We start from the raw sequence: 70,809 nt of genomic DNA, 5'->3' as shown, positions 1-70,809 counted from the left end.
GCAACAGACATATGGGGATCATCAACCATTTACCTTTAACTTTCACCTCCAGCATGTACTGGATAAAGTAAATTGGATTGATATGGTAAATGGAGGGGTGACTTACAGTCACTAGCATGAACAAGGGCTTTTGAAGAAGTTTAAGTAAACCACAGCAGTTTGTTGCAGTGGGCTGTGGAAGATAGGAACTATTTCAGGATATCAAACATGACTACTAGAGAGCAGATATGCACAAACGAGACCAATGTTCATTTGTTCCTGATGCTCCTTTACAAAAGCAAATGCTGGAAATTTTTTTATATACTAAATAAAAAACCTAACCACTTCCACTTTGCATATGACTAAATTATTGACATGGCATCTTTTTATAGCAAAAGACCTAAGATAGACTGAGAGTATACATGCTCTCATTTCACTCCAGTAAGTTTAAGTGACCAAGGGCTTTCAAACCTATTTTCACTCTGAACATCAAGTTGATTTATCAAGCAAAGCCAACATCTCAGTTTACACTTCCATCCTCACACTTGGGAGTCAACATCATCCCTAACTTATCAACTGGCAAATGTTAGTATAACTTTTAAGTATATGGATGAGAAAATATTTAGCAAACTGTTCATACCATACATAAGGCCAAGACTATAATGTGCTTCTCATGTTTTGATCACTGCACTTAGAGAAGCACGAAGAGCTCATAAAGCAAATCCAGAGGACAAATATGGTACTAGAATTACGAAAGCTGAGTTACAGGGAAAGGTCAGAGGCTTTAAATTTGCCCACCTTTGAAGTTTTCGAAACATCAACAACACAGATGGTGATCAGTTCTTCAAGGGATGTAGGGACAGAGCAAGCATGGGACATAACATTAAACAAAACTTTCGTAAAAAAAAACGTAAAGAAGGACTTTCATATTAAAGAGCGGTGGATAAATAGAATAAGATGACTGAGGACATGAATTGACATATAAATCTAAGAAGTTCTATGATAGCAGAGATTGTTCAAGAGATGGGACCCTGTGAGCATAAAGCTCCCTTCCTGTATGGTACAAACAGGTAATGACAATACTTTCACACTGTACATGATGAACAATCTCCACACAGCAGCAGCATCTAAAGTATCTATACTCTTTAGTAATTCCTGTGCTATCAATTATACATCCTGTTCACCAAATCAGAATGCCATACCACCACAAAAGGCCTTCCTTGTCATATAATTTTCTAATAATTCTTCCACTGGTCATATTTGTGACTCAGCTGAATCTACAAAAATAAAGCTTTTACATCAACACATTAGAACAGGGACAAATTCTTCAACATGCCATTAACTTCCACATTCTACATTGAAATTTTTCCTATTCATCATATCTCTCAATGCACTTTTTTCCTTTTACAGGATTGCTGTGAATGCTTCCTATTTACCATCATGTCTTTGGGTTATAACAACTATTTTATGCATCACATGATATTCATTCTATAGGGTTGATCATAATTAGCAAGAAACATTTGAACCAGACATAAACCCATTAAGTACTATATTCTTGTGACCACAAGAACTGAAAAAATTAGTATAACGCCAAAATAGTAAGTGAAAATTCTCACTATAACTTCACATATTTCCCTACAATTAATTAGACATGAAGACTAATGTAACTGATGAATATCATACATACACAAAAAAAACTTGTTTGAACATTTATATCATTTATACACATGTAAACAGATCATCCGTAAACTCAATGAGATTCACTTGGAAATCTGAGACAATGTAACCTGAGACATATCTCTGACAACAGTGTAAGGTAAAAATAACATACTTACAAAATCATTACACTACTATGAATGGATAATGATATCTATGAACAGATCATGCAAAACTATCAATCAACACAAAAGAACCTGATTATTTGAATGGACCTGAACAGACACGTGACACCTATCAATAAATTACTAAAAAATTAATGGACAAGAGAAAACTATTATTCACATATATCTGTATGAATGCATAAATTACCGGAAAAACTGTTGTAACCTGACAAGAAAACACAACCAAAATAATGACATGAAAGACTGGAAACAATCCAATGTTTCTTAATAATGATTCATAAAAAAAAAACTATTTTGAGAGCAAAAAAAGCAAGCAATATCGAAATGGCAACAGCATTCACATTCTAGTTAGCTAAATCTAAAACCTTTATCGGTAAAATTTCAATTGTCAGGATCATAACATTGGATCAACAGTATAACATTATGTGTTTCTTTTATCTGTCACATGATAATCATTACAAAAATATCTCATTACCTTCTAGTTCAAAGAAAAACATTTTCAAATGATGTAACTACACTTTAGTCCCAGATATCTGGGCCTATAGGACTGGACCCCACCCAGTCAAGTAATTTCTCCAGTATACCAAAAAAAAAAAAAAAAATACAAATTATTGTGTTGAACACATTGATGAGCTTATAAAAAAGATTCACAATAATGAATACAATAAATTGTACAGTAATTATCACAAATGTCATCAAAGATTTCCATCTGAATGCAGACAGATGGTGTCTGCTTCTGAAATTTCTTTTATCAATACAGTGTCTGAGGACAATATGTGGAGTGAGATGGATTGATCAAGCAAGGAACAACAGTGTATAAGAGAGAAATGTATTAGTCGATGCAGTTTGACTGAAAAAGCTGATCTGAGTGTGGTGAAATGGTTCAAACATATGGGGAGAATGAACAAACAAACACTGACAATAATGATTTCTGTCAAAATTGAAATAAATGGAATGATGTAGTATACAGCAGTCTGTACACTGTCAAAGCTGAACCAGTGAATATGAAGCAAAAGAAATAAACCAGGGAAAAATCTGTGGACTTGGCTGTGTAAGGTAGGTGCTGGTTTTGGTGCATTACACATAACAATTAAAGAACGGCTATGCAAAAATGATGCCATCATTCACCAATTCTTGATGCTTTGTCGTTAAGAAGAAAAAAAGATTATTACAAGGGAATCTTTTGAAATTTGTTTCCATTTACAGCAGTACAAATTTTGAGACAATATTTAAGTATTCTGATACAAAAAAACATTTAGTAAGCAATAAATTGTAATATATGAACATTTTTAAAGAAATCTTTGTTTAATATGGCACAGATATGTTCCCCGCCTGCATGAAACTTAAGACTTTGGTGACTTAATTTACCTAAATCTAAAACTCAACCCATGGTACTGTAGCCTACTGTTATTCAAGGTTAGCTTTTAGCCTTAGTTATGAGTGGTTGGTCTTATTAAAAGGAATATAAATCACTTGTTAATCCATTACTTAGATGTATCATCCAGAAATTCCATATGGTATGTGAAATAAAAAAGGTGTTTCCTTAAAGAATATGTAGATATCATAAACTTTCATTCCTTTTAACATGACTGCCATTTCCCACATTAGCAAGACAGTGCCAGGAACAGATGAAGAAAGGCTTTATTCACTTATATCCATTCTCTAGCTGCGATGTGTAATGCACTGAAACCAAGGCTCCCTATCAACAACCAAGCCCCGCAAACCTTTCCATGATTTCCCCAGGATGCTTCACATGCCTTAATTCAGTCTATTGACAGCATGTTAATCCCTACATACCACATTATTATAATTCAATCTATCCCATGCACACCTTTCACACTCATGTTCAGGCCATAGTCACTCAAAACCTTTTTTCAACTCACTCTCAACCACACTCTTTTTATAACTTCACCTCTCTCTTACCATTTTATTTCTAATCAATCAAACCGTCACACCACATACTGTCCTCAAGCATCTCATTTCCAACACATCGACTCTCCTCCACATATCCTCATCTATTGCTCATGACTTGCATTCTTACAGTATTATTGGGACTACTATACCTTAAAGATACCCAGTTTTGCCCTCCCAGATAATAATCCCTATTTCCACACTTCTTCAGTGCTCCTAAAACCTTCAACACCCACCCCAACCACCACCTTACGACTCCATTTGGCTTCCGTTGTCCCATATCATAAATCAGAGGAAAATACCCCAAAAGCACAATAATTTCCACTGTTTTGGTGTGGGAGGGTAATGAGTGAATAGGAGAGGGCCTGGGTTGGCAAATTGTACGCTCAATGTCTCACTAACTATACAGCACTATAATCATGGTTTTTTCTGCGTGAGAGTTCATTTTACTGACATCTTACATCATCGATTTTGCGTTCTTCCAAGCATGTTCACTTTATATTCTTTTAAAACTAATTCTTATCTCATTGTATTACATATGAATTTACATATCATTTACAAATGCAAAACTCTATATACAGGAGTAAAAAATACACAAATAATCCTATTTTCATAAAAAATATAAACAATAATATTATAGATATTCTTCTGTTTATTCTAACAATAATCGTAGTTGACGTGTAATTTTGGCATCACACTAAAATAATAAATATACTTTGTGACAAATTGTGGGTGATGTGAGACATTTTTCCAGATATAGCCAGCAGCATTAAGAGACTACCCTGTTGTCACTACTGAGAAGTAGACAATACAAATAATTATAAGAGAAATTCATATGTCTATTTATATGCACAAGAGTAATCTATGCTTACGTCCATTGATATGCCCTGGAAATTACAGTTATGGGTTGGCTATCAGGATACTATGCATGGATGAGTTTTTAACCCGTTGACTGTCACCATAGAAGCTGGATTTTCAATCTGCTGTTTTACTCCATTTTCCAATTCTTGAACAAAAAGAAAATAATGTGAAGAGTGCACTGAGAAAAAAGTATAATACAAAAATTGGGGTAAAATAAAGAATCATGGTTAAGCACCTCATTTAAGCTATATGATGTCATCCAACAACACTCCACACCTTCGCTAAAGTAAATAATGATAATGATCAATGTGACAGTTTTTTACTTACTTTTTGCAAAAGCTTATGTTCATTAATGGTTGCTCTGTACTGTTAATATAAAATCTTACATTAAATAACTACTTCAGTATTATGAAGTGATAACATTGAGGCAACTGCTACCACCATAAAGTATGCATTTACAATATCACTTAATTTGTGGCCGTTTTTGGTTTTAAACTTTTTTACTCAAACACATGTAGTCACACGTAGTCATACATGACTACTCTATGATGCTATATATACGAGGCAGTAGATATCATTTCAACTTTACTATCACAAAGTGATTAGATTGAGGTGGTGACCATCAAAATAGCAAAAAAGTTCATGATATTAATTTGTGATGCCGTTTTTGGCATCACTTTACTTTTTGATGCATTTGTTCAAAAATGATTGACCTATATCATGGTATTCACTCAATAGCAAGTATGATAAAAACTACACTATTACAAAGCAATTACAATAAGGTAATTACTACCAGAATAGCTTGTTATGTTATTTCTATCAACATAGCAGTAGGTATTTCTTGCACTTTTTATTACAAGGACTTCTTCATAAATGATAGCTCTACAATACCACAAACAGCAAATAATAAATATCATACCAACATTACCTATGTGAAGAGATAAAATGTATGAAATACCCTAGATGACATATGATATATATATTTTTTTTTTTATACTTTGTCGCTGTCTCCCGCGTTTGCGAGGTAGCGCAAGGAAACAGACGAAAGAAATGGCCCAACCCCCCCCCATACACATGTACATACGTCCACACACGCAAATATACATACGTACACAGCTTTCCATGGTTTACCCCAGACGCCTCACATGCCCTGATTCAATCCACTGACAGCACGTCAACCCCTGTATACCACATCGCTCCAATTCACTCTATTCCTTGCCCTCCTTTCACCCTCCTGCATGTTCAGGCCCCGATCACACAAAATCTTTTTCACTCCATCTTTCCACCTCCAATTTGGTCTCCCTCTTCTCCTCGTTCCCTCCACCTCCGACACATATATCCTCTTGGTCAATCTTTCCTCACTCATTCTCTCCATGTGCCCAAACCATTTCAAAACACCCTCTTCTGCTCTCTCAACCACGCTCCCTTTATTTCCACACATCTCTCTTACCCTTACGTTACTTACTCGATCAAACCACCTCACACCACACATTGTCCTCAAACATCTCATTTCCAGCACATCCATCCTCCTGCGCACATCTCTATCCATAGCCCACGCCTCGCAACCATACAACATTGTTGGAACCACTATTCCTTCAAACATACCCATTTTTGCTTTACGAGATAATGTTCTCGACTTCCACACATTTTTCAAGGCTCCCAAAATTTTCGCCCCCTCCCCCACCCTATGATCCACTTCCGCTTCCATGGTTCCATCCGCTGACAGATCCACTCCCAGATATCTAAAACACTTCACTTCCTCCAGTTTTTCTCCATTCAAACTCACCTCCCAATTGACTTGACCCTCACCCCTACTGTACCTAATAACCTTGCTCTTATTCACATTTACTCTTAACTTTCTTCTTCCACACACTTTACCAAACTCAGTCACCAGCTTCTGCAGTTTCTCACATGAATCAGCCACCAGCGCTGTATCATCAGCGAACAACAACTGACTCACTTCCCAAGCTCTCTCATCCCCAACAGACTTCATACTTGCCCCTCTTTCCAGGACTCTTGCATTTACCTCCCTAACAACCCCATCCATAAACAAATTAAACAACCATGGAGACATCACACACCCCTGCCGCAAACCTACATTCACTGAGAACCAATCACTTTCCTCTCTTCCTACACGTACACATGCCTTACATCCTCGATAAAAACTTTTCACTGCTTCTAACAACTTGCCTCCCACACCACATATTCTTAATACCTTCCACAGAGCATCTCTATCAACTCTATCATATGCCTTCTCCAGATCCATAAATGCTACATACAAATCCATTTGCTTTTCTAAGTATTTCTCACATACATTCTTCAAAGCAAACACCTGATCCACACATCCTCTATCACTTCTGAAACCGCACTGCTCTTATGATATATACAGATGGAAAATACAACTGAATAACCTTAGCAAAGACAGTAAGAATTGTAAATGGCTGGTCTGAGTCAAGCCACCACAGTCGGACATGCCCCACGGTAAATTCACACTCAAGGCATTATTTGGAGCCTTACTGTCACAAGTTGTTCTTCAAATTTCATTCTACAGAATTGTATTTTTCATACAATGCCTACTTTCCAAATGTTCATTCCTAGACCCACTGATAAAACCAATTTTTTGATCTTAAGAATTCAAAATAGCAGATGGAGACACAGCAAGTAGAGGAATTGATACACTTCATAATGATACTCTGTAATCACTACTTTCTCTTGATCAGTCACAACTGGGAGGCATCTAAATCATCATCTTTAATCTTTACTCTTGTAATAGTATCATGTGCTTTTATCATCAGAGCCATATTCTCTAAATAATCACTTCAATTCAAGGCATGTGAAGCGTCTGGGGTAAACCATGGAAAGCTGTGTAGGTATGTATATTTGCGTGTGTGGACGTATGTATATACATGTGTATGGGGGGGGTTGGGCCATTTCTTTCGTCTGTTTCCTTGCGCTACCTCGCAAACGCGGGAGACAGCGACAAAGTATAATAAAAAAAATATAAAAAAATAATTCACTGTTGTCAGCTGCACTCTCAATCTCAAATCTGTAGGGACAAACCAAAATATTCTGTGACATAACCCAAATGGGTGTAGTACAAATTAGCCCCAACCAAAAAACCTAGAAGGAAAATAAGCAGCAGCCTGGTAAACCGTTTTCAATATTGCAGGAATCCAGTGGTGCACATCATAAATGGAAACATGGGATATCAAAAACTGACACTCATCTAAATGCTACATAAACAACTAAAGCATTAACATGACCCAGATCTAGCCAATATCCAGTCAAATTTTGTTTGTTTCCTATACATAGAGACCTCCTTAGGAATATCTTCTGTGGCCTGACCGATAAACTGAAGGGAACAACCATTTCATCATTATCATTGACTGAAGGAGACTTAATGAGGTCACTCACCTTTCACATTTGTCTTTATGCGTAACTGTTTCCCTCACATTGAACAAATTCATTATGAACACATATCCACTCCCATGTAAAATGTATATATCTTCTACCACAGGTTCCATACACTGCGCCACATAATGCCTGGTTCAGCCTAGTACTAGCACATCATCCTTGCCCCAACCAAAGTGCCACATTTTTTCTTTTTCCCCACTATCTTCCTCCTCCAGTGTCAGATATCTCCTCACTTACACCAACCATACTCTGGGTCCTCAGTGTCTACCTCCTGCCAATGCACTTCTTCCCTTAAAAACTGCTCATCTGCCATTCTGATCATTGCATGGATTTCATCTTCAAAATCTTACATCATAATCTGCATCTTCCTTTTCAGGATTTTCTGTTGTGTAAAGAACAGAACTCTTCATAACTTAGCTCTAAACTTCATCTCAGTTTTAAAAGACTTCTTTAAGTACATAATTCTTTCCCTTTCCCAGTGTTTTAGCTCCCAGAGTAACCTCTGAGGATTCATCATTAAAGTAGGAAATAACCAAAACATCATTTAACATTCTTTGCTCTTAAGTGTCTGTGAGAATATCTTGATCCATGACTTGAATGTAAAGGATATTGTTGGCTAGTTATGCCTAATAGGCCTCACTTCACAATTATTGTCCTGGTGATTAGTTAAATCTTGAAAATAAGGCACAAACAATGAGGCATAAATGGTTCACTTTGAAAAAAGAAATATGAACATTTTATCTGCCTTTGCCTATCCAACACATTATGCATTTGATCTTCCCATCATTCGGTACTCTTGTGTTATATGATTTGCAAAAGCATAAGATTTTCCAAGTGAGTAAATTTACGCAAATATGTTGAATAACTTCACAAAAAATCTCCAAAAAGGGGTACTCATATTGGATGAGGTTTCTCTAAAGGGGTAGCTATGGTGTAACATTTCTATAACTTATAATTAGAGTTATCATGCTGACATGAATGTTTCCACATAGACATATATAAGGGTAATGACATAATATAGTCAGCTGAAGTAGGAGGCAAAAACATTTGGTGGGACCACTTGGTAGCTTGAACATGAGGTAAACACATTAGATGGAAGTAGTTGGTAGGAACATGAGGTACAAGCCTCTGAAAACACTGTGCTATGGTTGCCCTCTGCATGTCGTAGAGGGCAACTAAAAGGGGAGGGGGCGGGGGCAGGGGCTGGAAATCCTCCCCTCTCGTTTTTTTTTAATTTTCCAAAAGAAGGAACACAGAAGGGGGCCAGGTGAGGATATTCCCTTATAGGCCCAGTCCTCTGTTCTTAACGCTACCTCGCTAACGCAAGAAATGGAGAATAGTAGTAGTATGAACTTATCTATCATTTCAGCAAATTACTCATCTTGAATTTTTTGGACCAAGCATATAGTTTAAATTAGTAAAAGGGAAAATTAACTGATGTAGCACACCTATATAGTACTCAATTGAGTTCATTTTCTCCGAAAATATTCTTAAACAGTCCATACTTTTTTTTTGTTTTGGTTACGTAACATGCAGAATGATACTCATTTACTGTTGAAATACTGCAAAGAGATATTTAACACTTCAGTTTTTCTTAAATACTGTACTGTCCAGAATTCATACATGTGATATTTTGATAAGGAATTCCTAATAGATAAGAGCAATTCCTGCTACCTACACCCTCCTGATGTTTACTACAATCTACCTATATCTTTGATATCTATTCCCTCCAGGAACTCCCATGATGGGGTGGCCACAGCAAAAGTGTTTCTTACTTTTCCCTGTCCTTACATGCCTCCCTTGCACACCCCAATCCATGCATTGCACCCCAAGTTCTCTCCTTCCAATACTCTTCCATTCTATTTCCCCAAGTCAGAGCCGGTCTTCGTCTACACCAACCTCCTTAATCCTACAATCATATGCCGTGTATAAAATGTAATACTTTGAAGTAGTTCTGGCATGTAGAAAGAATGCAAGAAGTGGACTTTACAAAGAGAATGTATGATAGTGCAATTAAAAGGGTTGGTGTGAGAGGAAGACCCCCTTTGACATGGGGAAATAGAGTGGAAAAGTAATGGAGCGGGAGAAATGGGGAAGGAAGGCCAGGACAGGGATAAGCAGAAACTCTTTTGTCATGGTCACCCCTTTCATGGGAGTTTCTGGAAGGAATGGGCATCAGAAATATAGACAGACATATCACACTCATTTGTAAACTCCCTGTTGTATATTCTTTTCACGAGCTCAAATCACCTCAAAGTATTACATTCAACCCTCTGTACCCTGACACAATTCATTCTCTTTCTCTATGTTTTCTGCTATGCCAGATCTCTCACATCCCCATTATTTTCTTCAATCCACTTAGTCACCCCACATGCTCCTCTCAAATAATTTCCACAATATGGAATCTTGAGCTCTGTGACTTAAACCATGTCCATGTTTTGGCTGCAGAGGTAAGGTTTAGGAGGACTATGCTGAATTCTTATGAATATACTGGCAGATACTTTTTTTTTTAAAACTGATACTCAGGTATCCCAAGATTATTAAAATCAACACTAGCAGAGACCAAAACAAATCCACAGCAAGGGAGAATGATTCTTCTTTCTAGGATGCAGAAAAATTTAAACTCATTTGCCCTATCTGTACCATCAGTAACCACTTAGAGATCAAGGGAAAATGATCCTTCCTTCCAAGATGAAGTAGGGTTCATTCTAGCCTGCCCGAAAATATTGATATGACATTTGAGACACCACATGCCTGCCCACATGGGCCATAACCCTTAAAACGTGTACAGCAATTCATCTTGTACATCAAAGTAATCATAAACACATGATCACTATATGAATGTTGGGAACTCAAGGGTAGGCCATTTGGATAATTGTTTCTTTCCCACTCATGTCTTTCCTAATAACTATGACCTGGCACATCTTAAAAGACAGTTTTTTTCAATTCTTCCAAAATCTGTAAATCCTTCGTCTCTCTTTTTCCTCTTTATATGTCAGTTAAGGCCAAGCCCTGATGTGGACTTTAGTCTGTGACTAGAGCCTTCACCCTATGGGTAGTTGGGTGAAAAGAATTATCCTAATAAGCCATAAATCATAATAAACCTATCAAAGTTGAAAAAGCAAGTGACTGTGGAGCACCATCACAAGCACAAATCCCAATCACAGTAATTAATATATTTTGTTTTGTATTCTGAGTATGCTGGAGGTATGTAGGGGAGGCCTGGGAGGTAACTCATTTGCTATTTGAAAATGATCTATCTTTAGTGGAACACTGAAGTGGGAAATTCCAGTTTTGGAGAGTGTTTGGAAAGATAAACTGAGAGTTAACGTAAAAGTAACTTATCTCTGGGGACAGAGGTGAAACAATACTTGCTATACATTGTGTGTGTGTCGTAAAAGGCAACTAACAGAAGTGGGAACAGAAGGGGCTGTAAAACCCACCTCTCTCTTCCCCTGCCCCCCCCTTTTTTTTTAGTTTCTAAAAGATGGAACAGAATCTGTTCCTGGCACTACCTTGCTAAAGCAGGAAATGGCAAGCATTTATGAAAGATTATGTTTAGCTGTGGGGTCAGACATTGTGGTGAGAGCCTGAAGGAAGTGGTGCCTTATATACCTGGCAGTGGAGATGGCACAAGGTGAAACTACAATGCTGTCACGATAATTCGCACATTTTTAATTACACTTTCCTAATTTGTGTTTACTTATTACCCCAGTCAGAAAAACGATGAACACATCACATTTACTCACATCCATTCTCTAGCTGTCTTGTGCAACACATTGAAATCACAGACCCTTACCCACAACCAGACCCCTAGACACTTTTCCATGGTTTTCCTCAGCCACTTCACATGCCCTGATTTGGTTCAATGACAACACATTGCCCCCTGTACACCATGTTGTTCTGATTCCCTCTATCCTGTGCACATCTTCACCCTCCTGCATGTTTAGGTCACTCAGAATCTTTTACACTACATTCTTCCATCTCCAATTCAATCTTCCCCTTCTTGTCCCTTACATTTCTGATATATATATCCTCTTTGTCAACCTATCCTCACTCATTCTCTTGGACTTCTCTCCGCATGTCCAAACCATTTTAGTACACTCTCTTACACATACTCTTCTTATTACCAAACCTCTCTCTTACCCTTTAATTACTTACTCCATTAAGCCACCACAAACCACATACTGTCTTTAAACATTTCCAACATATCCACACTCCTCTGCACATCCTTATCCACAGCCCATACCTCGCATCCACAAGGTATCGATGGGACTACTATATCTTCATACATACCCATTTTTGCTCTCACCAATAACATTTCTTTCCGCACATTCCTCAATGCTCCTCCCAGAACCTTTCACCCATAACCCACTTTATCAATCAACCTAGCCTCCAGTTCCAGTTGCTGCCATGTCCACTCTCCCCGGTAACTAAAACATTTCACTTCTTCCATATTTTCTCCTTTAAAACTCACACCCAAACCCTCCAATACTTTGCCTACTAAAAGACATAACCATGCTTTTATTTACATTTACTCTTAACTTACTTCTTTCCTAAACACTCCCAAACTCAGTCACCAGCTTCTGCTGTCTTACTTGAATTTACAGCAAGTGCTGTGTCACCAGCACACAAGTGAATAATTTACCAGGCCCCTCACCTACACACTATATACTTGCCCTTTCTCCAATACCCTTACATTTACCTTCCTCCCCACACAATCCATACACAAATTAAACACCCATGGTGACCATACACCCCTGCAGCAAGCTAACTTTCACTCTGAACCACTCATTCCCACCTCTCTTCCCACTCGCATACAAGACATACACTCTTAAAAAAATTTCTCACTACTTCCAGTAGCTTTCCTCCCACACCATATATGATAGAGTTGATAGAGATGGTCTGTGGAGGTTATTTAGAGTATATGATGAGAGAGGTAAGTTGCTTGAAGCAATGAAAAGTTTTTATCAAGGATGTAAGGCATGTGTACGATTAGGAAGAGAGGAAAGTGAGTGGTTCCCTGAGAATGTTGGTTTGCAGCAGGGGTGCGTGATGTCTCCATGATTGTTTCATTTGATTATGGATGGGGTGATTAGGGAGGTGAATGTAAGTTTTGGAGAGAGGGGCAAGTATGTTGTGGATGAGAGGGCTTGGGAAGTGAATCAGTTGTTGTTCACTGATGATACAGTGCTGGTGGCTGATTCGGGTGAGAAACTGCAGAAATTGGTGACCGAGTTTGGTAAAGTGAGTGAAAGAAGAAAGCTGAGAGTAAATGTGAATAAGAGCAAGGTTATTAGGTACAGTACGGTTGAGGGACAAGTCAATTGGGAGGTAAGTCTGAATGGAGAAAAACTGGAGGAAGTGATGTGATTTAGATATCTGGGAGTGGATATGGCAGCGGATGGAACCATGGAAGCGGAAGTGAGTCACACGGTGGGGGAGGGGGCGAAGGTTCTGGAAGCATTGAAGAATGTGTGGAAGGCGAGAACGTCATCTCAGAGAACAAAAATGGGTATTTTTGAAGGAATAGTGGTTCCAACAATGTCATATGGCTGTAAGGCATTGGCTATAGATAGGATCGTGCGGAGGGTGGATGTGTTGGAAATAAAATGTTTGAGGACAATATGTGGTGTGAGGTGGTTTGATCGAGTAAGTAATGAAAGGGTAAGAGAGATGTGATAATAAAAAGAGTGTGGTTGGGAGAGCAAAGGAAGGTGTATTAAAATGGTTTGGTCACATGGAGAGAATGAGTGAGGAAAGAATGACAAAGAGGATATATGTGTCGGAGGTGGAGGGAACAAGGAGAAGTGGGAGACCAAGTTGGAGGTGGAAGGATGGAGTGAAAAAGATTTTGAGCGATCAGGGCCTGAACATACAGGAGGGTGAAAGACATGCAAGGAATAGAGTGAACTGGAACAATGTGGTATACTGGGGTCGACGTGCTGTCAATGGATTGAACCAGGGTATATGAAGCACCTGGGGTAAACCATGGAAAGTTTTGTGAGGCCTGGATGTGGAAAGGGAGCTGTGGTTTCGGTGCATTACACATGACAGCTAGAGACTGAGAGTGAACGAATGTGGCCTTTGTTGTCTTTTCCTAGTGCTACCTTGTGCACACGCGGGGGAGGGGGGTGCCATTTCATGTGTGGCTGGGTGGTGGCGAGAATGGATGAAGGTAGCATGTATGAATATGTACATGTATATATATGTATATGTCTGTGTATGTATATGTATGTATATGTTGAAATGTTCCACTGACAGCACGTCAACCCCTGTATACCACATGACTCCAATTCACTCTATTCCTTGCCCTCCTTTCACCCTCCTGCATGTTCAGGCCCCGATCACACAAAATCTTTTTCACTCCATCTTTCCACCTCCAATTTGGTCTCCCTCTTCTCCTCGTTCCCTCCACCTCCGACACATATATCCTCTTGGTCAATCTCTCCTCACTCATTCTCTCCATGTGCCCAAACCATTTCAAAACACCCTCTTCTGCTCTCTCAACCACGCTCTTTTTATTTCCACACATCTCTCTTACCCTTACGTTACTTACTCGATCAAACCACCTCACACCACACATTGTCCTCAAACATCTCATTTCCAGCACATCCATCCTCCTGCGCACATCTCTATCCATAGCCCACGCCTCGCAACCATACAACATTGTTGGAACCACTATTCCCTCAAACATACCCATTTTCGCTTTCCGAGATAATGTTCTCGACTTCCACACATTTTTCAAGGCTCCCAAAATTTTCGCCATAGGTATATATATGTGCATGTGTCGGCGTTTATGCAAATATATGTGTATGTGGGTGGGTTGGGCCATTCTTTCATCTGTTTCCCTGTGCTACCTCACTAATGCGGGAGACGGCGACAAAGTATAATAAAATCCACAAGGCATAATTGATCCATTAACCTCTTTACATGCTTTATCCAGATCCATAAATGCCACATACAAATCCCTCTTTAACTAATTCTCACAGTATTTCAGTAAAAAAGAAATAAAGGCCTGGAACATCAAATCCCTGAGAAGCAAACCAACACAAAGTGAAGAAAGGGTGGATATATGTGCATTTAAGCCTTAATGATGAATAGCATAATTATCGAACATAAATAGTCATGCTTTATAATTTTGATAAAACCTTTGTCATATCAACCACAGACAGACCCGTTCTAGAACAATGCTGTTATAACACATCATCTTTTTCTCTGGTAGTATGTGGGTGGCTGCTTATCATGTCAGGTAGTTTAAAAGTTATGCCTAAAATAGGCAAACATAGGTCTTTACTTTTGTCTGAGCTGTGACCTCAGCTAAAGGGAAGAACAAGTGTTGGATAAGTGTTCCTTTCAGTCAGTACCTTGGGCCTCCAGTTTTGAGCATTCTACTGTTGGCTATGTTGACGGCTGTCATTGATCTATTTATTGTAATTCTGACTACTTTTACAGGAGCAAGTGGCCCATAATGTCTGGAAAATATTTTGCCAGTGTTCTCGTTGGTAATGCAGACAAGCATTAAAGGAAAAACAACAGCTTGGATGCAAAAAATGCAGACTAAGTGTACAAACAGTGGTAATCTTACACTAATCCAATACAGTATTTAGTATTTTCATGTTTCTATCATCAAAAATCAAACTGGCTTAAAACATCTATCATAAGTACACAATCATCTTTTGTGGAACCACCAGTATCCCAACGAAGCCCTTATATATATCTCTAATGGGTAAGCATTGGTGCTGCTGGTATATATCTCCAATGGAGCTCTTTAGCCATCACTAATGTTAAGAGGTTTGTCTGTACCACACTTGTGATGTTAAATTGAGGAAAAGATGTCAGATGTACTGAGTTTTCAGCACAATAGCACAAATTAAGCAAATTCAAATGGCAGTCATTGTATTCAACCTAAGATAAAACTTAGAAAGAAAGAAATTATTGGAAAGTGATGAGGGTGGGGGGTCAAAGGGAAAGGGTAATTTGGGGAACCAAAAGCAATAGCAGCACTGGGGCCTGATATATCTCTCCTAGGCCCTTTTGTCATTACCATAAATGAATCACAGGCTTTCATCTGTATGCACATTAATGGTGCCTACATCCAATAATAAAGTGCTGTATAGAACTGTACTGTTGGGTAAGCTGGGAAACTGCTATGGAAAATTCCTCTTAGTCTTTTCATCTCATCCACATGCTATGCATGTTAATTAAAACATATCTAGATTTTCTTTTTTCACTTGGAGGTCCACATGCATGGGGTCCAGAAAATCGGGAGTCAAGAGCACTTATGAAACATGGATTTTAAACTTCAAAATGACAAAAATATGGCGATTCACTTTCTCTAACTTTTACCCAGCTAGTATCTACATCAACAATTAAGGTTAAAAATTGGGCTTTCAAACATGTGTAATAATTCAAGTTCCCAATTCTTTGCAAGAGGCAAATCAATTTTCAATACTGGCAGCTTTACCAGTTCAATAAAAAATAAACAAATCATTACCTCTACAATAAATGATTGTACATGTTTGGAGTTCAGAAAGGAAAATATGACAATTAACCTAAGAACAAATTAATAAAAATTCTAAACAGCTTTTGATCAAATAAAAATAATACAAATTGCAATAAAAGCAATCAGTCTTTAACTTTCTTAAACCATACAAAAATATTCTCCAAACTGCACCTATACTTAGATGGAAGGTTGCCTATAATTCATCAATCATACTATACCTTCCTTAATATGAATGAAAGCTATGCCTGTGAAATGATATTATAAAATCAGTCACATGACAGATATACAGGAACTGTCATTAGAAATAAATATATTAAAAAAAAAAAAAGAGGCTGGAGAAATACCAACATTTCATTTGTAAGAGTAGTTATCTACCCCTATCATTATAATTTTTGTCATGACCATGTCAAATGCTAAGTATAAAAATTATCAGAAGCATTTCTTTTATCAAATCACATCATAATTTGTATTACTAAAATATCGCATTCATATTCTAGTACATACAACAAAATAATTAAAAGTAACTAATAAGTAACACCAGGACTCTTTCACAGAAAAAAGTCCAGAGCTAATTATATATAAATAAATAAGACAAAAATATCTTTAAAGGACAAACTGTTTTCTAAATTAAAAATAATTTCAGCAATTTTTCACATAAAACAAAAAATACATATAAAAATATAAATGAGGAAGAAAAATTATGGTGCACCTATTTTTCATAACCAGTGCCTGTCACTAACTATGGCTCTCTGACTGGCTATGGGTGCATTCACAGTGATTCCACATTCTGATTCTATACAAATTACTATGATCCTAATTATTCCTGAGAACTAACAAAATTCTCTTAAAACTGGCAACTCTATCAGCGCTGCAAAAATGATGTACATATATCATCACTTTCTAAATGAATGATTCTGTAAGTATAAAGTCATAATACTGGATATTACCAACATTCTCTTTACATATCAAAATAAGTTATAATACTTAAAACTCAAAATAAGATCATTTAAAAAATAATAAAAGCAACCTTTCACTCCCGGCAACCATATAAAAATAACACAGCCTAAACTGCAGCACATGCTCTTTGAAGGAAGATGACTGATATCTTAACATGATCACAATTTTACTTCTTATAGCATTTCTAGTTTATTCCCTTACACAATCAGCTAATTTACATCCATTTCAGTCTATTTTTTGTTCACTTGTTGAAAGTCCAGATACCCCTGTATCATTCTTTATAGGAGCAGAGGAAGGGGATGAGGGCAATTCTGATGTACAGGGAGTAAACTTTTCAGAGGATGATGGAGGAGGGGTTCGCTGAGCTGGAGACATGCTGGGCTTGTCAGTCTGATTAATGAGAAGATGTGGCGGCATAGGTAGCTCCTCATCTGTGGGTAGGCACACAATTTGTAAGGAAGGAAAGGCTTAGTCATTTTCACGACAATGAAAAGCTGTTAATCATTAATAAGATGACTGAGGCAAACATTAAAACACTAGCCAAATAAAGATTAGGAGAATGAATATAAAAAGATGAGTAAAGGCAACAAAATATTTCTGGCCAAGCATTAAGCAAAAATCTTGTTTTGAAACAGAGAAAGTTACATTCTCATAATCAGGGTTGATCACTCTCACAAGGGCCTTTAAGTCCACTGGCAACAGCTGCCTATACCCTTTCACTCAGCAATATAGGAATGAAATGTTCCAAGCAAACCACAGTTTGTCATAGCACACATGTAACCCACTTCCTTCATTGCAGCATAAACCATCCTCATAAGAGAAACATGATCTAATACTCTACTATTGTAAGCTCATATGACAGCAAAATGGGATAAGAGATAACACTCCTTTTGAAAATATTCAATTACTTAAAGACAGTGGACAAATTTTCTTACAATAAAACGTGGTTTCTCTTTATGGTGTCCAGGCAATAACAATAGTCCCTAGCATTCCCTGGCAGAGCAAAAGAGAAAAAATATACTTTAAGCCACTCTTACAAAGATTCTCCAACAAAAGCCATACTCCATCCCTTGAGGGGAACACACTTGTGTTTGTGGTGCTCCTAAGCTGCCAGAAGTCAACAGCGACTAGTACTACCCCCCAGTTGGATATATGGATTATGCTTGATCGGACCTGTCTTCATACCATACTGTCAAATTCCAACAAATATCACAGTGTGAGATAAAGATGACTACAGCGAACTGGTGAAGTGAACAGTGAATCAGTGATCATATTTCCGATGGTACCTATATCACAGGGTCAAGGCTGTGATTGCACAACACAAACATCACAACAATGACATTTAAGAGCACACAGCTCTATTACCACAAGAAGGTTAACATTTGTCCCAACACCACAGTTTATGAGAAGTTAAAACTGCTACATATATTTCATGCCAGAGGCAAACACAAGCATAATCAAGGAAGAGAAATTGAAACATTCATTATCAAGAGAAATTTCAACCCAGCTAAAGCTAAAATTAAATCCCATAACACTTTGAAGTTCCAAGGTAGAGACATAAATTGCTAACCCTACTGCTATCAAAGGCCACCTACCTGCCCAATAAAATGGAGAAACAAGGCCAGTTCACAGCAATAACTGAAGCCTGGCAGATTACTCCTGAAATTTATATCATATGTGACAACATTCTCTTCTACCACCTCTGTACATCAAAGCATGGGGAGTGTATGGCACTCTTTTGTCATGAAGACTTACATCCCATCCAGCTGACAGTTAATGTGTCTGTAGGCCTGAAGGTGTTATGGGTTGTTCCACCCACATTACACCCATGCCAAACTGGCATCATCCTTTACAGCATGATATACCACCTGCAGCAACCCAATCTGCACATCTGACACAAAGTTCATGATACATGGGGATTTTAATGAGACACATCATCAAGCTCCAAGGACAACTACATCTGTCTCAGGTTGTTCATTTTCCCATACATGGCCAAAATACTCATGACCTGATTCTTACAAACCAACCAAGCCCCTTCCCCTCCACAGATGCAGTCCTCATTTATCAGTCTTGTGGTCCCCTGCCCTGTCTCCCAACACATGTGGGCAGACACCAAACCTTATTGAACACTTCCTGCCTTGTTGAAGAGAAATTTCAATTGGTGGGTAACTCATCATCACTGGGCTGAGATAACCATGGATCATCTACTGCATCACATGACTTATGCAGTAGTGAAATCCTGCATTCTACAATAGCAACAGCAACCAATACAATTAACTTCATAAAATGCAAAGTAATACGAGCCATAAAGAGGGCCTATTACCCAGGCAGATTGCAGCATTTCAAGAATGCCAACAATGGTGTGATAGAATAAAAAACTAACATGCTGTGACAAGCAAAAGCTATCCCCCTTCCCTTGTGTAGACCAACTTAGCAATGAGGAAGCAACACATCACTTTGCCAACAGCAACTCGACATCAGCTCCCACCATTGCTATCAACTCCATCTCCCCCACATAATTTAGTAGAGGAATATCAAGTAGCTAAGTGCCTTCAGCAACTTAAAACCAAATGCTCAAGTGCATCCGTAATCTTCTAGTAAAAATTATACAAGAAATTTTCCAATGAATTAGTTAAATTGCTAACTGCCATATTCAATGCTTCACTCAAACAATCTACATATCTCACAGTTTGGAAGGCAGAATATGTCATTCCATTACCTGAATCCACTAACCTAAAGTCTCTTTATAACTTATGCCCTGTTGCCATCACTTCAGTACCCAGTCTAATTTGTGAAAGATTTATGCTTGGACTGGGCCTATGCTGACACTGCTGATTCAGTAGACCATCAACAGTTTGGAAATATGAAGTACTGTTACACCACTCGCTACCTTGTCAGCCATCCTAGGATTCTTTTACCATAACTTGAAGTGCAAAACCTTAATGGTATTCACCTTAATGGACTTCACTAACATGTGGTTCAGTCCCTTAGATAAGCTTCCTTTACCATTAAAATGATGTGTAATAAGAGAGGGGATACACAGAACCAGCAAGTCTACGCTATCCTAACTTGTAAGGAATAAGTTGCTGGAGACAATGGAGAGCTGACCAGGAAGGTGTAGATGCACTTTTGCAGAATGAATATTTATCAAGAACGCATCTCTATCTATCTATATCTCTGACACCTGTTCCACTAAAGAACTCTAGTGCTGTTTCTTAGCCTTTATTGCCTCACCCTTAACAGGCCACTGGCAAAGGGCAAGTCTAGCACTGTGTTTACAGAGGTTCCTACCTAATGTTCCTAATGACTACTTCTATCTAATGCTCCTGCTTGCTACTTCTACCTAATACTCCTGAGTAAATGCTCCTGTTAATACCATTTCAGGGAAGCCGGTGGCATAAGAGCAACTACTTGGCTCTTTCTGTGTAGCAGTGAATGAAGTCCCAATTCTCAATATCTAGCTAGGCTCCTGTACTCTCCACTTTGTGCAGTCTATTAAGACTCCTAGTGTCATTCTGGACAAAAACTAAGCTGGTAAGAACAAATTAGTTACATCTTCAAATCTTCTAGCTACTGTCTCCACATTCAGTGACTCACTGAGACTCCATGCTCCTGAACTCAAGAACATACACACAATTTTCGTCATTTCCAAACCTACCTATGACTCTCCCATCAGGTCTTCTGTATTTATGACACATCAGTACTGAAAAAAGCATAAACAATGATCATAAACAATGATCATCAGTCCCTCTTACACAGCTCACCAAAAGTATCTTAATGTACTGGCCATCCCAAGTTTCTTAAACCATCATCTGGACTTTATCCAACACTGCCACCTCATCTCATCTAAGATGACTCATCTCAAGGTGAAATGCAGCAACATAACCACAGACAAGCATTTTTATTTATCTATTTATCATACTGTGTTGCTGTCTCCCACGTTAGCGAGGTAGTGCAAGGAAACAGACAAAAAGAATGGCCCAACCCACCCACATACACACGTATAAACATAAACGCCCCCACACACACATACATACATACATACATACATATATATGTACATATTCATGCATGCTGCCTTCATCCATTCCTGCCACCACTCTGCCACATCCTCCTGTATGTTCAAGCCCCGATCGCTCAAAATATTTTTCACTCCATCCTTCCACCTCCTATTTGGTGTCCTACTTCTCCTCGTTCCCTCCACCTCTAACACATATATCCTCTTTGTCAATCTTTCCTCACTCATTCTCTCCTTGTCACCACACCATTTCAATAAACCCTCTTCTGCTCTCTCAACCACACTATTTTTATTACCACACATCTCTCTTACCCTTTCATTACTTACTCGATCAAACCACCTCACACCACATATTGTCCTCAAACATCTCATTTCCAACACATCCACCCTCCTCCTAACAACCCTATCTACTGCCCCATGCCTCACAACCATATAACATTGTTGGAACCACTATTCCTTCAAACATACCCATTTTTGCTCTCTGAGATAACATTCTCGCCTTCCACATATTCTTCAATGCTCCCAGAACCTGCAACCCCTCCCCCACCCTGTGACTCACTTCCGCTTCCATGGTTCCATCCACTGCCAAATCCACTCCCAGATATCCAAAACACTTCTCTTCCTCCAGTTTTTCTCCATTCAAACTTACCTCCTAATTTACTTGTCCCTCAAACCTACTGAAACTAATAACCTTGCTCCTATTCACATTTACTCTCAGCTTTCTTCTTTCACACACTTTACCAAACTCAGTCACCAATTCCTGCAATTTCTCACCCGAATCAACCACCAGCACTATATCATCAGCAAACAACAACTGACTCACTTCCCAAAAAGCCCTCTCATCCACAACAGACTGCATACTTGCCCCTCTCTCCAAAACTCTTGCATTCACCTCCCTAACCACCCCATCCATAAAGAAATCAAACAACCAAGGAGATATTACACACCCCTGCCGCAAATCGACATTCATTGGGAACCAATCACTTTCCTCTCTTCCTACTCGTACACATGCCTTACATCCTTGGTAAAAACTTTTCACTGCTTCCGGCAACTTACCTACCACACCATGTACTCTTAATACCTTCCACAAAGCATCTCTATCAACCCTATCATATTCCTTATCCAGATCCATAAATGATACATACAAATCCATCTGTTTTTCTAAGTATTTCTCACATACATTCTTCAAATCAAACACCTGATCCACACATCCTCTAACACTTCTGAAACCACAATGCTCTTCCCCAGTCTGATGCTCTGTACATGCCTTTACCCTTTTGATCAATACCCTCCCATATAATTTCCAAGGAATACTCAACATACTTATACCTCTGTAATATAAACACTCACCTTTATCCCCTTTGCCTTTGCACAATGACACTATGCATGCATTTCCCCAATCCTCCGGCACTTCACCATGAACCATACATAAATTGAGCATCCTTACCAACTAGTCAAGCTCATACACACCAATATGAAAAAAGGCTCCATCTTAACAATTGTGAACTTAATAACTGTGTAAAGACTATCTGTTTAATATCCAGCTTTTACATAGCACCATTTGCTGTCACATATTTTCTTGGTACATTTTCAACCTTTCGTAAAAGTCATTTCATTAAACCATTAATAGCAATTTCATCATAAAGACCAAGGAGAGAAATAGAGGGAAGTGAAGGATACTTTTGGGTATTAAGGGTAAGCATTCTTGAAGGCAAGAAGTATCCATCATATCCAACCATTGAGTAGTCTCCAAGACCTGGTTGTGAATGGCACACTCTGGATTCAATACATTATAATACATGATAACTAGAGACTGGATATGCACAAACAAGGCCCTTGTTCAATTGTCTGATGCCATCTTGTTAAAGCAGGAAAAGCAAACTGTATTTGGAAAGAAAAAATCCCTCTGGAAACTAAAAAAAAGAATACAACTCCCACTTTTGTGAGTTACAGAAGAAAACCTCAATGTGCTTGGGATTCAATTCTATGAAACAGCAACCATCCAAACTACTCTACAACTAACCACCAACCCCTAAGTAATCTCTACTCACAGATTCCCCCCACTTCCAAAAAATATAACACTGACGAAACATTATTATTATTATTATTATACTTTGTCGCTGTTTCCCGCATTTGCGAGGTAGCGCAAGGAAACAGACGAAAGAAATGGCCCAACCCCCCCCCATACACATGTATATACATACGTCCACACACGCAAATATACGTAACATACACATTGAATTAAGCCAACAAGCATTAAACAAGTGACCTCCCAACTCGGTCTTAAAACTTCAGCCCACCAGACAGATACCCATCAGAAACCACTCTCCGTAAACAAACACAAGTCAACACAATGGACATCAGCCAGCACACAATACCTCATAAAGGATTTTACTATGTCCCACGAACCTTCATGCCCATAATGGAATTGCCACAAAGAACACACAGAGCACACACTAATCAATTATCCTGCACTTTCTGCACACACAACATCATGACACTTTATGACCTATGGTTATGACTGGTAGACATGGGTAACTTCCTGAGTGCTGCAGGAGCCTCATGAAGACAGAAGGGACTCCTGGGACAGGAAGTACATTATACATATTCCTCTGATCTATCAATATAATGTCTCTATGTAAGTCCATACAAAAATGAGTTGCTACATTAGCCACGTGCCCATGCTGTTACAATGACTGACCACGGATGAACTCAATGTGAAGAAGTGCTCTCTTCTTAGATAATATAATTTCCCTTCTTTCACTTGTTTCTTTGTTCGTATAATTATTTTTCTATTGTTATATTATAATCTGTAGTAAATTACATAAACCACGAGTGTAATGTGAACATGAATATATGTGTACATACAAAGACAAGTCACTATGTCTGGCATATGCCCACGCTGTTACAATAACTGACCACAACTGAAATCAAAGAAGCAAAATTTTCTTTGATTTTTTATTTTCATTTTTATCATACTTTGTCGCTGTCTCCCGCATTAGCAAGTAGCGCAAGGAAACAGACGAAAAAATGGCCCAACCCACCCACATACACATGTATATACATACACGTCCACACACGCACATATGCATACCTATACATTTCAATGTATACATATATATACATACACAGACATATACATATATACACATGTACATAATTCATACTAGCTGCCTTTATTCATTTCCGTCGCCACCCCATCACACATGAAATGACACCCCCTTCCTCCCGCACATGCATGAGGTAGCACTAGGAAAAGACAACAAAGGCCACATTCGTTCACACTCGGTCTCTCGCTGTCATGTATAATGCACCGAAACCACAGTTCCCTTTCCACATCCAGGCCCACATCCAAGGTTTACCCTAGATGCTTCACGTGCTCTGGTTCAATCCAATGACAGCATGTCAACTCCAGTATACCACATCATTCCAAAAAATTCACTCTATTCCTTGCACACCTTACACGGTCCTCTCTATTCGGGCCCCGATCACTCAAATTCTTTTTCACTCCATCCCTCCACCCCCAATTTGGTCTCCCACTTCTCCTTGTTCCCTCCACCTCTGACACATATATCCTCTTTGTCAAACTTTCCTCACTCATTCTCTCGTTGTCATCAAACCATTTCAATACACCCTCTTCTGCTCTCTCAACCACACTCTTTTTATCACCAAACATTTCTCTTACCCTTTCATTACTTACTCGATCAAACCACCTCACACCACATACTGTCCTCAAACATCTCATTTCCAAAACATCCACCCTCCTCCACACAACCCTATCTATAGCCCATGCCTCGCAACCATACAACATTGTTGGAACCACTATTCCTTCAAACATGCCCGTTTTTGCTTTCTGAGATACTGTTCTCGCCTTTCACACATTCTTCAATGCTCCCAGAAACTTTGCCCCCTCCCCTACCCTGTGACTCACTTCCACTTCCATGGTTCCATCCACCGCCAAATCCACTCCCAGATATCTAAAACACTTCACTTCCTCAGTTTTTCTCCATTCAAACTTATTTCCAAATTGACTTGTCTCTCAACCCTACTGTACCTAATAGCCTTGTTCTTATTCACATTTACTCTCAGCTTTCTTCTTTCACACACTTTACCAAACTCAGTCACCAGCTTCTGCAGTGTCTCACCCAAATCAGCCACCAGCCCTGTATCATCAGGGAACAACTGACTCACTTCCTGAGCCCTCTCATCCACAACAGACTGCATACTTACCCCTCTCTCTAAAATTCTTGCATTCACCTCCCTAACAACCCCATCTATAAACAAATTAAACGACCTTGGAGACATCATAAACCCCTGCCGCAAACTGTCATTCACTGATTCTTTGATTATAAAATAATATCATTTACTTTTGCTTAGAATTTTAGTCTTTATAACTGTTTAGGATGTTTTATCACATTTTGCAGACAATTCAAGAAAAATAACCCAACAGTCTAAATATATTCAAACATGCATACAGATATGAGTCTGTGGGTACTGTGGCTGACCATGGACCAACCAAAGCTTACAGCAACTGACAACAGAATGGCAGTTTTCTGAACCACAGGAATTTTGTAAAACTATAGAATGCTGGATTAAAGACACTTCTCTGTTGCAGTACTGTAAAACCCTTTAACCTCTAAAATATACTATTTCACAGGCAATGTGAAAAGATTTAATTGATAACAGATCAAATAGCTTCAGATAATGAAAGAACTAAAGTAGAGGCATTCAATCCCAAAACTGGGGGTATACTCAAACTAATGACATTTACTCAGTCTTCTTGAACTTTGAAATATCCTTCAATAATTGCTCACTTATAATTCCTGTCATTCATAATCATGTATTTTTCCTCTTTTCTCAAACTTTTCACCTGTGTGTATTTGAAAAATATCCATTTTTCAGTGCAAGAAAGTAATCAGTTTCACATACTGGACAGAAAAACCAATGGACCAAATTGTCAGCAAATGTTCAAAGCACTGCTTAGAGTCATCAACATTCAAATGTGAAAGATACTTATAAAATCAAAATGTCTCAAAAGTGGAAGTAAGAACCAGCAACCTGGAAGACAAAGTGCACTTTCTATTCCATGTCCAATCCTAGTCCTCCTGGATTATCATGATCACTTCTTCACTCACTAAAAATTTGTGCAATGTATAATCTAGTTAAAACAATATAAGCATACCAGATGATTCTGGAGAATCAGTGGGAGACATCCTGCAACCGCGAGCCAAATACTGTTCTAACTTGCCACTTGCTGCCAGGATCAGGCCAAGGTATGGTGGGGAAGGCTTCAGAGGTCTGAAAATAAAATCCTAAAATCACTTCCTGTTATTGGAAAGTAAATGATCATATGGAGCTTTTGCATCTTACTTTAAGTGAACTCAAAAGCACACACACTAGATAGATTATCTTTAATTTATGAGAGTACACTTTCACTGGGATGCAAATTCACAGGTGTACTGGTGAATTTCACTAAACAGAACAGAACAGAACATACAGTTTTGAAGAGTTGTATGTAAAGCTGATTTCAGAAAAGCTAAACGTATCTTCTATTAGCTCCTATTATGTACCTAAAGATAAGTTCCATCACAGAAAAATTTTTCCACAAGTCGTGGTAAGAACAAACTTAAAAATGAACACGAAGTCTTTGGACATATTCAATAAAAATTTCATATTCTGATAAAATATCCATTACAACTGAAAAGCATAACTGAGAATGAATTTAGGAATTTACATTGTAATCTATAATGTAGTTTAAAGGCTTTTGGTCCAACAACACATTTTGAATTTGTAGATAATTTGACACATTCTACTACATTCTCATCAATTAATAGTACTATACAGCATCTTTTGGGATGTAGAGGAGTCTCATAATGATAAAAAAGAAGAGGAGCATATCAAATTATGAAAAATAAGATAATCATAAAAACTGGTAAAACAGTGGCAAACAGCTGAGACATCATACCTGTGGATATGACCTTTATCATGGGAGGGACAGACTATCCAACTATATGAAATGATTTAGATACAGTTTGAATAATGCTGTGGCAAACTAATATAAGAAAATGAAAAGCTTATTGAATTCTTAGAAAAAGAGAGTAATAAAAATATGACAAACAAGTACAATATAGGTCTGAACAGTAGAAACCATCAGCAGCAGCCTGCTGTTTTATGATGGTCTAGTACTGTCTGCGTGATCAGGACCAGGGAAACTTGAAAAACTGTGGACGAGATAGTGGGAAAATCTAAATCTCCTGTAATTTCATAACAGGTATACTGCTGGTTAAGGACAATTAATTCATCTTTGTGTTCACTGTATACACTCTATATGACGCTTAGAAAAAAAAGGACAGACTCAAACAAATGAATATGCAGCAAAAACGATGGGCAGATGATGACTAGCATTAGCTAACATGGGAGGCAACAGCTAACCACCCTAACATATTTCATCTACATTTCAAGTTAGAGAAGAAAACAAGGGAGAACTGTTGAAAAAAAGATTATCATTAAGCTGCAGTATAAATGATCTGGTGACTGAGTTTGGTAAAGTGTGTGGAAGAAGAAAGTTAAGAGTAAATGTGAATAAGAGCAAGGTTATTAGGTACAGTAGGGTTGAGGGTCAAGTCAATTGGGAGGTGAGTTTGAATGGAGAAAAACTGGAGGAAGTGAAGTGTTTTAGATATCTGGGAGTGGATCTGGCAGCGGATGGAACCATGGAAGCGGAAGTGGATCATAGGGTGGGGGAGGGGGCGAAAATTCTGGGGGCCTTGAAGAATGTGTGGAAGTCGAGAACATTATCTCGGAAAGCAAAAATGGGTATGTTTGAAGGAATAGTGGTTCCAACAATGTTGTATGGTTGCGAGGCGTGGGCTATGGATAGAGTTGTGCGCAGGAGGATGTCTGTGCTGGAAATGAGATGTTTGAGGACAATGTGTGGTGTGAGGTGGTTTGATCGAGTGAGTAACGTAAGGGTAAGAGAGATGTGTGGAAATAAAAAGAGCGTGGTTGAGAGAGCAGAAGAGGGTGTTTTGAAGTGGTTTGGGCACATGGAGAGAATGAGTGAGGAAAGATTGACCAAGAGGATATATGTGTCAGAGATGGAGGGAACGAGGAGAAGAGGGAGACCAAATTGGAGGTGGAAAGATGGAGTGAAAAAGATTTTGTGTGATCGGGGCCTGAACATGCAGGAGGGTGAAAGGCGTGCAAGGAATAGAGTGAATTGGAGCGATGTGGTATACCGGGGTTGACGTGCTGTCAGTGGATTGAATCAAGGCATGTGAAGCGTCTGGGGTAAACCATGGAGAGCTGTGTAGGTATGTATATTTGCGTGTGTGGACATATGTATATACATGTGTATGGGGGTGGGTTGGGCCATTTCTTTCATCTATTTCCTTGCGCTACCTCGCAAACGCAGGAGACAGCAACAAAGTATAATAAATAATATAATAAATGATCTGAGCTAAAAATAAAAATGAACATAATTCAGTAACAAGACTATTATGGTAATCATCTAATGGCCTTCTAATAACACACATCAACAAAAATACTCACACTCATGATGTGATGATGCAAACTGTACCATAAAAAACAAAAAGTCATGATCATATTCTGATGATGCTGTATGCATTAACCACCAAAAATTAAAAAAGATCACTTTTAATTTTAGGTGCCCAGTATGAATAAATAATGTTGATCATTATCCCAATACCACTTTCTCTAAAAGATTCCTGTTACCAAGGACCTCTTTCTACAATCTCCTGCAGCCTAAAGCTGAAATACTTCCAGTAGCACTGAAATGTGGACTCCTTTGGAATGAGAAGTTCTTTGACAAGACCGTACTCAAAACAATACAAACTTGCTATGGGTAACATCTCACTCAGATTGTAATCTCTAGTATCACCAAAAATTAATTCAAATTTCTTTTATACATATCATTAGTGGTGCTTACAAGTTTTTTTTATGCATATTCACCATTTCCTGCATTGACAAGGTAGCGTTTAGAACAGAGGACTGAGCCTAAGAGGTAAAATCCTCACTTGGCCCCCTTCTCTGTTCCTATACTATATACAAACTATAATATGGTAATATTTTTCATAAAATCATAAGGACTGATGAATGTGCTTTTCTTTCATACATGTTTGCCATTTCCTGCATTAGTGAAATGGTGCAAGGAACATACAAAGCATGGCCTCATTTGTTCACATCCACCCTCTAGATGCCATGTAAAATGCATCAAAACTTGAGCCTCTTACCCACAGCATCCTATGGCTCAGTTCAGCTCACATGGTTCCACTCATCCATATATACATCCCCAGTATCAAAAATACTCCACTTCCTCCAAGTTCTCTTCACTCAAACTCCCATTCCAAGTAACCTGTCTCTCTTCACTGCTAAACCTAATAACCCTGATTTTATTCAAATTTACTTTTGACGCTCTCTTTTCACACACATTCCCAAAGTCAGACACCAGCTCCTGCAGTTTCTCACTTGAACCTGCCAACTGCACAGTATCATCAGCAAACAACTGAATCACCTCCCAGGCCTCTCCACCTACAACAAAATTGCATACTTACTCCTCTCTCCAAGATTCCTGCATTCACTTCTCTCACCATCCCCTTCATAATTAATTCAACACCAATGGTGACATAACATATCCATTTTGTCAACCGACCTTCACCTTGAACCACTCAACCTCCTATCTTCATACTTGCACACACACCTTAATTTCTTGATAAAAACTCTTCACTGATTCCAGCAGCTTTCCTTTCATATCATATATCTGCAGCACCTCCTACACAGCATCTCTCCTTACATATGCTTTCTCCAGATCCATATATGCTCCACACAAGTCCTTGTTTCTCTAAGTATTTCTCACACATTACTCAAAGGAACCACTGATCCACACATCCTCTACTACTCCTGAAGCCACATTGTTCCTCCAAAGTCTGAAACTCTGTGCTTGCTACCACCCTCTTAATCATCATTCCCCCATACCAGGTAAACTCAAACTTTAACCTCTGTAATTTCAACATTCACCTTTAAAGAATGGCACAGCACAGGAATTCTGACAAAACTCAGGTACCTTATTATGATGTACAAACATATATAAAAATAGATAATAGATCAGAAATAGATAGTATATAAATAATATCATTTGTGAATTTATGTTTCAGAAGGTGATGAACAGAATGATTATGAAAACAAATATATGGACAGATTGGATAGGAAAAGACCAAGTGATAATTGGCAAAGCACAAGTGAAAGTGATTATTCTAAAAGAATAATCAAAGTGCTAGATAACACAGTAAGGATGCAGTGTGTTTAGGATAATGTGACAGGTCATAGCAAATAGTACTGTGAAAAAAAGTTATATTCAACTACTCCTGACTATATTTTCAACAACTGGCAACAAAATCCCTAACATCTGCACACTTGCAAACATTACACCAATCCTAAAACCTTCCAAACCAGCCAACTCCCTCTCCTCCTATTGTGAAACATCACTTTTATCCTTAATATCCAGACCCTGCTACAGAATCAAACAAAACATCTCACTCTCACCCATGCTGGATGGCTTCAGACCCAAACATTCTACAACCAAACTACACACTGACTTCGCACAAAACAACCAAGATAAATTAGTGCAGCAGGTATCAACAAAGCCTTTGACACCATCCTTTGACTCAAAAAATATACTTAACGCTAACTTTTACAACAATAAAAAAAAGAGTGGTTGGCATAATTTCAAACCAGCCACCATGCCAAGCACTCACAATGGCTTCATTTCTAAACAATTAAACTACAATGGAGTTCCTTGAAGAGCAGTTATTTCTCCAACTCTCTTCAAATTCTTCCAACACAGCCTTCCATTACCTTAGGCAAACCTCAACATGAAGGTCCTTTCATATGTAAACGATTTCACAATCATTTAACAACACCCTAACACCACAGGAACATTATTAAACAAGCAGCACTATATCACACAACTGGAACAAAGGCTCAACCAGAACAGAATGTCCGCATCTCCACAGATCTCTTGAATCACCTTTTTATCCCCAGACAAACACAAATCCAGCTTACATCCTCCTGTCACCTCAATTCCACAGCCTCTCCTATTGAGGAAAACACCAACCATTCCAAGTATCACATACGACACATACAACATTCACTTTCCACACAAATAACATCAACACAAATAACACATACAAACTAATACCCTCTAAATACTAACTGGCCCCTGATTTGATCACGAGAAGAATCCCTCAACTTCCTATACATGCAACTCATCCACTCCACTTTCAACTATGCCTCACCTGCCCAGTCTTCCACCTCTACTTTCAAATCCCCCTCTCCCAACAATTATAAGGCTGATGACAAAAACAGCATGTTTTTGTCATTAGCCTTATAATTAACCCAACAAGCACTAAACATTCAACTTCCAACCCAGTCTCAAACTCCAGCCCATCACATATACACCTGTTAGAAACCATAATCCCAAGACAAACACAACATGCTCTCCTGCTTATGCTCTGGACATCACCAATCACAACATTACAAATATTGTTTCAACATATCCCAAGATCCTTCATGCCCCTGATGCAACTAACATAATGAAGACATCAAGCACTTACTGTTCAATTGTCCTGCACTCTCTGCACAGAGATGCACACACATTATAACACTTTATGAACTATAATTCTGACCATTGGTCATGGCCAGCTTCCTGAGTGCTGGATGAGCCTCATATGGACAGAAAGGAATCATTAAGCAGGTATCAAATAAGTAAAAGAGACGTAATGAAAGCCTTCCATAATATGAAGTATGGCAAAGCAGCAGCAAAGATGGAACTGCAATTAAATCTATCAAGAAATGGGGTAACAGTGTTGCTTAATGGATGATCAGACCACTCATTTCAACTATGGCCCAATCATAATATATTGCAATTCCCAATGATATACGTTCCATTACTCAAATAAACTCATATGTAAAAGAGGTTAACTGGGGTTAATGTATTGTCAATGGACTGAACCAGGGTATGTGAACATTCAAGGAAAACCATGTAAAGGTCTGTGGGGCCTGGTTGTGGACAGGAAGCTGTGGTTTACCGCATTACACATGACAGTTAGAGATCAGAAGCGAGTGAATGAGGCCTTTCTTCATCTGTTCTTGGTGCTACCTGGTTAATGGTAAATGGCAATCAAGTATGAAAAAATTATAAAGAAGGTTAAAAGTGTGAGAAAAACAAGAGAACAAATGGGAACACCAGTGAAATGGACAGTGGGAAAGTGACAACAGGTAAAGATCAGGTAAGGAGATGAAGTGAGTATTTCAAAGGTCTGTTGAATGTTTCTGATGATAGGATGGCATATGTAGGGTAGAGAGAGAGAGAGAGAGAGAGAGAGAGAGAGAGAGAGAGAGAGAGAGAGAGAGAGAGAGAGAGAGAGAGAGAGAGAGAGAGAGAGAGAGAGAGAGAGAGAGAGAGAGAGAGAGAGAGAGAGAGAGAGTCCAAAAAAATTCTAGGTTAATGTACACAAAACTAATGCATGTAATTACGGGCCTTTGACAATTTTTTATCTGCAATTTCTAAGATTTTCCACAGATTTTAAAAGTCAAAGGCATATTCCCATCACAAGAGATGAATCACTCAGAACAGAGACTTGTTTCTTTGGTTTTCAAATTTCTAAATATTTAACCTATCCACCTCAAAAATTGTATATTGTAGTTCCTTTGTTATACTTTACAAACATAAGGTCATCTGACATTATCAAACCTACTATTCAGTACCGGTCTTGGTTACTTTATTTCCTTAGCTGAGGAATTGAATCATTCTGTCACTGAACAATAAATCATTTTCAGTGGCTCACTGAAAGACAAGGATGACATCTATTAGCAGGTTTTCAGAGTGTTCTGGTGGAAAAAAAAAAGGCACAAGTAACTGTTCCTCCCTGGGATATGTTTTTCCTATGATACACATTCAAACTACTGTAAACAAGAAAATTAAAACGATACAAAAGTATACAACACCTTGTCTAATCAGCCCACTGTGCAAGATCTAAAAAAATATACACACCTTGTGAGGTATTCTGGATGGTACTGACACGCCACATAGTAAGGGTGGTCCTCAAGTTCCATTATCTCCATTCGTTCACCCTCAACATCCTGACCCACAAACTTCAGTCCTGCAGTCTCAAAGTCCGGGACCATTTTTGGATTCACTTCAAACCTGTAGGGATTGAACTAGATATTTAAAAAGGTTGAGTCACCACATTATATTACACACACCTTATTCAGTCTGTCTTAAGATACTGGTTAACACTAAACAAGGACAGGATATATATTTTTTTTTTTTTTTTTTATACTTTGTCGCTGTCTCCCGCGTTTGCGAGGTAGCGCAAGGAAACAGACGAAAGAAATGGCCCAACCCCCCCCATACACATGTACATACACACGTCCACACACGCAAATATACATACCTACACAGCTTTCCTTGGTTTACCCCGGCAATCAAGTATGAAAAAATTATAAAGAAGGTTAAAAGTGTGAGAAAAACAAGAGAACAAATGGGAACACCAGTGAAATATATATTACAACTATGTTTTACCTATACTGCTTGCAATCTAAATACTTACATCTCCAAGATATCAAATTACTTTTCCTTTCCATTCCTCAATCTTTTGATGTAAAAGTGATGTGCTGCCACCCTCCCCGCCATAAAAGGAGGGATTGAAATATCTATTTTCTATTCATGTAAAAGTGCATACATACCATCACTTTTTTATGAAATAAGACAACCATTCCCAGGTTTAAGAGATAACATGACATAATGAACTGAACAATCCTAAATACCCCAAAAAATCTGTGTCAGAAGTGGAGGGAACGAGAAGTGGGAGACCAAATTAGAGGTGGAAGGATGAGTGAAAAAGAGTTTGAGCAATCAGGGCCTGAATATGCAGGAGGGTGAGAGGCATGCAAGGAATAGAGTGAATTGGAATGATGTGGTATACTGGGGTTGATGTGCTGTCAATGGGCTGAACCAGGACATGTAAAATATCTGAGGTAAACCATGGAAAGGTTTGTGGGGCCTGGACATGGATAAGGAGTTGTAGTTTTGGTTCATTACACGACACCTGAGACTGAGTGTGAACGAATGTGGCCTTTTTTGTCTGTTTTCCTGGTGATACCTCACTGAAGCAAGGGGTAGCGGTGCTGTTTCCTGTGGGGTGGGGTAGTGCTGAAAACAGATGAAGATAATCAAGTACATCTATGTACATGTGTATATATGTATATGTCTGTGTATGTAAATGTGTACATGTTGACATGTACATGTATGTGCGTGTATGGGTATTTATGTATATCTATGTGTGTGTGGGTGGATGGGTAGTTCTTCGCCTGTTTCCCGGCACTACCTCGCTGACTTGTGAAACAGCAATCAAGTACAATAAATAAATATATGTACACAATGCTTGCTGATGAAGTATGTGTGAGGGCACTGCTGCACAACCATCAAGGATAAACATTTAACTAAAACCATGAAAACTGTGTGTTCACCACCAACTCACCACACTCCTTGAAATGACTAAGAACTAAATCAGTAAGGTTCTGAAGACATTTAAGGTCCATCTTTGCCTAGATTTCATGAACGGCTGCCTCCAGCTTAGGTAGAGACAAAGTATCCCTGTTACATAATTTCATTTTCATAAGAGCCCAAGTCTTCTTTTAGATTCAAATGGCAAGAAAATTCTAAAAATCTAGGGGTGTACCAAAGTCATCTATGTTCACAGTGACTACCACACACCAGTGTGAGGATGATCTTTCATGATTTATTTGCTTTGCCATTTTCTGAGATTAATAAACAATCAATAAACTTACCTGTGCCTATGTCTTTCTTCAACATAATCTACATTGCCATAGAGTTGTCGTAGCTTTGAATCATGAGTCTTAAATAGAGTTTGTCTCTTCCCTAGCCGCATGGTGCCTCCAAGTTGTCCAGGGTTGTGTTCTGGCATCTCTATAATTACATGACGAGTTCCTTCAGAATACATTTCCTGGCTGTTGGCATCTGTCCATCCTAAAACATTCCTGTGTAGAGATCATTGTTCTTAGTTATTCCTAATAACCATTAAACTTAAAGGTAACATCAATAAATTGTACACGTTATAATTAACGGTTTAACGTTTCTAACTTGCTTCTGTAGAGCTAAAAGAAAACCAAAGCATATGGTAATCTCTCGGGACATTATTTAGCAATGTAAAAATGAGGAATGGAAAGGTAAGGGAGTCATCGCATAGCAAGGTTTACAGCCTAGGTTAACGAACAAACATGAAATTTTCCCAATATGAAAAGAATCAGTAAATTTTCACAGAAGTAATACTTAATGATTTCAATAATTTTCTTATGACTCAGATACAGGAATGCCTTCTTATTAACAATGCTACTAACACTGAGTCAAGCATAACTAAGAAACAGATGCTACATTCCATTTACACTTGAATATGCTCTATACCAAATATTTTGCAACATTCACCAACTTTCCTCTTTTCACCAAACCACTTGCCATGACTCCGACTTTGCATATCCCTATGTCAAAAACTTCCCACACCTATAACCTTAGCATCTAACACATTCAAAAGCACTTTAAATTATTCTTTTACATTTCAACTTTACCCTATATCTACAACTTAATCCACTGTTATTTCTAACTTATTTTTACCTTCTTTCAGATGACATTAATACAAATATTAAAGAAAGTTACCTTGCAAATTCAATAACAGCAGCCTGCAAACCAAGACACACACCAAGCAGTGGTTTCTTTCTTGTTCGTGCCCACTTACAAACAGCCACTTTACCTTCCATTCCTCGCTGACCAAAACCTCCCGGGACGATGATTCCACTGTCAACAAAGAAAACAGGAAGTTAATGATAAAAAAAATTTTAAAGTTATAAGGACAAAAGGGGATAAGAGTGAGTGCTCAAATTTTAGAGGTATAAGTTTGTTGAGTATTCCTGGTAAATTATATGGGAGGGTATTGATTGAGAGGGTGAAGGAATGTACAGAGCATCAGACTGGGGAAGAGCAGTGTGGTTTCAGAAGTGGTAGAGGATGTGTGGATCAGGTGTTTGCTTTGAGGAATGTATGTGAGAAATACTTAGAAAAGCAAATGGATTTGTATGTAGCATTTATTGATCTGGAGAAGGCATATGATAGAGTTGATAGTGATGCTCTGTGGAAGGTATTAAGAATATATGGTGTGGGAGGCAAGTTGTTAGAAGCAGTGAAAAGTTTTTATCGAGGATGTACGGCATGTGTATGTGTAGGATGAGAGGAAAGTGATTGGTTCTCAGTGAATGTAGGTTTGCGGCAGGGGTGTGTGATGTCTCCATGGTTGTTTAATTTGTTTATGGATGGGGTTGTTAGGGAGGTGAATGCAAGAGTTTTGGAAAGAGGGGCAAGTATGAAGTCTGTTGGGGATGAGAGAGCTTGGGAAGTGAGTCAGTTGTTGTTCACTGATGATACAGCGCTGGTGGCTGATTCATGTGAGAAACTGCAGAAGCTGGTGACTGAGTTTGGTAAAGTGTGTGAAAGAAGAAAGTTAAGAGTAAATGTGAATAAGAGCAAGGTTATTAGGTACAGTAGGGTTGAGGGTCAAGTCAATTGGGAGGTAAGTTTGAATGGAGAAAAACTGGAGGAAGTAAAGTGTTTTAGATATCTGGGAGTGGATCTGGCAGCGGATGGAACCATGGAAGCGGAAGTGGATCATAGGGTGGGGGAGGGGGCGAAAATCCTGGGAGCCTTGAAAAATGTGTGGAAGTCGAGAACATTATCTCGGAAAGCAAAAATGGGTATGTTTGAAGGAATAGTGGTTCCAACAATGTTGTATGGTTGCGAGGCGTGGGCTATGGATAGAGTTGTGCGCAGGAGGGTGGATGTGCTGGAAATGAGATGTTTGAGGACAATGTGTGGTGTGAGGTGGTTTGATCAAGTGAGTAACGTAAGGGTAAGAGAGATGTGTGGAAATAAAAAGAGCGTGGTTGAGAGAGCAGAAGAGGGTGTTTTGAAATGGTTTGGGCACATGGAGAGAATGAGTGAGGAAAGATTGACCAAGAGGATATATGTATCGGAGGTGGAGGGAACGAGGAGAAGTGGGAGACCAAATTGGAGGTGGAAAGATGGAGTGAAAAAGATTTTGTGCGATCGGGGCCTGAACATGCAGGAGGGTGAAAGGAGGGCAAGGAATAGAGTGAATTGGATCGATGTGGTATACCAGGGTTGACGTGCTGTCAGTGGATTGAATCAGGACATGTGAAGTGTCTGGGGTACACCATGGAAAGCTGTGTAGGTATGTATATTTGCGGGTGTGGACGTGTATGTATATACATGTGTATGGGGGTGGGTTGGGCCATTTCTTTCGTCTGTTTCCTTGCGCTACCTCGCAAACGCAGGAGACAGCGAAAAAAAAAAAAAGGACAAACGGACAAGGAGGAAAAGAAAACTACCACTGTATTTTTAATATTGCAGAAGGCAACAAAGAAATGAGAGCAAATAGCAAGAAATCCTCCCCATCTGCAATATCACCCTACATAAGTGAGAGCAATCGGCAACAAATCTGCACTACCACCCAACATACCTACATAAGTAGTAAGAGAGGAGATACCAAAGTGAAATTTTTCTTTAAAGGCTGTTCCTGATGCTACTTCACTCAGGGAAATGAGGCAAATAAAAAGGAGGAAACATATTAAACATACAGCTAAGAGCCATTTGACTGTCATCTGCATTCCATTAACATCCTCTTACCTGCAAGCTGAGATCCTCTACTTTATGGATTTCAATGTTCACCATAAGAAATGACTGAACTCCTCCCATACGGATGGTGGAAGGATTGAACCCTCACACTCTCCATTCTCAATGATCTAGAGCAAATTATCTCCCACTTTCATGTTCTTAACAACCATCTACTTCTACCTAATGCTCTCACCTAATGTTTCTCCCTAATTTTTCTATCTAATGCCCCTGTCTAATATTCCTGCCTACTAGTTATATCTACTACTACTACCATTTTGCCAAAATGCAAGGCTAGCTCATAGAGCCCACTTCTGGAAAAATCTAGACTTACAAAGAATGACTTATGCAAGTTAACAAGTTAAGTGCTGTCAAGTTTTATGTGTGACAAGGAGAGACTGTATAATTGTGGACAGAATGCCAGCAGTTCATGTGTGCATGAGGCAGAAACATAAGACAGCTACCCAGGTCATAGGAGTGCAACTTGAAAACCAATGAAGTGCTCCCTCAATAATCAGCCACTACTAACCCTCACAATATCTAGGCAGGTATTACCAGTAATGTACCTCTTTGATCAGTGGCTGCCTACCAACTACAGGTTGAGCATCCCTTTTCCAAAATGCTTGGGACCAGAAGTGTTTTGGATTTTGGAATACTTGCATATACATTAAAAGATACCTTGAGGATGGGACCCAAGTCTAAACACAAAATCCATTTATGTTTAATACACCCCTTATATACACAGCCTTATGGTAATTTATACAATATTTCTAATAATTTTGCGCAAATTTTTTTTTTGTAACAATGAACCATCAAAAAGCTAAGATGTCACAACCTCTGCTGCCTCTGTGGACAATATGTGGTTGTTTGGTATCACCTTCATTCCTGACACCAATTATATCTTTTTTTCTTTCTTTCATATTCGCCATTTCCCGCATTAGCGAGGTAGTGTTAAGAACAGAGGACTGGGCCTTTGAGGGAATATCCTCACCTGGTCCCCTTCTCTGTTCCTTCTTTTTGAAAATTAAAAAAAAATGAGAGGGGAGGATTTCCAGACCCCCACTCCCTTCCCTTTTAGTCGCCTTCTACGACACGCAGGGAATACGTGGGAAGTATTCTTTCTCCCCTAGCCCCAGGGATATAAATTATATATGCTACTGATAAGCAATCATTTCCTTACACTTATTCACACATAAGTACTCAACAGTAAGAAATATATAAAATGCCATTAATACAATAAGAAAATAATGTGTTTTGGGTAACTTGTAAAGTCATGTTGCCACTCAAAAAGTTTCAGATTTTGGATTTTTGGATTAGGGATGCTCAACTTGTACTACCTAAATATTTCTACTGATGTGAAATATGATAAATTACAAAAACTTCATGACACATTAGAGAACCTAATTAAAGAAAGCAGTACCAGCATATGCTGTAGTAGGCACATATCAAGGCTTCAAAATCATCAATTAAATCTCAAAATTACATCTGAATGAGTGTCATTCTGTGGTGTAGAAAAATTCCATTATATATGCTTCTAAGATATAAAATGATGTATTTTTAAAATCTTTCAATATTCATCTCTCCAATACCTTATTTGTGTTATAATTCATATGTAGTGGAGCATGTGCATACATGAACCCTTTTACAAGAACTAATCTTACAGAACACAAAGCCAACCATCGAGCTGGCAACAGTTCAGGTGTACCAAATTCCTTGATCGTGTACCCTTATGAAACTAATACGGTGAGGAATTCCTCAATTCCCTATCAAAATAACAAATACCAAGGGTCTCCAAATGGGATGAACCGCATATTTTTCCCCTTCTCAAATCTGCCTCTCATTAACAATTCTATTTGTACCTCTGATGACCATTTCCTCCAGGAACTCATATCAAGGGGGTGGCCACAGCAAAAGTCTCCACTTATCCCTGTCTACATGTCTCCCTTGTATACAACATTCCATGCATTCTTTCCCCCATTTCTCTCCTTCCAATACTCTTCTAATCCATTTCTACATGTCACAATGGTCATTCTCTCATAAAAAACCTTTAATCATACTGTTATACACTCTTGTATACTCCCTATCTCGCATTCTTTCTACAAGCTCAAACAACCTCAACTCTACCACTACGTAATTCATTCCCTTCCTATTTTCTGCTATACCAAATGTCTCATATACTCCCTAATTTCTTTCTTCATTCTATCTAGTCATATAACTTTTTTTTTTTTTTTTTTTTTATACTTTGTCGCTGTCTCCCGCGTTTGCGAGGTAGCGCAAGGAAACAGACGAAAGAAATGGCCCAACCCCCCCCCATACACATGTACATACACACGTCCACACACGCAAATATACATACCTACACAGCTTTCCATGGTTTACCCCGGACGCTTCACATGCCCTGGTTCAATCCACTGACAGCACGTCAACCCCTGTATACCACATCACTCCAATTCGCTCTATTTCTTGCCCTCCTTTCACCCTCCTGCATGTTCAGGCCCCGATCACACAAAATCCTTTTCACTCCATCTTTCCACCTCCAATTTGGTCTCCCTCTTCTCCTCGTTCCCTCCACCTCCGACACATATATCCTCTTGGTCAATCTTTCCTCACTCATTCTCTCCATGTGCCCAAACCATTTCAAAACACCCTCTTCTGCTCTCTCAACCACGCTCTTTTTATTTCCACACATCTCTCTTACCCTTACGTTACTTACTCGATCAAACCACCCCACACCACACATTGTCCTCAAGCATCTCATTTCCAGCACATCCAACCTCCTGCGCACAACTCTATCCATAGCCCACGCCTCGCAACCATACAACATTGTTGGAACCACTATTCCTTCAAACATACCCATTTTTGCTTTCCATATATATTCTAAAAAACCATGGTGACATCAAACAGCCCCGATTCACACCAACATTTATACTTAAACTTTTGCTCAACTCTGTACCCACTTTTACACATAAATTTGCTCCTGTATGGAGGGCTTTTACACCATCCAACAGTTGGCTTCCTAGCCCCTATATCCTTAACCCTATAAACCCTGTTTGTTAACACAATGGCAATACTTGTACATCTAGTTTTAACCATGGAATAAACTTCCTCAAAACTTGCTTTTCCTTACTTGCATTTGCAGACATTCTGCCATGATTCATAGTACTTGACAGGTCGACTAGCTTTAGCTTCTTCTTCTAAATCCTCTGCTTCCATACATTTCAAATCCAGTTTACGATTGCACGCAAGAGCCGCATGTTGTAGTGCCTTGATTACCGAAGCATATGAGTCTTCAAGCTGAGTGTACTTGCCCACAAGTGCAATGGTAACAGTATAACGCAGGTGTTCATGCCTAAAGATATTACAGATAAATATATAAACAAACATATTACAAATAAATAAATAAATATACAAACACAAATAGTAAAGTGCATTTGCAAAAACAGGGTATTTCCATGAAATTAACATTAATTCTTTGCATCACCAAAATCTCAACCTCTAAAACTTACTTTGTTGAAAGATCACGCCATTTTTTCATGAAGTTTCTTGGTCGATAAGTGTCTAAGTTCAAGCTTAGATGATCACTGAGAAGATGTGACACCTGCTGCTTTTCTAACATAAGCGGAACTTCGTAAATGCTTTGTGCATCATGCAGACAGATAACCTGGGGAATGTACAGAAACTTACTGCCTGTTACACAAACAATAAACACAATCTAAAACTTAAAGGCACAGATATCCTTCTGAAACATCTTTTTTTCTTTTATATGTGTTCAACAATACATGTTCAACAATTGTTAGTGTGAACAAGGTAGCATCCAGGTCAAAAGTCTGTCTCAAAAGAGATAAGACCCTCATCTGACTTTCCTCTATTCTCTCTTAAGGAAAGCTCCCAACTTCTACTACAAAATGCAGGATATATGAGTAATAATCTTTCTATCCCATCCAGTGGGATAAAATACATTTCCTACTATTACTCACATTCCATTGTTAATATCCTTCCATACTTACTTGCTATTTCCTTCATTAGCAAGGTAACACCAAGAACATATGAAGCAAAGGCACTCTCTCATGTGTAAAGCACTGAAACCACAGCCCCCAACCCATAACCACACCATGAGCCATAAATACATTGAATATCCTCACCAACCAGTCAACAACACAGTCACCCGCTTTTTAATAAAGTCCACTGCAATACCATCCAAACCCGCCTCCTTGCCAGCTTTCATCTTCCGCAAAGCTTTCACTACCTCTTCTCTGTTTACCAAATCCTTCTCCCTGGTCCTCTCACTTTGCACACCACCTCGATCAAAGCACCCTATATCTGCCACTCTATCATCTAACACATTCAACAAACCTTCTAAAATACTCACTTCATCTCCTTCTCACATCACCACTACTTGTTATTACCTCCCCATAAGCCCCCTTCACTGATGTTCCCACAGACATTTTTTTTTTTATTTTGCTTTGTTGCTGTCTCCCGCCTTTGCGAGGTAGCGCAAGGAAACAGACGAAAGAAATGGCCCAACCCACCCCCATACACATGTATATACACACACGTCCACACACGCAAATATACATACCTATACATCTCAATGTACACATATATATACACACACAGACACATACATATATACCCATGCACACAATTCACACAGTCTGCCTTTATTCATTCCCATCGCCACCTCACCACACATGGAATACCATCCCCCTCCCCCCTCATGTGTGCGGGGTAGCGCTAGGAAAAGACAACAAAGGCCTCTTTCATTCACACTCAGTCTCTAGCTGTCATGCAATAATGCCTGAAACCACAGCTCCCTTTCCACATCCAGGCCCCACACAGCTTTCTATGGTTTACCCCAGATGCTTCACATGCCCTGATTCAATCCACTGACAGCACGTCAACCCCAGTATACCACATCGATCCAATTCACTCTATTCCTTGCCTGCCTTTCACCCTCCTGCATGTTCAGGCCCCGATCACTCAAAATCTTTTTCACTCCATCTTTCCACCTAAAATTTGGTCTCCCACTTCTCCTCGTTCCCTCCACCTCTGACACATATATCCTCTTAGTCAATCTTTCCTCACTCATTCTCTCCGTGTGCCCAAACCATTTCAAAACACCCTCTTCTGCTCTCTCAACCACGCTCTTTTTATTTCCACACATCTCTCTTACCCTTACATTACTTACTCGATCAAACCACCTCACACCACACATTGTCCTCAAACATCTCATTTCCAGCACATCCACCCTCCTGCACACAACTCTATCCATAGCCCACGCCTTGCAACCATACAACATTGCTGGAACCACTATTCCTTCAAACATACCCATTTTTGCTTTCCATATATATTCTAAAAAACCATGGTGACATCAAACAGCCCCGATTCACACCAACATTTATACTTAAACTTTTGCTCAACTCTGTACCCACTTTTACACATAAATTTGCTCCTGTATGGAGGGCTTTTACACCATCCAACAGTTGGCTTCCTAGCCCCTATATCCTTAACCCTATAAACCCTGTTTGTTAACACAATGGCAATACTTGTACATCTAGTTTTAACCATGGAATAAACTTCCTCAAAACTTGCTTTTCCTTACTTGCATTTGCAGACATTCTGCCATGATTCATAGTACTTGACAGGTCGACTAGCTTTAGCTTCTTCTTCTAAATCCTCTGCTTCCATACATTTCAAATCCAGTTTACGATTGCACGCAAGAGCCGCATGTTGTAGTGCCTTGATTACCGAAGCATATGAGTCTTCAAGCTGAGTGTACTTGCCCACAAGTGCAATGGTAACAGTATAACGCAGGTGTTCATGCCTAAAGATATTACAAATAAATATATAAACAAACATATTACAAATAAATAAATAAATATACAAACACAAATAGTAAAGTGCATTTGCAAAAACAGGGTATTTCCATGAAATTAACATTAATTCTTTGCATCACCAAAATCTCAACCTCTAAAACTTACTTTGTTGAAAGATCACGCCATTTTTTCATGAAGTTTCTTGGTCGATAAGTGTCTAAGTTCAAGCTTAGATGATCACTGAGAAGATGTGACACCTGCTGCTTTTCTAACATAAGCGGAACTTCGTAAATGCTTTGTGCATCATGCAGACAGATAACCTGGGGAATGTACAGAAACTTACTGCCTGTTACACAAACAATAAACACAATCTAAAACTTAAAGGCACAGATATCCTTCTGAAACATCTTTTTTTCTTTTATATGTGTTCAACAATACATGTTCAACAATTGTTAGTGTGAACAAGGTAGCATCCAGGTCAAAAGTCTGAGTCTCAAAAGAGATAAGACCCTCATCTGACTTTCCTCTATTCTCTCTTAAGGAAAGCTCCCAACTTCTACTACAAAATGCAGGATATATGAGTAATATGAGTAATAATCTTTCTATCCCATCCAGTGGGATAAAATACATTTCCTACTATTACTCACATTCCATTGTTAATATCCTTCCATACTTACTTGCTATTTCCTTCATTAGCAAGGTAACACCAAGAACATATGAAGCAAAGGCACTCTCTCATGTGTAAAGCACTGAAACCACAGCCCCCAACCCATAACCACACCATGAGCCATAAATACATTGAATATCCTCACCAACCAGTCAACAACACAGTCACCCGCTTTTTAATAAAGTCCACTGCAATACCATCCAAACCCGCCTCCTTGCCAGCTTTCATCTTCCGCAAAGCTTTCACTACCTCTTCTCTGTTTACCAAATCCTTCTCCCTGGTCCTCTCACTTTGCACACCACCTCGATCAAAGCACCCTATATCTGCCACTCTATCATCTAACACATTCAACAAACCTTCTAAAATACTCACTTCATCTCCTTCTCACATCACCACTACTTGTTATTACCTCCCCATAAGCCCCCTTCACTGATGTTCCCACAGACATTTTTTTTTTTTTTTTTGGCTTTGTCGCTGTCTCCCGCGTTTGCGAGGTAGCGCAAGGAAACAGACGAAAGAAATGGCCCAACCCACCCCCATACACATGTATATACACACACGTCCACACACGCAAATATACATACCTATACATCTCAATGTACACATATATATACACACACAGACACATACATATATACCCATGCACACAATTCACACTGTCTGCCTTTATTCATTCCCATCGCCACTTCGCCACACATGGAGAACCATCCCCCTCCCCCCCTCATGTGTGCGAGGTAGCGCTAGGAAAAGACAACAAAGGCCTCATTCGTTCACACGCAGTCTCTAGCTGTCATGCAATAATGCCCGAAACAACAGCTCCCTTTCCACATCCAGGCCCCACACAGCTTTCCATGGTTTACCCTAGACGCTTCACATGCCCTGATTCAATCCACTGACAGCACGTCAACCCCAGTATACCACATCGATCCAATTCACTCCATTCCTTGCCCGCCTTTCACCCTCCTGCATGTTCAGGCCCCGATCACTCAAAATCTTTTTCACTCCATCTTTCCACCTAAAATTTGGTCTCCCACTTCTCCTCGTTCCCTCCACCTCCGACACATATATCCTCTTAATCAATCTTTCCTTACTCATTCTCTCCATGTGCCCAAACCATTTCAAAACACCCTCTTCTGCTCTCTCAACCACACTCTTTTTATTTCCACACATCTCTCTTACCCTTACATTACTTACTCGATCAAACCACCTCACACATTACATTGTCCTCAAACTTCTCATTTCCAGCACATCCACCCTCCTGCGCACAAATCTATCCATAGCCCATGCCTTGCAACCATACAACATTGTTGGAACCACTATTCCTTCAAACATACCCATATATATATTATATACACATTACATACACATACGTGTACGTGTAGGAAGAGAGGAAAGTGATTGGTTCTCAGTGAATGTAGGTTTGCGGCAGGGGTGTGTGATGTCTCCATGGTTGTTTAATTTGTTTATGGATGGGGTTGTTAGGGAGGTGAATGCAAGAGTTTTGGAAAGAGGGGCAAGTATGATACAGCGCTGGTGGCTGATTCATGTGAGAAACTGCAGAAGCTGGTGACTGAGTTTGGTAAAGTGTGTGAAAGAAGAAAGTTAAGAGTAAATGTGAATAAGAGCAAGGTTATTAGGTACAGTAGGGTTGAGTCAATTGGGAGGTGAGTTTGAATGGAGAAAAACTGGAGGAAGTAAAGTGTTTTAGATATCTGGGAGTGGATCTGGCAGCGGATGGAAACATGGAAGCGGAAGTGGATCATAGGGTGGGGGAGGGGGCGAAAATTCTGGGAGCCTTGAAGAATGTGTGGAAGTCGAGAACATTATCTCGGAAAGCAAAAATGGGTATGTTTGAAGGAATAGTGGTTCCAACAATGTTGTATGGTTGCGAGGCGTGGACTATGGATAGAGTTGTGCGCAGGAGGATGGATGTGCTGGAAATGAGATGTTTGAGGACAATGTGTGGTGTGAGGTGGTTTGATCGAGTAAGTAACGTAAGGGTAAGAGAGATGTGTGGAAGTAAAAAGAGCGTGGTTGAGAGAGCAGAAGAGGGTGTTTTGAAATGGTTTGGTCACATGGAGAGAATGAGTGAGGAAAGATTGACCAAGAGGATATATGTGTCGGAGGTGGAGGGAACGAGGAGAAGAGGGAGACCAAATTGGAGGTGGAAAGATGGAGTGAAAAAGATTTTGTGTGATCGGGGCCTGAACATGCAGGAGGGTGAAAGGAGGGCAAGGAATAGAGTGAATTGGAGCGATGTGGTATACCGGGGTTGACGTGCTGTCAGTGGATTGAATCAAGGCATGTGAAGCGTCTGGGGTAAACCATGGAAAGCTGTGTAGGTATGTATATTTGCGTGTGTGGACGTATGTATATGCATGTGTATGGGGGTGGGTTGGGCCATTTCTTTCGTCTGTTTCCTTGCGCTACCTCGCAAACGCGGGAGACAGCGGCAAAAAAAAAGAAAAAAAGAAAAAAAAAAAAATTACATACACATATATATATTATATTCATATCTATTCATTTTATTATACTTTGTCGCTGTCTCCCGCGTCAGCGAGGTAGTGCAAGAAAACAGACGAACGAATGGCCCAACCCACCCACATACACGTATATACATACCTATACATTTCAACGTATACATATGTATACACACACACAGATATATATACACATTTTTTTTTTGCCGCTGTCTCCCGCGTTTGCGAGGTAGCGCAATGAAACAGACAAAAGAAATGGCCCAACCCACCCCCATACACATGTATATACATACACGTCCACACACGCAAAAATACATTCCTATACATCTCAATGTACACATATATATACACACACAGACACATAGATATATACCCATGCACACAATTCACACTGTCTGCCTTTATTCATTCCCATCGCCACCACGCCACACATGGAATACCATCCCCCTCCACCCTCATGTGTGCGAGGTAGCGCTAGGAAAAGACAACAAAGGCCCCATTCGTTCACACTCAGTCTCTAGCTGTCATGCAATAATACCCGAAACCACAGCTCCCTTTCCACATCCAGGTCCCACAGAACTTTCTTTATTTCATTTTGCTTTGTCGCTGTCTCCCGCGTTAGCGAGGTAGCGCAAAGAAACAGATGAAAGAATGGCCCAACCCACCCACATACACATGTATGTCCACACACGCAAATATACATACCTATACATCTAAATAAAACAAATGCAATTACAAATCAAAGCATAGCACCAAAATGATATAATGCTTAATATTTACTGATAAGTTTGTAAGCCTGAGAAGACAGTACATTCAGTAAATACCTGCTCTGTTGAAACATGACAGAAGTTTGATATCTTCTGTTTAACAGACTCATCAATGGGTTTTTCAGAACGGCATACAATAAAATCTGGGGAAAGTCCCAGACCCCGAAGTTCTCGCACACTAGCTTGAGTAGGTTTAGTTTTATGTTCACCCGTGGATGATGGCTGAGGCACCAGAGACACATGGACAACACATATATTCTCACGCTGTGGACAAATTCAAAACTTTTAACTTGTACAGGGCTTAGCAATAGTCATATTTCATTATCTGAAGAATAATACCTGCGGTACAAGAAAATTATCTTTCTAAATGTTATAAATGAAGATGCCCACTGGTAAGATACAGTTACAGACAAAATCTGCAGACAAAATCTTTTTTTAACATACTGTTAATGGGACAACTAATGCTATTGCAATATCTACATACAAAGGCCCTACAAAAGAGAAACAGAGAAAAAAAACAAACATCAGAAATTTGGTAATATTCATCAAATGTCAGAAACTTGGACATAATTATCAGTGAAAAACTTCAAGTCAAGAATCACATTGAAAAGAAGGTGCTTTCAAGCCAGATAAAGAGAGTAATAACAGTGAGGACATGTACAAAAAAAGACATGCTTAATGATGAAAATGTTTGATGTACATCTAAAAAATAAACTTGAATACTGCTGTGTTGCATGGTCACTAGTATCGCAGAATGAAGATACAGAATACTAAAGCATTTTACAATTCACAATATATAAATGGAATGGAGCATATTAATAACCAAGAGCAACCTGAAGGAACTGCAGCTTTACATTCTTGAATGTTGGAGGGAGAGATATATGATTATATATACCTGGCAACAAAGGAAATAAAGAACAATGTTTTGAACCTGATAGCACCAGACAAGGATGAAATAGAATCATCAGGTTAAGAGTAATTTCTGGAAACATACCAAAAATACATAAGAAAAAGATACATGAATGTCCACCTTGGAAGTTGGAACAATTATCTATGCAATACAGTATGTTTGAAAGTATAGTAGTACAAACTTGTATGGATTCAAAGCAGAGGCTAGAGATGAGAATGTACAGAGGAGGGTGTATGTGTTGGATATGAAATGTTTCAGAATAATACTTGGTGTGAGGACAGGTAGACTGAGTAAGTAAAATAGGGTAAGAGAGGTGTGGTAATAAAAAGTGTGGACAAGAGAGCTGTGGAGGTTGTACTGAAATGGTTTGGACATGGAAAAATAACAGAGGAGAGGTTAAAAAAGATGGTATATGAGTCAAAAGTCGAAGGGACAAGGACTAAGGAACAACAAACTAGAGATGGAAAGATGGAGTGCAAAAATTTTGAACACTAGGGACCTAAACAAGCAGGTGTGCATGGAACAAACTGAATTAGTGTGATGTGGTATACAGGGGGAAACATGCAGTCACTGGACTGAACCAAAGCATATGAAGTAGCTGTGGGAAACAATTGAATCTGGTTGTGGACAGAGTACTGTGGTTTCAGTGCATTACATGACAGCTACTGAATGTATATAAGCAAATGAAGCCTTTTCTTCACTTGTTCCTGATGCTTCGTAAGAAACAGCAAAAAAGTATGGAAAAAAGTGATCTAAGAAACTTTAGTGGAGAGACACAACAAGGAAAACAACTGAAGGGATGAGGAGAGGCAGTTGAGAGAAACGCTGTTCATCAACATAAAAGTCAAGTAGTGAGCACAATATGCTAGCCCCGTCACCATGGCAAAATCTCACTGCAGGTAATAATAGGTAGGTATATACTTCACATAACCTGTTTCTCTTCAATACTAAACCTAATGACCTTGCTTCTATTCACATTCAACCTCAACTTTCCTCTTTATCACACTCTCCCAAACTCAGACACCAGCTTCTGCAGTTTCTCACTCGAATCTGCCAGAAGTGCCATGTCATCAGTAAACAAAAACAAATTCACCTGCCCCTGACAACCACAATAACTGACTGCATACCTGTTCCCCTCTCCAAGATCTTTACATTCATATCCCTCACCAACCTATCCATAAACAAAATGAACAGCCATGGTGAAATCATACAAACCTACTCTCTGTAGACCCAGCTGCACCTGCAACCATCTACTATCTTCTCTTCCTAGTTGAACATATGTCTTACTCTCTTGACAAAAACTCTTTACTGCTTTTTGCAGGTCTCCACCCAAACCATATATCCAAAACACCTTCCAAAGGATGACTCTATTGCCCATATCATACACTTTCAGGAACCGGATCTATAAACAACACTTTTGTTTCTCTAAGTAAACATCATGCACTTTCAGGATCCAGATCTACGAACAGCATTTCTGTTTCTCTAAGTATTTCTCACATTCTTCAAAGCAGATACCTGATCAACACATCCTCTATCACTCCTGAAGCCACACTGTTCCTCCCTATACCAAAATTCTGTGCAAATTTTTCTTTTCTTTCTTTCTTTCTCACTTGTCCACTGTTTCCCGCATTAGCGAGGTAGCACCAGGAACAGATGAAGAAAGATCACATTAGCACACATCTGTTCTCTAGCTGTCAAGTACAATGCACCAAAACCAAAGCCCACATCCACAACCAGGCCCCACATACCTTTCCATGGATTCTCCTGGCCACTTCACATGCCCTGGTTTAGTCCACTCACAGACTGTTACCCCTAATATACCACACAGTCCCAATTCACTCCTATCCCATGCACACCTTTCACCCACCTACATGTTCAGGCTCCAGTCACTCAAAACATTTTTTTGTCCATCTTTTCATCTTCAATGTGGTCTACATTTCTCAGTGTCCCCTCCATTTCTGACATATATAACCACTTTGTCAACCTCTCCTCACTCATTCTTTGCATATATCATTTCAGCTCACCCTCTTCAGCTTTCTCGACCACATTTTTCTTACTACCACGCCTGTTTCTTACCCTTTTACCACTTAATCGAACCACTTAACACCATTTATTGTCCAACATATCAACAACAGACTTATGCTTCTGTAATCTGAACATTCACTTTTGAAGCCATTGCCTTTATACAGTGGTACTGTAGAGGTATTCTGCCATGAGCCATTCACATACTAAAAATCTTAACTAACCAATCAACAACACAATCACCCACTTTGTCAAGAAATATAACTGTAATCCCAAACATTCAAAGCTGATTTGCTACGCTTCAAGTTACACAAGGTTTTCACCACCTCTTTTCTCTTCACTTACTTCCAGCCCTAAGAGTCCCTTCTTCTATTATAAAACTCCTACAACATTCAGAAAGCAACCCATGTCCACTAGGCAGGACCACAGGTCAAGTGTAGTGATGTAGTACTGTGTGTGTCTATGTTGTGCAAGTGCAGAGCAAGTGAGTAGTAGTAAGTGTTTTGTGTCTCCAGTACGGATGCTGCACTACGGGCATGAAGGATTCTCAGGTGTGTTGAATCAGCAGGTGTAGTAATGTAGGGATAGGTGATGTCCAGAGCACAGATGTGAGAGTGTGACTCTTGTTTGTTTGATTAGTGCTGTTTTTCAGATGGGTGTATGTTTTGTGGGGTGGTGTTTATAACTTTGTTAGGAAGGCAGTAATTCTGAGCTTGTTGGGTCATCTCAGTGTGTGTGTGCGTTCTGTTAGTGTTGTGTTTGTTGGTAGACAGGAGGATCTGTGAGTACTGGTTACAGACAAGAGAAATAAACATTTTGTTTCTACTCAGGGGATGGTGTCTAGTTACAATTTTGCATGGGTGTAATAATTCTTTAAAGCTATTGCCAAAGTTTAAGAATTCAACAAGCCCAAGAGTTTGGTAAGATAACATCGTGAGCCCCAAATTCTATATAAATTATGAAAACATAAAATAAAACCATGGAAAGTTTTGTGGGGCCTGGATGTGGAAAGGGAACTGTGGTTTCGGTGCATTATACAAGACAGCTAGAGACTGAGTGTGAATGATTGTGGCCTTTGTTGTCTTTTCCTAATGCTACCTCGCGCACATGCGAGGGGAGGAGATGGTTATTTCATGTGTGGCGTGGTGGCAACGGGAATGAATATGGGCACACAGCATGAATCATGTACATGTGTATATATGTATATGTCTGTGTGTGTATATACATGTATATGTTAAGATATATAGGTATATACATGTGCATGTGTGGACATGTATGTATATAAATGTGTATGTGGGTGGGTTGGACCATTCTTTCGTCTGTTTCCTTGCACTAACTCGCTAATGCGGGAGACAGCGACAAAGTATAATAAAAAAAAATAAAATAAAAACACCTCCACAAACATCTCTTTACTTTGAATTAACACTGCATTTAGCACCAAATTATCAACAATCTATAAAACTTTCTGACATTTCAAAATACATACCTTGACTCTGAACTGGAACTGCCTAAAGGCTTCTACAAAGGGCATGCCCTCAATATCTCCAATGGTGCCACCCAGCTCTATGATGCACACCTCTGGAGCTGACAGGTCTCCATCAACAGGGCGCTGGGCTACAGTTTCTACCCACTCTTGAATAGCGTCAGTGATGTGGGGCACAACCTAAAAAGTAAATAAAATATGGTGTTATTTACTCTAATAACAATACCTTGCCAAATTCTTGAATTTTTCTTTCATTTCATTCCAGCACTGATTTGATGAAAACCACACTATTTTTCACAAAACTAGTTCTCAAGTGCTGTTGTAGTAATTCATAAAATTCATCTTTGCATTCATGAATTGGGGGTACACATCTACGCTACTGCTATTTCAAAATTTTGCAGTCAAATTTTCATAATCTGTGGCTCAAAATTGATGGCTACGATGCATGAATGCCAAGGGCAGCACAATCGCTGGGCAAGTTCCTGCTCAAGCCTGAGGAGGAATCTCACAGCATCCTCAGCCAAAAGTTTATATCTGATAATTTTCATTATCAAATTTGAGGGAATTTAGTGATGAAAAATATGGTTTGATATTGATGAAGTGCTATAAGGACCTGGATAACACAGACAAAATATTTGAAAGGCTATCTGCTGAAATCTTGGATCATACACCTTAGGGATAAGAGAGGATCAAACTACATGTGATTATGCATCAAGAGTTTCATTACACTAATCATAAGTAAACTGAACTATTATTCCATTTTTCCTTTAATGTGTTCGTTTCCTGTACTTGATGATGTATTGTTTTTGATCTGCAGTGTTCATCAAAGCAATTCTGGAACAGTTTATGCATTATTTTTTGGCCTCCAGAACCTCACTATTTACTTGCATTTCAATAAATCAAACTAGAACTTGTGGTTTATGCATATTATTTTGGCCTCCACGACATTTCACTTGCATTTCAAAAAATCAAATCAGAACCTATATCCAATAATTTGCAAAGGCTCCTGGTGCCTGACTTGCACATTATGGTGACTCTTCTGTATGTCTGTTTAACTTCACAGGCAATGTTTCTGTTGCTGGAATGTAGTGATGCTGGAAAGGAAGATCAAGAGGGTACATACCTTTACAGGATAATCTTTATCCTTTTACATCTTGCTTTTCCCTTATGGTCATTCCTAAATTCACAAACCACAATACTACAGACATAAGAATATCGCTACTGATTCCACTGAGATCCCAAGCCAGACCTGGCACAAACTTACAGGAAGGTGTGACCTTCAACATCCAGCCTTGATCTTGGACATCTATGTCAGAGCTAACAGCTTAAGGCACATCAAAGGCCCAGAATTCAAGATCAAAGGTAAAAATTCTTTTTAATGCATATACGTCTCCCTCATTTATACCTAAAGAAATATACAGTTCTATAGTAAAAGGGAAGTCCTGTTTCCAGTCAACAGCTAAGTTCCCCCTTTCACAAAAAATCTTTCATTATTGGTTGCCATTTCACTCATTAGCAAGGAAGAACAAGGAACTATGAAAAAAAGGTCACATTCACTTACATCCATTCTCTGGCTGCCATGTTCAATACACTGAAACCAGCTTCTTATCTACAACCAGGCGCCACATACCCCTGTAGTTTACCCTGACCACTTAACATCCTCTAATTCAGTGCACTGACAACACATTGACCCCTATATACCACAATGTTTAAATTCACTCTAACTGTGATGTCTTAAATTTTCATGCACAACCAACTTGCCTAACTAAAAGTACCTGAGGCAAGTCCTCACCACTGAGCAAGGCTAGCAAGAGGTGTTCGTCACATAGCTTGCCCAATTAACAATATTGTTTTCTTTACTGCCAAATACATTGAAACTGCCAACCCTAGGTTCATCTGTGACTTTTAGCCACATGTACTCCTCTTGCTATCAAACCTATCCTTGATTCTATCATTTCTTACCGAACAACTCCCACACACTACATACTGTTCTCAAACATCTAATTTCCACCCTCTGCTCTAACTTTTTTGTCAAGGTCCTAGTCTCAAATTCATACAACACCATCAGGACTACTACGATATCAAACTTACCCCTCTTTGCCTAGAAACACAGTGGCCTCATTTTCTACACATTCCTTAGAGCACCCTGGTGCTTTGCTTTCCATTTAACCCTTTAATATCCAAAACAAAAGGGTTCTCCTACTCTAAAAATTTGGAAATTTCTAGATTTGTGTAAAAAAATTTTCAGTCTTAAATCTATGTATCGATCTGCAGCTCTGATGCCTGTTCCCTCAGGGTACTCCCTCAAGGAGGAGGCCACAGCAAAAGTTTCCAATACTGGTGAACTCCAATGCTGCTACAGAGCCTTTAGAGACTTACCCATAATAGGCTACTGGCAGAGGGTAACTCTAGCACAGTGTTTCCAGTGTTTCCATTTAACTTCTACTAAATGTTCCAACCTACTATTTCTACCTAATGCTCCTACCAAATGTTCCTACCTACTACTTCTATCTAATGTTTCTATCTAATGCTCCTACCTACTACTTCTATCCATTCCTCCTAACACTTTGCCAAAAGGCAGGAATAAGGCATAGTGCTCATAGCAGGAAAATTTAGAGTTAAGAAGGCTGAGTTATGTTAGTTACATGTTGTTAAGTATTGTGTGTGACTATGAGAGGTTGAATGCTTGTGGATAGAATGCCAGCAGTCCGGGTACCTGGGTCAAAGGAGTGCAACTTGACAACCACCAAAGTGCTGGCCCATTACGCTGGTAACACTAACCCTCCCGGTACCTTGGCAGGGAGTTATATACCTCCCAAGTCGGTGGCTGCTTACACTCTACTACCTTCTTAAAATACCAAAGATTACACTAAAAGCATGCAGAAAACAAATATAGTAATATATCTGCTCATTATCCCTGGGGATAGGGGAGAAAGAATACTTCCCACGTATTCCCTGTGTGTCGTATAAAGCGACTAAAAGGGGAGGGAACAGGGGACTGGAAATCCTCCCCTCATTTTTAATTTTCCAAAAGAAGGAACAGAGAAGGGGGCCAAGTGAGGATTTCCCTCAAAGGCTTAGTCCTCTGTTCTTAATGCTACCTCGCTAACACTGGAAATGATGAATAGTATGAAAAAAAAAAAGTCTGCTCATTTCCAACTGTGTAATTACTAGAATAAGTATCAAGTAATCACCCTACATATTCTGCTACATGGCCATGCTTGACATTGTTAGATATACACTTGCTACAAAAAAAAATTACTTTTTATCTGTTCTGTACAACTTTACATGAAATCTGTTACCTCACAAACTTCCTTATTCATACAGTTAATTGTAATGCTTTTGAGCAATATCATGTGACATGTGGAAGGTCTCACCTGAGGAGGATCTAAGGGTACATCAACCTAACAGTGAACCAGGCAAGTGATTACTTATGTTTCTCTCTATTAATCTCTCACTTTGCATATCACCTGACCAAAACAACTTTCATCTGCCATTCTACCACCAAACACATTGAATAATCCTTCAAAATACTCATTCCTCCTCCTCACTCCATCCCTACTTGTTATCACTTTCCCTTTTGTCCCCACTCACTGATGTTCCCATTCGTTCTCGTCTTTTGCACACTGTTTACCTCCTTCCAAAACATCTCAAGTTTAATGATACTCTCTCATCTCAATTCTCATTTGCCCTTTTTTTAACCCATACACCTTCCTCTTGATCTCCTGCCACTCTCTTACACATCTCCCAATCATTTGCACTCCTTCCTTGTAGGTATCACCCAAATGCCTCTCTTTCCTCTTTCACTGGCAACTTCACTTCAGCACACCACTTAATTCCCTTTCAAATCTTCCCATCCACAAATAATTTTTTTCATGCATTAGCAATATAGTGTCAAGAACATACGACTGAGCCTTCGAGGCAAAAACATCACTTAGCCCCTTTCTCCATTCCTTCTGGAAAAGAAAAACGGGAGGATTTCCAGTCCCTTGCTCCCACCCCTTTTAGTCACCTTCTATGATATGCAGGGAATACATGGGAATCATCCTTTCTCCCCTTACCCTGGGAATATATATTCTATTTATTTATTCATTTTGCTTTATCGCTGTCTCCCGCGTTAGCGAAGGTAGCGCAAGGAAACAGACGAAAGAATGGCCCAACCCACCCACATACACATGTATATACATACATGTCCACACACGCAAATATACATACCTATACATCTCAAAGTACACATATATATACACAAAGACATATACATATATACACATGTACATAATTCATAGTCTGCCTTTATTCATTCCCATTGCCACCCTGCCACACATGAAATAACAACCCCCTTCTCCTGCATGTGCGCGAGGTAGCGCTAGGAAAAGACAATAAAGGTCCCATTTGTTCACACTTAGTCTCTAGCTGTCATGTAGTAATGCACCAAAACCACAGCTCCCTTTCCACATCCAGGCCCCACAGAACTTTCCAAGGTTTACCCCAGATGCTTCACATGCCCTGGTTCAATCAATTGACAGCATGTCAACCCAGGTATACCACATTGTTCCAATTCACTCTATTCCTTGCACGCCTTTCACCCTCCTGCATGTTCTGGTCCCGATCACTCAAAATCTTTTTCACTCCATCTTTCCACCTGGGAGCATTGAAGAATGTGTGGAAGTCAAAAACATCTTGGAAAGCAAAAATGGGTATGTTTGAAGGAATAGTGGTTCCAACAATGTTATATGGTTGCGAGGCGTGGGCTATGAATAGAGTTGTGCGGAGGAGGGTGGATGTGCTGAAAATGAGATGTTTGAGAACAATATGTGGTGTGATATGATTTGATCGAGTAAGTAATAATAGGGTAAGAGAGATGTGTGGTAATAAAAAGAATGTGGTTGAAAGAGCAGAAGAGGGTGTTTTGAAATGGTTTGGTCACATGGAGAGAATGAGTGAGGAAAGATTGACCAAGAGGATATATGTGTCAGAGGTGGAGGGAACGAGGAGAAGTGGGAGACCAAATTGGAGGGGGAAAGATGGAGTGAAAAAGATTTTGAGGGATCGGGGCCTGAACATGCAGGAGGGTGAAAGGCGTGCAAGGAATAGAGTGAATTGGAACAATGTGGTATACCAGGGTCGATGTATAGGTATGTATATTTGCGTGAGTGGACGTGTATGTATATACATGTGTATGTGGGTGGGTTGGGCCATTTCCTTCGTCTGTTTCCTTGAGCTACCTCGCTAACGCGGGAGACAGCGACAAAGCAAAATAAATAAAATAAATAAATATTTACATATATGTTTGCTTAACAATGATGCCTCAATGCACAGATATATCTGAGCTGAGAGAGTAATGACAGTATTGCACAGTGTTGCATATCTTAGAGTAAATCCATTAAGCTCTCTTCCAAAGTCATTATACTTTCCATTATTTCATTTACTTATCTTCTTTAATTGACCTACAGTACCTAAGTACCCCAAAAGAATAATACATCCTTTTACGATAAAAAACAAATATAACACATGCACGACTGTAACAATAACAATCAGACTATTTCACATGCATCTTCATCTCTAACTACAATGTTCACATGCATCTTCATCTCCAACTACAATGTGGCAACATAGTGACAAACCTCATAATGGTGAATTTACCTGGAGCAGGTTAACTGCTAATTAACAAAATGTTTAGCCCCACCTATGTACCTGCACAGTTTTTCCAAGGTAATCTCCTTGTCGCTCCTTGTTGATGACAGACTGATAGATCTTGCCGGTGGTGATGTTGTTGTCTCGATGCAATGTAACATCCAGGAACCGCTCATAGTTGCCTAGGTCAAGATCTACTTCTCCTCCATCATCCAATACAAAAACTTCACCTATTAAAATTAGTAATGTTAATTGCAAAAAATTAGTCTTCACACTGAACATAACATCATACACATCACAATCTTCATGTAATTTGCTTACCTATATAAATCATGCAAGAAAAAAGTTTCACAATTATTTCCATTCAACTGTTAGCCCTTTAAAAGCAGATGCAAAACAGATACTATATACTAAGCCAAAAATCCACATGAAAACGAATGATTTCCCAAGATCATTTTGGCAATAATGATATTCAGTACTGCTTTGCTGGTATCTTTATAACTATATCTAAAATCATTATTTTCTCTGTTCCAAATTCCCTGGGGTGAATTAAGTACATACAATTTTGCAAATCATACATATCCTTAAACCATATCTAGTGTTTTAGGAAAGGCAGAGGATGCATGGATCAAATTTTTGAGGTGAGACTGTTTATGGAAAAGTATCTAGCTGAAGGTGAGAAGCTGTATGCATTTTATGGATCTGGAGATGGCATATGATAGTGTTAAGTGGAATACTTTATGGTATTCATTAAGGATATATGAGGTAAGGTTACAACTGTTGGATGGTGTCACAGGTGGTCTTCCTCTCACACCAACCTCTTTAACTGTACTATCATGCACTCTCCTCGTAAACTCCCCATCTTGCATGCTTTCCACACACCCAAACCACCTCAAAGTATTACATTTCACCAAATCTACTTCTCCACAATTCATTCCCTTTGCATTCCCTGCCAAATCAAGTCTCTCATTAACCACCCTCATTTCTTTCTTCATTCCATTTAATCATACCACAAACTCCTCTCAAATAACTTGATTTCCACACCCTGGATTCTTGACTTCTATGACTTACTCCATGTCCATGTTTTGACTGCACAGGGTTGGGTCGAAAGCAGTATGATGTCCCTTGATCCTTTCTTCCCTTCTAAACTTACACCTTTACCTTCATTATTCTATTATGGGACCCAGTGACTCTTCTACCCTTTACTACTCTCTCCCCTAATCTTCCTTCCTTATCATCAAATTTATCCAATATAGATCCCAAAATCCTTAAATTCTGTCACCTTTTCCAGTATTTCTCCCCATCTCTTCCTTTATGCAGGTTTATGCTCTGCAAAAAACTCACAAAAAGAAAAATCACATGTAGTGAATCAATAAACATACAGAAAAATGGGATGTGTGCAAAAGATTTGTGTCAGCTTTGGCGGATTCTCCCATTACCTTCACATTATTTAGCTTTGACATCAAATAAACTTATCTAAATATCCTTTACCTGCTTGAAATGGCTCTGACTCAGCTACACTGTCTTCTTTCCATAAACATTCATAAGTCTTCACAGCATTAGACCTAACCTAAAGGCTAGTAAAGATGCTTTTCTTCCTTGTCTCATACTCTATGTATAACAAGAGCATTTTCTCTACCATAAGTGGATCTCTAACCCTTCTAGTTACCTTGGCAGACAAAGTGAAATGGACCACAGCACTTTGAATTTTGTCCTATTCTTCTTTATACTGCATATTGTAAATTCCCCCAGGTTGTAAGCAAGTGCAAGTGCTAACATCCCCTTACCATCATCAGTGCTTTGTAAAATCTCAACATTAATTTCTAATGTCAGAGAGTTCTCTTCTGTTCAATTGCTGATTCTGGGGTAGCAAATGTTGCCAGATGTTTGTATGCCATATCAACAAACAAAAACACAGCACAATACAGGTAAGTCACATTAGCAGGTGTATCCAAATTGCAAAAGCAGTGCAGATCTGCACACAACAGTGGTAGCTGTGATAGAGCCACTGATGGGACCATGGTGCACTACACCCAGGACCCACACTTGCTCCACCTGCTAACCCTCACTAAAGTTTTGGGGAACTTTCTACCGTACACACCTGCATAGTATCAAATTTTGACCACATAACAAGAGGGACTGGTAGAAGTAGGTTCCTCGAATAACAGTGAAACTGACAAAGTGATCCTGCATCAAGCTAGGACTGGATATACAGGTTCTTCTCACTCTACAGGGCTCTGCAAAATCTGTACTTTCACTGTTTCTTTTAAAACACCATTACTATACTTTTACTCACACATACCTTCTTTCTTAAGCAATACCTCCACTTCTCCCTGATCCTCACCCCACCAAGAATTGCAAAATGGAAGTGTGTGTTTGGAAGTGTGAGTGAAAGGAGGAAGTTGAGAGTAAACGTGAATTAAAAGCAAGTTCATTAGGTATAGCAGGTTCAAGCGAGAGGTAAACTGGGGTGTGAGTATGAGTTTTTTTCGGAAAAAACTTGGAGGAAGTGAAGTGTTTTTGATACCTAGGAGTAGCCATGGCAGTGAATGGATCCATAGAAGTGGAAGGAGTCATGGTGTGGGTCACGGGACAAAGTTTCTGGCAGAGCTGAAAAATGTGTGGAAAGATTGTTACATCTGGGAGAGGAAAAATGGGTAAGTTTGAAGTTATAGTACTCCCAACAATACTGAAGGAATGCAAGGCATGGGCTAAAGATAGACTGTGCAGAGAAGGGTGAATGTGTAGAAAAGGGTATGTCTGAGGACAATATGTGGTGAAAGGTGGTTTGATCAAGTAAGTAATGAAAGGGTAAGAGGGAGCTGTAGTAATAAAAAAGAATGTGGTCAAGAGAGTTGGAGAGGGTGCTTAAAAGGTCTGGACATATGAAAAGGATGAGTGAGGAAAAGTTCACAAGGAGGATATATGTGTCAGAAGTGGAGGGAATAAAAAGAATGGGGAGACAAAATTAAAGATGCAAGGATGGATTGAAAAAGATTCTGAACAATTATGGCCTGAACATGCAGGAGGATGAAAAGCTTCCACGGGATAAGAGTGAACAGGAATGATGTGGTATACAAGGATCAACATGCCGTCTATGGACTGAACCAGGCATACAAAGCATCCTAAGTAAACCATGGAAAGATCTGTGAGGTCTGGATGAGCATAAGAAGCAGTGGTTTCCATGCGTTACATAACAGATAGAGAATGGATGTGTGAGGGCGCAGTCTTTCTTTTTGTATTCTTGGTGCTACCTTGCTAAAGCAGGACATGGAGTCCACGGAAAAAATCTATTTCTAACTGTTTTGTTGATGACTGTACACAGCAGTATTCAATTTTGCTTCTTACACATACATTTAAGCATCTCGAGAATATGCTTCTTGTGGAGAAAGTTGTCAGCATAATACCATCTATCACTTAACGGTGCTATCTTCTCAATATGCTCTCTGAAATCTAGTTTCAAATTTTATGATGAAACCCAAATCTTTTACATTTACTCTCATTCTATCAGTTTTCCTGTTGAGCCTATATATGGCACTATTAATGATCCTTCATTGATCCATAACTTCTTCTTCTTCATACTATTCGCCATTTCCCGCATTAGCGAGGTAGCGCTAAGAGCAGAGGACTGGGCCTTTGAGGGAATATCCTCACCTGGCCCCCTTCTCTGCTCCTTCTTTTGGATAATTAAGAAAAAACTTACTTGATCAAATCTATCTTTGTTAAATTCACTTCTAACCTTCAGTAAATTGTGCATTATCTTACATGTAATCAAGTGATCTAATAATAAACTAATGATTTTCAACTGGCATGGCCTTTTTCTCTGAATGCATTCCCATGCAAAGCATGAGAGTAATGCTTATTTTTTTCTTTTTCATCCAATATTTTGGGGGCCTTGGATATGTGAACAATGTACAAGATTCTCCCTTTTGTGTGTACATGGGCGAGGGGAAAAAAGGGCAAATCTTTATGAAATCCACTTCCATATATATCATTCAAAGGCAATGTATATATATCCAAGAAATTCACAACAATAAATTTCGGGACAAAAATGAGAAAATTCTGGATGAAATGTTGATGACTTTCTCCCGTCTTCCACTTGGTAATAAACATGTTCAAGAATCTGTTCTCTACATTTACCAGTTATGTAAGTGGTTAAGCATACCTACTAACATGGACACTTACCATGCTCATAGGGAGAAAAGGTCCCAGCATCAATGTTAATGTAAGGATCAATTTTGATGGAAGTCACACGCAGACCACAATGCTTCAGGATAGTGCCAATGCTAGATGCAATGACACCCTTTCCGATGCCAGAAATTACTCCTCCTGTGACCAAGATGTACTTCATGTTTACGATTCAGTGCCTCTGAAAATAATATCATCCATTACAAAGTTTATTAAGGTGTCATCTTCAAATTCCTTAGAGCAACAATCTCTTTCTGCCCTAAGAGATGATAAGCATCCCTTATCTCACATACGATTCTCCAAGATACTATACAAAACTGAACCACCTTCAGCCATAAAGCAAAGGCACTGAAATACAAAAATTCCGCACAAAAAATAAACACAAAAACAACAAAAAAACTCAATATCATCAGAAAACTATCTGGCACAAGGTTTGGGCAAAAACAAAGAATCCTTTAGCATCCTCTATATACAATTCATCAGCTCCACCCTAAAGTACACTTCACCTGCCAACAGATAAAACAGCTGCAAACCATACAAAATAGAGCACTTAAAATAAGCACCCACTGCTCAGAAACAATCAACAAAATGAACTGAAGTCCTCCTAAAACATTCCCACATCAATATGCTTCGCAACCAATTCCTTGCAATAGCACCAAATGCTTCCCCTCCAAACTACTCTAAAACTAACATCCAACCCCACAGAAATAAAAAGCTTACCCCTGCCTCACCCTTTAACAACTTCTATTCACAGATTTCCCCCCACCTCTAAAAATATATCAGGGACAAAACATACACAATGAACCTCTAAAAGCATATCAATGACAAAACATACATAAAGAAATGACCCTTACAACTCAAGTCTTAAATACCATCAAATCAGAAATACATCCAACTGAAACTACACTCCCCAGACAATTTTGTCACTCTCTCCCATCCACAATCTGGACATTATCTATCCCTAATACATAAAACATCAACCTAATGTATACTAAAACCCTTCATACCTTTGATGCAACTAACACAATGCTGACACCAAACACTTACGCCTCAATTACCCTACCCTCTTTCCACATGGACACAAGCAAAACATTACTACAATTTAGGACCTATGGTTATGTCCAGTGGACATGGCCAGCTTCTTGAATGCTGCAGTAGCCTTATAAAGAAGAGACTCCTGAGGCAGGAAGCTGCATAAATATCAATTTTCTTGAATCCCACAACAATGACTCAGTGATTGATATCTTGTTTCAGCAAGATCCTTGTGGTATATAAGGAACTACAGGTACTGTACATGTACCAGGAACTAGTTCACAAGGCAGCAGCTCAAAACAAAACCATACCATCAAAGGGATTAACAAATTCCTAAGGCTGAATCAAAATAAAAAAATCAGAGTTCAACAGTACTAGGTGCATCTACACTACTTCTTGCTTCATATCCTGCACAATATTCACAAAATACTGCAGAAAAATAAGAATCTCTATTTTGGGCGCCCAGCAATGCAAAAGAGGCAAAGAAACTACAACCAAAAGTACCCCATAAAAAAGCTCCTCTCTATAAACTTTCAATCTAAGGAAGAAATTCGCCTGCAAGGAATTATCTACATTTCTTTATCTTTTGGGGAGGCCTTTATTCATTAATACATCATGGTCCTGTATTGGTCAATGTATGGGACTTTCCAGGATTCACAGGCAGATGAATCAACCTACCCACTCTGGTTATAGGTATGATCATCCAAAAGTCACTTAACATCTTGGCTCTGGGATAAGGATTTCAATACCAAACAGTCTCCTCTCCTTTGAAGTTAGTTGTGAGAGCTATTTGTCCATTGAAATGTCACCCAAGGTCAAGTGGACTACATCAAGAACAGAGGCTTAACTGGTTCACATCTATTCATGGGCAGGTATTTACCAAGGGTTCAAAACAGTTCAAAAAGTGAGACCAATCTAGTCCCTATCTCTATTGTGAATACCATCTGAGGAGGAACAAAAAGGGAGGAGATTTATATGGAACCAAAACACATGGGAAGGGTAAATAAACCATGTAGGAGATGGCGAAGAGAGATAAAGACTCTAATTCAAGCAATCACGCTGTCAAAGAAGAAAGTAAAGTGTACTAGCATAATACCATAGGACACAATAGTGCCACAGCGTCAGCTAAATAAGTCTTACCTATAACGTACTTTTTCTTACCTCACTTCAAGTCTACATTCATTAACTTTCTATCCAAGAAAAGTTCTTGCCAGTGTTGCCATATACCAATTCTAGTACATTTCCACTTATGGGGCACAACAAAACACTTACAGATTTGGAGGAAATGCATATCAATTGACATATTAATCAAAAGTACCTCTCATTTACCCATATTTGATTTATGCCTTTTTTACAATAACAAGCACATCAATATACACCTTTTATAATACAAGCAGGGTTAAATTTGGAATAATGCAATCATCACAGAGATGGTAGCACAGTGGTATGATCTTGGCAGCACTATGCAAGAAGCATGCATATGCATGATGTGGATAGTCTACTGTCATTGAGGACTACAGTATTTTGTGCTCTAGTATACTGCATACAGCACCAAAGCATCTTTTAAGTTCTCCTGGTAGCAGTGGTGCTAAGATGAAAAAGGCCATCAATAATGATGTAAAATCGATAGGCTCAAACATCATAAGAGAAGTAAATGAACAACAGATATTACACATACCCTTAGACTTAGCAACTCTAAGATTATATGTAATAGCGCAAAGAAGATCTAGACCACCAAGAGTAAAACATTAATAAGTGCACCTAAGACCTAATATTACCAAGGTTTGACTATGGAGATGATGGAACAAATGTTTGGCACATGAACACCAAATTCAATAAAATGTTCACATCAGCATGCTTGTGATACAAGCAAAGGTCCAGAGTGTATAGAATAACTTGGTAGCAGGTGAAGGAGCAGTGAAGACATTTCAAGCATGTCCTGGTAGGTTCACATATTTTTGGAAACTACAACTCCCAAAGCATCAAGATGACAGGTGAGGTTGCTTCTGCTGATGTCGTTTCTGCTGAAAATCTCCTAGGAACCCTCAAGACCAATATAAGGAAGGCAGGTTATTCTCCTACACAGATTTCAACATGGCTGAGACTGGATTTATTTGGAGGAGAATGCCTTTGAGAATGTACAATTCCCAAGAAAGAAGACTGCAACAGGACTTAAAGATTGTATTTTCTATTTTCATTAACATTTATACTATTGTTTTTCACTGGTGTAATATTTTGTTCTCTCTTACATGCAAAGAAAACACCTAAACTCCATTAGTTACATGACAGGACTTACACACTTTTGTTTTATGCGACCATTTTCAAGAATATAGCTAACATATAAATAACGAGGTTCCTGTGCCTAAGAATTGGTTGTTGAGATAAAGAATGTCACTAGGAATATTACTTTTTATCCACAACAAATGTAACTGGGGAAAGGACTACGATGATCTGGGGTAAAACTAAGTGAAATACCACCAGAAATATGGCAAGTTCATTCAGAAATTGAAGTGGAATAGAAAACCCTGTTTTAGTATGGATAAAGGCTGTTTTGAATAATATTGGAGATCCAAAGAGATCAGTGCTAAAACCAATACTGTATGTCAAAGCTGTGTTACTACATTATATGGAGGTTTTCATTGGGCATAAGTACTTCACCAACTTCTAATGTCAAAATATGAAATAATTAGCCCTCTGATTTACTGAAATCCTTCTATACGTTGGTATCTATATATATATATATACAGCAGTTAGCAGTGAATGGGTCAAGAGGGGATGTGGAGCTACATAAAACTTTTACCCTTTACTTAAATATCAACTGTAGAAAGCAATAGGATAATTTCAAATTTAACCAAAAGAAAACGATGTCAAACAGCATTTACATACGACCATCTTGACACACAAGGAAAATGGGTTAAAACAGTCATTCCAACGAATTGTAGTACCTACACTCGAACTGGTTTACTACTCCTCTGTCTCCCTAACCCTGACTCACCCTAACCTTGGCCTATCTTACCATTGACCCATGTTAGATAATGAATGAGCAGGCTGATAAAGCCAATGATAATGTCAGATTAGTAATATCTGACCTACTTTAACCAACATATTAACAAATCTATTGGTAAAATAACTACTTAATTCTACATAATATGAAAATCAAGGCAAATATGGGCTGCAATATGAAATTAGGTTAGGCTGTCCCATGACCTCATTTCTAAACATTTAAACAACTTTAACATTAGCCCAACAATTTCACTGATCTTCAGGGTACTCACCTCTACCGCCTTTCGTACCGGTATAGGATAAAGCAATATGACCCACATCACACTCCCCTGGCTTCATTATATTCACCACACAGGACATTAGGGAATGCATGATATTCCACAGCCTTGCAGTGCCTATACTCTAATACTTATTTACCACAACTTGACCCTACCCAAGCATATAATTAACACCTGGAATGATGGAAAATATGTATACCTTTTCAAAATCTTTCCCACATGTTTGCTTCAGCATCCAAATTACGAGTAGGCCTACACTGCTATCGAGATACCTTTGTCCTTTTTTATCAAGACAAACCTTAAGACTGTGAAACATTACATAACTTATCTGTAATCACTGTACTGCATTTCACTTCTTATACCTTCCACTTTCTACCACGTCACCTTTTACACTTATGGATGATAAAGGAAATTACAACTACTACTTCTGTACGATTCATAACCTACCTGTTAGTAAAGAGAGGTGACGGGTCTGCAGATTCAAATCCTGTAGTCAGAAAGAACGAGTCCAAATAGACTTCAGAGGTTAGTCCAGATTCCCATTATCCCGCCCGGCAGTGTAGTCTGCGGCAAACCAAACAACTGCACATGCGCGACCTTCAGCCTAAACCTGAAACCTTCTCGCCGAAGGTTTAAAAAAAAAAAATTCATCCAAACCATGAGATGCATGAATATAAATATACTCCAGAAAAGGTTAATTATGTAATTTAAAGATATACGAAGTATGGAGAAATTACGTAGACGATATCGGGGTTTAATTTACTCCGGTGATAGTACAATACTGTCTATGTAGGTTTTTGCGTTATAATAATATACTATAAATACACTGCGATGTATGTAGACCACAGAGAACAGTGTATTTTGAGAACTTTAAACATTATCATCGTTTACTCCTAAGTTTTCTTGAAACTAATCACGAATTCCACTTACATTAGTGTAGTTCATTTATAGTACACATCTGTGTATTATAACTATTTACTCCAGTGCTAACGCTCACAAGGTGGATCATTTTCACACACCTTGCAAAAATTACACGCTCATCTTGGAAATTATGGCTGGTCTGTTAAACATAAACTTCCACATTTACATAAGCGTAGTTCAACTTCTCCACACTTCACTTCCAGACCAATGTCTCCATTCATACACCTTAAAATCCAAAATGTCTCCATTACATACGATCCCCAGTCATTCCCGTAACATTCTCACATGAAATATCCCCAATTCCAGGTATTTCTATTACTCTATCGAGCAATCACTTATGCGATTCACTTCTCCATTTTGCATCTCTCACTATACTTAGCAGCATCTTTACAAACGATTATTTGCCGTACGTTCTATAATATTGTTACAGCCATATATATATATATATATATATATATATATATATATATATATATATATATATATATATATATATATATATATATATAAAGCTTTGTGTTGAGAGTGTCAGGAGGTCACAGAAGTGTGCGTGATCTAATATTTGCTGATAACCACGATGGAAATGAAATACGATAAGTTCACAAGTGCACTTTCGTGTAATGATCATATCATCAGGGGAGATAACAAGAATGAGACAGAAGACGTAAAACACTCAGTTGACATACAAGGAAGAGACGTATCTAAGACGCCATTGGTAAACAAGCGTTACCGGTTGGTGGTGTTCGGGTCTGGCATCATGCCTGTCATAAAGACTTTTAGATTTTCATCATTATTGACTGATTGATTGATTGACTTTATTCAGGGACCCTGAATATAAACATGTGCAATACACCATATCAAGGTAATAAGTAGATTCGACCAGGATAACCTACTAAAGTTTTAGTCCTAGTATTGTCTACAAAGGAGCCACCGCACCCCATACAAGACACATATGCACATTGTATATCCCTCTTTAAAACAGTTTAAAGTTTAAAAACACCATACATAATATTACTTACATGTCCAGCAATATACATAATCATTTAGTTCAGAGAATCTTTCTTCGTCAATGTTTCCTAATTGCTGATCTAATTTGTTTTTTATTTATACATAGTATATCAATTGGTAATGAATTCTACTCTTTAATATGCTGTATGATAGAAGGTATGAGTGCAGTTCCCTTGACTCTTCGTCACACAAAAGTCAAATTCACTAGTCTTGATTTATTGGTTATTTACTATCCTATGAAATTTTTCTGCAAAATATGAGGGCCCTCTGTTGTTGAATGTTAAAAACATGATTCAATTCTACTTGCTTAACCCTGTTCTCTACACTTAACATGTTTACTTTCTCCTGCTTGGCCAATGTGATCTCTGGGGGACTATTCCTCCTAGAATAAATCTAATAATTTTTTTTTGACAAATTTGTAGCTGTTTTTTGAATTTACTGCTTACTCCAGAATACCAAGAACATGCATTATCAAAATGAGGTTGAATTAAAGCAGAACATCAGGTTTTCTTAATTTTTTGATTAAAGTCATCTGCTTGTCTGTATAAAAATTTTAACCTTTCATTTATTTTCTCGACTACTATACTGACAGGTTAACTCCCCTGAGGCACATTGGTCCAAATTAACTATTAGGAACTTCACTGACTTAACTTCTTTTATTACTTAACCATTACACCTTACTGCAAAATTTTACCTTCTGAAGTTTTCTTGTAGATCCTACTATCATAACTTCGGTGTTCCTAAGTGAAGAGACAGTTTGTTATTGATCATCCAATTATTACATGATTCAAGTTCTTTTCCTAGTCTGAGATAACATTAGCATCCTTGTGCGATACGATTAGAGTACTGTCATCAGCATAAAGAAGTTGGTATGAGACACTAATTTTCATGTCATTTACATAGCTAATAAATAATAGTGGCCCCAAGATATTCCCTGTGGAATATTAATATTCATTAATCTTAACTGTCTGATTCCTTCCAGTCAGATATGAGTAACGCCATTCCACAAACTGTATCCCCATTGCTTTTGATTTTTCAAACATAATGTGATGATCAACCGTGTCAAATGCTTTTTTTTAGGTCCAAAAGTACACGTCCTGTATAATATTCTCCTGATATATTAGTTTTAAGTAAGTCTAAAAGGTAGACCAAACATGTCTGTGGAGTACTTTCCCCTGGACGAGAAGGGAAAGGCTCTTCCTTGTGTATCAACTGACTGTTCTACGTTTTCTATCTCATTCTCGTATCTCCCCTGATGTGATCAATATGCGAAAATGCACTGAGGAACTCATCGTGTTTCATTTTCCACGTGGTTATCAGCAAATACAAGATCACGCACACCACTGTGACCTCTTTCAATTTATATCCTCCCCCTCTCGTTTTTAATTTTCCAAAAGAGGGAATAGAGAAGGGAAAGAAACACACGCAAGAATGTAAAAAAAAAAATTGCATTTCCTTTTGGGTATTTTGTCATTAGGGTGGAAAATGTCGAGAATTTGAGAGGAAAAAACACTTATCAGTGGTCATATCCTAGCTTCTACGTGGTCTCATCCTAGCCATATCTCACGACTTATTACGTACTAGAATAACTTCCGGATACTTACATATTATTCATTGTAATAGTAAGTAAATAAATGAATGTATAAGGTAATAAGTGGAAAATGTAATGAAATGGTATGTCGATATTCAAAGCATTTTTGATATAAACTTATTTCATATTGTTTTCGTTGTCCATGGCAATTTAACCAATCCATAAGAGTGTTATGTAATCAGAGCCAACGTATGAATACATTAGGGTTAAAATATGCTGATAAGCCTATTTGAGATTTAATATAATGAAAGTATTATATGAGAGCATAATGTAGCCTAATATTACACATCATACTATAATCAACGAACATATTATTTCTAATTCTGAATGATATCGTACCTCTGATGTTTCCAAACACTTGCATTACGGCAGTAAAAGTTCCATGCATTCACAAGGTTTATAAGTCGTAATTTTGAGAAAGCGGGACATTCTAAAGTGCATTTTCTAGAGCCAGACATTTTCGTTTCTCTAAATCTGTCCCACTCAAGTCGGGAGGTTTGGTTACCTTGCTGACCTTACATGAAACCCGACCAAGAAACGAGTAGAATGAGTAATTATGTTACACCCCCACAGCTGCCCAGCAAGTGTGGGGCTGTGAGAGCCATCAGTCATGTGTGATCAACCAGACCCTCAGTAACTAATCAATTTTACAAATTTCCGTCGGCAATATTGCACATACTTCAGTTGCCATTACGCAACGAAATTTTCACCATATTGCTCGCCAGATATAATACGCTGCAGTAAC

The 70,809-nt window shown here is 38.8% G+C and overlaps 1 protein-coding gene across 1 annotated transcript; it reads right to left on the bottom strand.

Moving 5' to 3' along the window:
- Window positions 1–16,861: 16,861 nt before the first annotated feature.
- On the bottom strand, window positions 16,862–67,136 carry Ctps (CTP synthase). The gene is made up of 12 exons (XM_071675026.1): window positions 66,992–67,136; window positions 62,229–62,412; window positions 58,104–58,273; window positions 52,413–52,589; window positions 48,052–48,258; window positions 44,246–44,400; window positions 43,867–44,088; window positions 36,240–36,377; window positions 35,357–35,566; window positions 33,558–33,710; window positions 26,670–26,785; window positions 16,862–17,900 (listed from the first exon to the last, which is right to left on the bottom strand). Exons 2-12 carry the CDS (start codon window positions 62,392–62,394, stop codon window positions 17,695–17,697), a joined length of 1,920 nt encoding a protein of 639 aa, XP_071531127.1. The 5' UTR covers window positions 62,395–62,412; window positions 66,992–67,136; the 3' UTR covers window positions 16,862–17,694.
- Window positions 67,137–70,809: the final 3,673 nt, after the last annotated feature.

The sequence above is a fragment of the Panulirus ornatus genome, chromosome 20 (assembly GCF_036320965.1).
Source record: "Panulirus ornatus isolate Po-2019 chromosome 20, ASM3632096v1, whole genome shotgun sequence".
In the NCBI taxonomy this organism is placed as follows: domain Eukaryota; kingdom Metazoa; phylum Arthropoda; class Malacostraca; order Decapoda; family Palinuridae; genus Panulirus; species Panulirus ornatus.
This window is presented reverse-complemented; position numbering and strand designations above follow the sequence as displayed.

Bases quoted from the DNA above. Each gene is read 5' to 3' on its own strand.
- Ctps (XM_071675026.1), bottom strand. From the start codon at position 62,394: ATGAAGTACATCTTGGTCACAGGAGGAGTAATTTCTGGCATCGGAAAG. The intron at 44,401-48,051 runs GTATTTACTGAA...TACATTCCCCAG, and splicing joins GTCATGTTTCAACAGAGCAG to GTTATCTGTCTGCATGATGC. The intron at 17,901-26,669 runs GTATGCTTATAT...GCCTACCCACAG, and splicing joins TGATTCTCCAGAATCATCTG to ATGAGGAGCTACCTATGCCG.